The sequence below is a fragment of the Hordeum vulgare genome, chromosome 4H (assembly GCF_904849725.1).
Source record: "Hordeum vulgare subsp. vulgare chromosome 4H, MorexV3_pseudomolecules_assembly, whole genome shotgun sequence".
Taxonomy (NCBI): domain Eukaryota; kingdom Viridiplantae; phylum Streptophyta; class Magnoliopsida; order Poales; family Poaceae; genus Hordeum; species Hordeum vulgare.
Window position 1 is genome coordinate 609,213,684 of NC_058521.1, and position 71,800 is coordinate 609,285,483.

Below are 71,800 nucleotides of genomic sequence, written 5' to 3' on the forward strand. Positions count from 1 at the left end.
AATTATCATGAACATAGTCAAAAGGTCTTTGCGAATTATGTTGTAGCTTGCGCTGTAGCTCTACTGTTTTTATATGTTCCTAGAGAAAATTTAGTTGAAAGATGATAGTAGCAACTTTGCGGACTGAGTCCGTAAACTGAGGATTGTCCTTATTGCTACGCAAAAGGTTTATGTCCTTAATGCACCACTCGGTGTGCTGCACCTCGAGCGTCATCTGTGGATGTTGCGAACATCTAGCATACACATTTTTTATGACTACGTGATAGTTCAGTGCGTAATACTTACCGGCTTAGAAGCAAGGCGCCGAAGACGTTTTGAACGTCACGGAACATAAGAGATGTTCTAAGAGATGAAATTGGGATTTCATGCTCGTTCCATTGTTGAGAGGTATGAGACCTCCGACAAGATTCTTTGTCTACAAAGTAAAGGAGAAAGCTCAATCGTTGAGCATGTGATCAGATTGTCTGAGTACAACAGTCGCTTGAATCAAGTGGGAGTTAATCTTCCAGATGAGATAGTGATGGTTCTCCAAAGTCACTGCCACCAAGATGCTAGAGCTTCGTGATGAACTATAACATATCAAGGATAGATATGATGATCCTTGAGCGATTCGCAATGTTTGACACTGTGAAAGTAAAAATCAAGAAGGAACATCAATTATTGATGGTTGGTAAAACCACTAGTTTCAAGAAGGGCAAGGGCTAGAAGGGATACTTCATGAAACGGAAAACCAGTTGCTGCTCTAATGAAGAAACCCAAGGTTGAACCCAAACCCGAGACTAAGTGCTTCTGTTATGAGGGGAACGGTCACTAAGGCGTTGCTACCCTAGATACTTGGTAGATGAGAAGGCTGGCAAAGTTGACAGATGTATATTTGATATACATGACATTGATGTGTAATTTACTAGTACTCCTAGTAGCACGAGGGTATTAGATACCAGTTCGATTGCTAAGTGATTAGTAACTCGAAGTAAAAGCTATGGAATAAACGGAGATGAGCTAAAGGCGAGGTGACGATAAGTGTTGGAAGAGTTTCCAAGGTTGATGTGATCAAACATCGCATGCTCCCTCTATCATCAGGATTGGTGTTAAACCTAAATAATTGTTATTTGGTATTTGCATTGAGCATGAACATGATTGGATCGTGTTTATTGCAATACGATTATTCATTTAAAAGGAATGATAGTTATTATGTTTGCTTGAATAATTACCTTCAATGGTTTATTGAATCTCGATCGTAGTGTTACACATGTTCATAATATAGGTGCCAAAAGATATAAAGTACTAATGATAATACCACTTACTTGTGGCACTGCCGCTTGAGTCATGAAGTATAAAATGCATGAAGAAGCTCCATGATGATGGATCTTTGTACTCAGTCATTTTTGAAACGTTTGAGACATGCAAACCATACCTGTTGGTATAAATGCATGAAGAAGCTCCATAGAAATGGATCGTTTGGACTCACTTGATTTTGAATCGCTTGATACATGCAAATCATGCCACATGAAACAAGAGAGTAACTTGTTGGGAGTAATACATTTTTGATGTGTGCAGTCCAATGAGTGTTGAGGCACGCAGTGGATGTCGTTATGTTCTTACTTCACTGACGATTTGAGTAGATACAGGAGTATTTACTTGATGAATCACAAGTGTGAAATATTGAAAAGTTCAAAGCTATTTCAGAGTGAAGATCATCGTGACAAGATGATAAACTGTCTACGATATGATCATAGAGATGAATATCTCGGTAGGCAGTTAAGACAATGTGGAAATTATTTTGCAATTCATGCCACCTAGAACACCATAGTGTGATGGTGTGTCCGAACGTCATAGCTACGCCCTATTTTGATATGGTACATACTATGATGTCTCTTATCGAATTACCACTATCGTTTATGGGTTATGCATTAGAGACAACCGCATTCACTTTAAATAGGTCACCGCGTATTTCCGTTGAGATGACACAGTACAGACTATGGTTTGGAGAAACCTGAGTTGTCGTTTCTGAAAAGTTTGGGGCTGCGACGCTTATGTGAAAAAGTTTCAGTCTGATAAGCTCGAACCCAAAGCGGATAAGTGCATCTTCATAGGATATCCAAAACAGTTGGATACATCTCCTATATCAAATCCAGAAGCAAAGTATTTGTTTCTAGAAACGGGTCCTTTCTCGAGGAAAGGTTTCTCTCGAAAGAATTGATTGGGAGGGTGCTGGAACTTGATGAGGTTAGTGAACCGTCACTTCAACCAGTGTGTAGCAGGGTGCTAGAAGTTGTTCCTGTGACGCCTACACCAATTGAAGTGGAAACTGATGATGGTGATCATTAAGATTCGGATCAAGTTACTACAAACCTTGTAGGTCGACAAGGTCGCGTACTACTGCAGAGTGGTACGGTAACCCTGTCTTGGAGGTCATGTTGTTGAACAACAATGAACCTACGAGCTATGGAGAAGCGATGGTGGGCCCGGATTCCGACAAATGGCTGGAGGCCATGAAATCGGAGAGAGGATCCATGTATGAAAACAAAGTGTAGACTTTGGGAGAACTACTTGATGGTCGTAGGACTATTAAGTAAAGATGGATCTTCGAAACGAAGACAGCCGATGATGGTGAAAAGTCACCATTAAAAAAGGCTTGACTTGTCGCAAAGATGTTTTCGACAATATCAAAGAGTTGACTATGATGAGACTTTCTCACTCGTAGTGATGCTAAAAGTCTGTTGGAATTATGTTAGTAGTTGCTGCATTATTTATGAAATATTGCACATAGGATGTCAAAACATTGTTTCCTCGATAGTTTCCTTGAGGAAAGGTTGTATGTGATACAACCAGAAGGTTTTGTCGACCCTAAGGATACTAACAAGTATGCAAGCTCCAGCGATCCTTTTATGGACTGGTGCAAGCATATCGGAGTTGGAATATATGCTTTGATGAGATGATCAAAGCTTTTGGGTTTGTGCAAGGTTTATGAGAAACTTGTATTTCCAAATAAGTGAGTGGGAGCACTATAGAATTTCTGATAAGTATATGTGGTTCACATATTGTTGATCGGAAGTAATGTAGAATTTCTATAAAGCATAAAGGTTGTTTGAAAGGGGTTTTTCAAAGGAAGACTTGGATAGAGCTACTTAAACATTGAGCATCAAGATCTATGGAGAAAGATCAAAAATGCTAAACAGAACGATGATCCCATGGATACGGATAACGCTGCTACATCCCAGCAAGGTACGTTGTGACGACTCCGAGAGTTCACATTATTGTTTCACGAGTGTTGTCTTTAATCTTGCCCTTTTTCTGTAATCTCATGTTGTTCAGTCGGGCTTCCTTCGGAGGTGATTCATCTGGAGGAGGACGACCAGAAGGAGTCAGGGCAAACTTTGGCGCCTGTCCTTGAGGCTGTTCCATCTTCTGCTTCTCCCATCATGGACGCGCCGCCGACCGAGACGTTGTCGTCGACTGAGGCGGTGCCCCTCGCGGCGGAACCGACTGGAGCGGGACTTGGGATGCCCAAGGAGTCTCCTGTCGTGCCGGGTCCATCGACCGTCCAGTACGACGCCCGACACCTCCCGGAAGACCAAGTGGGAGCCGCCAAGGAGGCCATGGTGCAGGTGGAGTTGATGGTGGGTGATGCCAAGGGAGCGTACGACTCCATCGCATCTTTGTACAAGAGAAGCTTGGAGCTCCGGGACGATATCCGAGTAAGTGCGCTAGTAAGTGTTTACTTTCCTCTTGTAACCCACTGGGGGTTTAACTGATATACTCGGATACAATAGGATTATTTTGCAGTGGGTTCACTCCAGTGAACCCAGTGGGTGTAGTCCCCGAGACTTCTGTCGAGTGCTTGCACCGGCAGTTGTCTTTATATACATTTTCTGTGACTTGATCGGATCAGAGCTGATCTGCCCGAATGGTACCAGTGGGGGCACTCCGAGTGCACCCACTGGAAGTACTCCCCGAGAGTAGTTTTACTCAGGTCGGGTAATAGTAGTCTCATAGGCTTGTCTGTTTGTCATGTAGCTCAATAGGGCGGACCTGTTCGAGATTCATGCCAGTGGGGTCACTCTTAGTGAACCCACTGGGTGTAGTCCCCGAGACCGCTGTCGACTGCTTGCGTCGGCAGGGGTCTGAAGAACTTTGAGCTTTTATTGTTTTCCTTGTTGAATGTGTTTGATCTTCCCTTTGCGCTGATTTGCAGAAGACTTGCAAAATGGGATCCGCGTACAATGCTCGGAAGTCTGAAAAGATTCAGCTTGCTGCGGAATTGGAGGCGGCTGTGAATGACTTAGCTGGTGTGAAGGGGGCTCTTGCTGTCCGAGAGAAGTCTTTGGAGTAGTCCCGGGAGACCAACAAGGTATTGATGGCCGAAATTGAGAAAATGGGCAAGCAAAGAACTGAACTGATGGGTCAGATGAAGTTGATGAACAGTCGGTGCATTTCGCAGGAGAAGTACGTCAGCGACTGGGCAAGGAAGATGATTGCGCTGCTCGGTGGTAAGCTTTTTGCCGAGTGCTTCCTGACTTTGTAGTTCGTTCTGCGCGTACTTTCTGCTCGTCTTTTCTTTGCAGATTTTTGTATGGACGCTGAGGCTGAAGCAGCTGACATTGAGCGGTCGGTTATTCCGAACGCTCCACTCGGCGACGAAGCCAATCGGGACATGCTCCGAGCGCATATTCGCCTTGGCAGAGTGGGACCTTTCATCGGCCGCCTGAGAGAAGTCATCGGCCGGATTGACAAGGAGCTATGGCCCGAAGACGATTCCCGGCGGGAAATAGAAGGGTTGATGACTCGGCTGGAGGACGTCCCGAACAGAGTGCAGGCGTGGAAGAAGTCTGCCACTCGTTGTGGTGCGGACGTGGCGCTATCGCTAGTCCGAGTGCACTGCAAGGAAGCTCGCGAAGAAAAGCTGAAAGCATTGCAGGTCGCCAACACCAAGAAGCTTCGATTCGAAGATTTCATGGAGACCTTCCTTGAGACAGCCACTCGCATCACAGACGGGATCGACCTTGACACTTTTGTGGAGCCTGCCAGTCCCGGTGCCAGTCCTGGTGACGCTTGAAAAACTTTACCTCGGTATGCCGAGTGGTATCTGTATCAAACTTTGGCCACTGCTGTTGGCCGTCACATTCGTGGTTCGGTGTGGATAAGCTTGATCCACACCGAGCCGACTATCGTTGAACCAACTATGAATTCGAATCGAATATTTTGCTCTTCTTTCGCCAATTTTTTTTTGACACGATTTTGGCTCGTGGTTTTTGTTTGGCGTTTCTTGGTGAAGCCAGTGACAAACATGCGGAGCATGTAGTTGTCAGTTGTCTTCACATCCACATGAGCCTCAATGAGGGTCTGCGAAGTCTCCGAGTGCGCACTCGGAGCGAGCTTTTACTTAGGCGACTCTTCGTCGCGGCTAAGTCTTCGAGTGCGAGCTTTTAGTGCACACTCGGAGCGAGTTGTTGCTCATGTAGTTGTCAGTTGTCTTCACATCCACATGAGCCTCAATGAGGGTCTGCTAAGCCTCCGAGTGGATCTCTAGGATACACTCGAAGGAAGCTTTTTAGTTAGGCGATTCTGGATCGCAGCTAAGTCCCCGAGCGCGACTGTAAGCTCGCACTCGGAGCGAGTTGTTACTCATGTAGTTGTAAGTTGTCTTCACATCAACATGAGCCTCAATGAGGGTCTGCTAAGCCTCCGAGTGGATCTCTAGGATACACTCGAAGGAAGCTTTTTACTTAGGCGATTCTGGATCGCAGCTAAATCCCCGAGCGCGACTGTAAGCTCGCACTCGGAGCGAGTTGCTACTCATGTAGTTGTCAGTTGTCTTTACATCCACATGATCCTCAATGAGGGTGTGCTAAGCCTCCGAGTGGATCTCTAGGATACACTCGAAGGAAGCTTTTTTACTTAGGCGATTCTGGATCGCAGCTAAGTCCCCGAGTGCGGCTTTTAGGGCACACTCGGAGCGAGTTTTTTACTTAGGTGATTCTGTGTTGCAGCTAAGTCCCCAAGTGCGGTTCTTAGTGCGCACTCGGAGCGAGTTTTTACTTAGGAGACTCTGGGTTGCAGCTAAGTCCCCGAGTGCGGTTTTTAGTGCACGCTCGGAGCGAGTTTTTACTTAGGCGACTCTGGGTCGCAGCTAAGTCCCCGAGTGTGACTTTTAGTGCGCACTCGGAGAGAGTTTGTACTTAGGCGATTCTGGATCGCAGCTAAGTCCCCGAGTGCGACTTTTAGTGCACACTCGGAGAGAGTTTGTACTTAGGCGATTCCGGATCGCAGCTAAGTCCCCGAGTGCAGCTTTTAGTGCACACTTGGAGAGAGTTTGTACTTAGGCGATTCTGGATCGCAGCTAAGTCCCCGAGTGCGATTTTTAGTGCACACTCAGAGAGAGTTTGTGCTTAGGCGACTCTGGGTCGTAGCTAAGCCCCTGAGTGCGACTTTTAGTGCGCACTCGGAGCGAATTTTTTATTTTTTAGACCGGAGTCTGCCAACGCGGAAGAATTTTGAACTTGCAAGAAATCAATATGCTTTGTATTACTTCAATGATACTTGTTCTTTACATTGCCTCCATCGGCGGTCACATGTAGAAGCGCTTCAGGAGATCTCCGTTCCATGCTCGCGGCTCGTCCATTTTCCTGTCGAGGTTGTAGAGTCAATATGATCCGTTGTTCAGCACCTTGGAGATGATGAAGGGTCCTTCCCAGGCGAGAGCCAACTTGTGAGGTCTCTGCTGATCCACTCGGAGCACCAGGTCGCCTGCTTGGAATGTACGACTCCTGACGTGCCGCGCGTGAAAACGCCGCAGGTCTTGTTGATAAATTGTTGAGCGAGTCAGTGCCATCTCGCGCTCTTCTTCTAGAAGATCCACTCCATCTTGCCTGGCTTGCTCTGCTTCGGCTTCGGAGAAGAGTTCGACTCGTGGAGAGTTGTGAAGCAAGTCACTTGGAAGGACTGCCTCTGCTCCATAAACGAGGAAGAATGGGGATCGCCCTGTAGATCTATTTCGAGTTGTGTGGAGGCCCCACAGCACCGAAGGCAGCTCGGTGACCCATGCGCCGGCAGCAAGTCCAACTTCTCGCAGGAGTCGAGGCTTCAACCCTTGAAGAATAAGTCCATTCGCCCGCTCTGCTTGCCCGTTTGTTTGGGGATGCGCCACAGATGCAAAATCCACTCGGATACCTTGGCTTGTGCAAAAACTTTTGAATCTGTCCGAGTCAAAGTTTGTGCCATTGTCAGTGATTATGCTGTGCGGAACCCCGAATCTGGCGATGATGTCTCTGACAAACTTGATGGCCGTAAGGGCGTCGAGCTTCTTGATGGGCTTGGCTTCAATCCACTTGGTGAACTTGTCGACTACCACCAACAGATGAGTGAATCCCCCTTGGCCTGTTCTTAATAGACCGACTGTATCTAATCCCCACACTGCGAACGACCAAACAAGAGGGATTGTCTTCAGCGCAGATGTTGGCTTGTGGGACTTGTTCGAGTAGAACTGACAGCCTTCGCATCGGTCGACCATATCCTTCGCCATTTCATTCGCCTGCAACCAGAAGAAACCATCTCTGAATGCTTTGGTGACGATTGCTCTTGAGGAGGCATGATGGCCGCAGGTTCCCAAGTGAATTTCTTCCAGGATTAACTGTCCCTCCTCAGGGGAGATGCATCGCTGAAGGATGCCTGAAACACTTTCCTTGTACAACTGGCCATCAATTACGGTGAAGGACTTCGACCTGCGGACGATCTACCTCGCTTGGACTTCGTCTTCCGGTAACTCTTGCCTCAGGATGTACGCAATGAACGACACAGTCCAATCGGGGATGAGAGCAAGAATCTCCATGATCAAATCAACCACAGCGGGGACCTCGACTTCAGTCAGATCTGTTGAGCTCTTCGGTTGTACTGGTTCCTCTGTGAAAGGATCTTCTTTTACTGAGGGAAGGTGTAGGTGCTCGAGGCAGACATCACTCGGGACTGGTCTCCGAGTGGATACAAGTTTCGCCAATTCATCAACTGCTTGGTTTTTCAGTCGCGGAACATGGTGAAGTTCCAGACCTTCAAACTTCTTCTCGAGCTTCCTCACTGCGTTGCAGTATGTAGTCATGGTGGGGTTCCTTACATCCCACTCCTTCATCACTTGATTAACCACCAAATCTGAATCGCCATAAACCATCAGGCGACGGACGCCGAGTGTGATGGCCATGCGCAATCCATAAAGGAGAGCTTCATACTCTGCCTCATTGTTGGAGGAATCGAAATGTATCTACAACACATACTTAAGTTTATCACCTTTTGGCAATATGATCACTACGCCAGCGCTGGAGCCATTCAACATCTTGGACCCATCGAAGAACATTGTCCAATGAGCCGAGTAGATGTGAGTCGGTTGCTGTTGTTCTACCTATTCTGCAATGAAGTCAACCAGAACTTGAGACTTTATAGCCTTCTTGGCTTCGAACTTGATGTCGCAGTATAACATCTCCATTGCCCACTTCGCCACTCATCCTGATGCGTCCCGATTGTGGAGGATTTCCGACAACGGAGCATCAGAAACGACAGACACCGAGTGGTCTTGGAAATAATGAGCCACCTTCTTTGCAGTCATGTAGATCCCGTAAATAAGCTTTTGATAATGGGGATACCTCTGCTTGGAAGGAGTCAGGACTTCGGAGACATAATATACTGGCCGCTGAACCTTGTACGCTTTGCCTTCTTCTTCGCGTTTGACTGTGAGAACAGTGCTGACGACTTGATTTGTAGCCGCGATGTACAGAAGAAGGGGTTCTTTACTGAGCGGGGCAGTAAGAACCGGCTGGGTGGAGAGCAGGGCTTTGAGGTCGTCGAATGCAATTTGGGCTTCGTCTGTCCACTCGAAAGTATCTGATTTCTTCATGAGTCGGTACATAGGTAGCGCCTTCTCGCCGAGTCGACTGATAAACTTGCTCAAAGCCGCTAGGCAACCTGTGAGCCTTTGAACATCATGTATTCTGAACGGCCGCTCCATTCGGACGATGGTCCCGATCTTTTCGGGGTTGACATCGATCCCTCGTTCAGAAACAAAGAAACCGAGTAACTTTCCGCTGGGAACACTGAATGAACACTTGGCAGGGTTGAGCTTGATATCGTACCTACGAAGGTTGGCGAATGTTTCTGCCAAGTCAGTCAGCAGGTCGGAACCTTTGCGTGACTTGACTACGATATCATCCATATACGCCTCCATATTTCGACCGATCTGGTCAAGGAGGCATTTTTGGATCATGCGCATAAAAGTTGCTCCTGCATTCTTCAAATCGAATGGCATAGTGATTTAGCAGAAGCACCCGAATGGGGTGATGAAGGTTGTTTTTAATTCATCGGGACCATACAGACGGATCTGATGATAGCCCGAGTAGGCATCAAGGAATGACAAACGCTCGCAACCCGCAGTCAAATCAACAATTTGATCAATGCGGGGGAGCGGGAAATGGTTTTTCGGACAGACCTTATTGAGATGCTTGAAGTCGATGCACATTCGGAGAGACTTGTCCTTCTTGGGCACCATGACAACATTGGCGAGCCACTCGGAGTGGTGTACCTCGCGAATGAAGTTGGCTGCCAAAAGTTTAACCACCTCCTCTCTGATTGCCTTCCTCTTGTGCGCGGCGGACCGACGCAGGCGTTCTCGGACGGGCCGAGCAGCAGGATCCACATGCAGTCGGTGCTCAGCCAACTCCCTGGGTACACCTGGCATGTCAGCAGGCTTCCATGCGAAAATGTCCCAGTTCTCACGGAGGAATTGGATGAGCTTGGCTTCCTATTTTGGATCAACGGTGGTGGAGATGTTCGTCGGGGTTGCGGTGTCGTCCGTCGGGTGGATGCTGACCTTCTTCGTGTCTCCCGCCAACTGGAATGCGGACTCCGAAGCTGGCTTCTTCGAACGCATCAAGTCAGCGGGGTCGGCCGTCTTCTTGTACTCGTCCAGCTCGAGGATAGCCTTCTGCTGATCGGCGATCCTTGACCCCTGCTGCAGACACTAATCGGCCCGCTACCGATTGCCTGTGACAGTGATCACACCTTTGGGACCCGGCATCTTCAGCTTCAGATACACATGACATGGACGGGCCATGAAACGCGCATACGCCGGACGGCCCAGAATCGCATGGTATGCACTCTGGAAGTCCACCACCTCGAATGTCAGCTTTTCCTTGCGGAAGTTCTTGTCGGAGCCGAAAACGACGTCCAACGCTCTGGCCGAGTGACTTGGCCTTTCGTCCAGGGACGACTCCGTGGAACTGCATGCTGCTCTCGCTAAGTTTGGACATCGGAATGCCCATCCCCTTGAGAGTGTCGGCGTACATGATGTTCAAGCCGCTGTCGCCGTCCATGAGGACTTTGCGCAGTCGGACTCCTTCCACCATCGGGTCGACGACCAGAGCCTGCCTCCCTGGGGTGGGCACGTGTGTTGGATGATCCGACTGATCAAAGGTGATCGCAGTCTGAGACCATTTGAGGAACATGGGGTTGGTTGGGGTGGCCATGTTCACCTCCCTGTTCACCAGCTTCAGTCGACTCTTTCTTTCCACGTCAGCAAAAATCATCAATGTTGCATGGACTTGGGGGAATGGATCCTCCTTGTCCTCATCATCCTGCTCGTTGTCCTTTTCAGTCGGCTGCCCTTCGCCGAACCCTTGGATCAGGAGGCGACATTGCCGAGTGGTGTGTTTCAGGAATATGGCGTTGCCTTCTTCGTCCATCTTCGTGTGGATTGGACATGGCTGATCCACGATGGAGTTTCCGAACTGCTTCTTCTTGGGGGTGTACTGAGCTTTCCCCTTGCCCTTGAACTTGGCATTGGTAACGGGTGCTGCCTCTGCCCGCGGAGTGGACGGAGCTTTCTGCTTCTGCTTCTGATTGCTGTTCCCATCTCCATCGGCGACTGCCTTATGCTTGCCGCTACGAATGCGGTCGTCTTCTTCGCCATTTGCATAGCGTGCGGCTATCTCCATCATCTTGCTCATGGAGATGTCGCATGTCCCACCGAACTTTAGGTACAGATCTCTGTACCGCACGCCTGCCTTGAAGGCGCAGACTGCTTGGTGCTCTGTGACATTCTCCACCGTGTGCTAGAGGGTCGTCCAACGCTGGATGAAATCGCGCAGGGGCTCATTCTGCTTCTGGACACAATGGTGGAGCTCCACGAGACCAGCAGGGCGTTTGCACGTGCCCTCGAAGGTCCTGATGAAGACTCGGGCCAGATCTGCCCAGCTGTAGATGCTTGAAGGGGCCAACTGGTTCAGCCACACTCGTGTCGAGCCGTCGAGCATCAGGGGGAGGTGTTTCGTGGCGACCTGGTCATCTCCGCCACCGATCTAGACCGCCACTCGGTAGTCGTCCAGCCACGTTTCTGGCTTGGATTCTCCTGGAAACTTGTTGATCCCCGTCGCCAATCGGAAGTTGGGAGGGATGTCACCTGAACGGATGGCCCGACTGAAGCACTCAGGGCCAGAGACGATGGTCCTGCTTCCACTCGGACGGTCTCTATCGTGACCATCACGGTGGGCTCGACTCAGGTCGACCTTCCTCTGGGTGATGTACCCTCTTGCGTCGGGCCTTGGATCATACGTGTCACCGACTGAACGCCGATCATCATGATGTCGGGGCCCGTAAGGCCCACCCCGCGGAGGGGTGCGTGAACGGCGACGATCTTCGGGATTCATGGAACGGCTGCCTCCTCTGCGCGCATATGAGAATCGGGGCTGTAAACCGACCGATGCGTGTTCGCGTGAACAGAACTGTTGTGGATCCTGTTGTGCGACTGGGAGACCGCCGAATTCTGCTGCTGCGTCGTGTGCAACAGGGCACGGATCTTCTTGATCCCTCTACCAGCCTCTGAATCATTCGATTGGAGGGAATCGCCTATCTTGGCAGTGGCAGCCAGGTCGAGGACGGGTGTGCGGAACACCTCCACGTTGCTCTGACGAGTGCGTCGACTGGCAGAACGGCGGGGCTGACGGCGAGCGCTGGATGACTCGCCGACCTCGTGCTCGTTCCGACCAGTCTGGCGGGGACTTCCATGGGAATTGGCCATGAGAACTTCGGCTATAGGCCCGCGACCCAAGTACTCGGAAGGCAACTCGTCGAAACTGAGTCCAAGCACTGGGACGGCAGCGCGACCACAACCGACTCGAGGACCGCCACTTGAGAGGACGCGTTCTGGCGCGCCTGGGCGTGTCGCACCCAACGCTGGAGCCGCGGACGGCGGGACCGCTTGTTGCGGCGTGTGACGGGGGCGAAGATCGACACCGGAGCCGATTGCTGGAGAAGAAGGACGCCGCGGGCACCGACACGGAAGTGTGTGGCCCCGCGACTGGGGAGCGCCTCGACGTCGAGAGGTGCATCCCGATGCCATGCCGAATCGTCGACGATGAAGGAGAGTGCGCCGAAGAGGATCTCATGACCCATGCACAAATCTCCACCGGACGACATGATGAAAAGATGAAGTCGCAAACTCGCAGGAAGTCGCTTAGACGCCTGCCCCATGGTGGGCACCAGCTGTCGTGGGTATAAGTCTGACAGTAGATGTGTAGGGTACGAAAGGATGGGCAGAGCCTTAGCTACGGCGAGGTTGTATGAGTTCAGGCCCCTCTACGGTGGAGGTAAAAGCCCTACGTCTCAGTGCTCTTGGGAGCTTAGTGTCGAGTGGAATATAGGTTACAGTAAATGCCAACCCCTGCACCAGTGGGGAAGGGGGGCTTATATAGAGTGCGCTGCCCTTCACAACGACCCGGTGGACAGGGGTGGAGTAGTGGTGAATAAATGCCTACGTTTCAGGTAACGTATGCCTTAAATGCTAATAATGGTGTATGAAAACGTATGACCGTTGCCCTCCAGGGAGGTTACGATATACAGAGTGGAATCCAGTCGGTACGTTTAATACGCTCCGAATGCTCGTCACCGACTGGATGATGGGGGAATCGTCACCGACTGGATGATGGGAAGTCCTTAGTTCAGTCGGAACTGTCTAAGGGCCTTGTCCTTTATGAAGGGTATTCCTTGGGTAGGACCTATAGGGTAGGCCTATGATCCTACCCTGGGACTATAACCCCATCAATATCAGTCTACTTGTTTTGGATGTGATGCCTATATGTATGATCATTTCCATAGATAACGTCATGACTTTGCGCGGTTCTATCAATTGCTCGACAGTAATTCGTTCACCCACCGTCTACTTGCTTTCATGAGAGAAGCCACTAGTGAACACTACGGCCCCCGGGTCTACTCACAACTATCATCTCAGATTTTACTTTTACTTTGCTTTGTTTACTTTTTGCTTTCAGTGCTCACTTTGCAAACAATCTATAAGGGATTGACAACCCCTTCATAGCATTGGGTGCAAGCTCTTTGTGTTTGTGCAGGTACTTGTGACTTGACGCGATCCTCCTACTGGATTGATACCTTGGTTCTCAAACTGAGGGAAATACTTACCGCCGCAGTGCTACATCACCCTTTCCTCTTCAAGGGAACACCAACGCAAGGCTCCAAGGCCGCGGGGGAATCCTTTGCATATTTGCCAAGCAAATCTCTATAGGCGTAGCCAGCAGCAGAAGGATTTCTGGCGCTGTTGCCAGGGAAGGTCTTTCGTTGCCGTAGCACTTAGCTCTACTTGACCACTGGACTCAGAGTGATAGGGAGACGTAATTCTATGGTTGACATCGTACTTAGCAAGCGTTTTACGGAAAGCACCATGAATGAAATGTGAACCACCGTCGGTCATTAGATATCTAGGGACTCCAAATCTAGGGAAAATAACTTATTTAAGCATCCTGATAGAGGTGTTGTGATCAGCACTACTAGTGGGGATAGCTTCTACCCACTTAGAGACGTAATCAACAGCAACTAGGATATGAGTATACCCATTGGATTTTGGAAAAGGTCCCATGTAATCAAAGCCTCAAACATCAAATGGTTCAATGACAAGTGAATAGTTCATAGGCATTCCCTGACGTTTACCGATATTACCTATTCTTTGACATTCGTCACAAGACAAGACAAACTTACGGGCATCCTTGAAGAGAGTGGGCCAATAGAAACCTGATTGTAATACCTTGTGTGCAGTTCTATCTCCCGCATGGTGTCCTCCGTAGGCCTCGGAGTGACACTTCTGTAGGATTTGTCCCTATTCATGTTCAGGTACACAACGTCTAATAACACCATCTACTCCTTCCTTATAAAGGTGAGGATCATCCCAAAAGTAATGTCTCAAGTCAAAGAAGAATTTCTTCTTTTGCTGGTATGTGAAACTAGGTGGTATATATTTGGCAACGATATAGTTTGCATAATCAACATACCACGGTGCACTACGTGAAGCATTTATGACATTCAGTTGCTCACCGGAAAGCTATCATCAATAGGTTGTGGGTCATCAAGAACGTTCTCCAACCTAGACAAGTTATCTGCTACGGGGTTATCAGCACCCTTCGTGTCGACAACGTGCAAATCAAATTCTTGTAGCAAGAGAACCCATCTGATAAGTCTAGGTTTAGTGTCCTTCTTTTCCATGAGGTACTTAATAGCAGCATGATCAGCGTGAATAGTGACTTTGGAATCAACTATGTAAGATCTGAACTTTTCACATGCAAACACGACTGCTACAAATTCCTTTTCCGTAGTAGCATAGTTTCTTTGGGCACTGTCTAGAGTTTTACTAGCATAGTGAATAACATTCAACTTCTTATCAACTCTTTGCCCTAGGACAGCACCAACAGCATAATCACTAGCATCACACATGATTTCAAAAGGTAAGTTCCAATCAGGTGGTTGAATAATAGGTGCAGTTATCAAAGCCTTCTTAAGTATTTCGAAGGCTTCCTCACAGTCTTCGTCAAAAACAAAAGGAATATGCTTTTGCAAGAGATTGGTAAGAGGCCTAGAAATCTTAGAGAAGTCTTTAATGAACCTCATATAGAAACCAGCATGACCAAGGAAACTTCTTATACCTTTGATATCTGTGGGGTATGGCATTTTCTCGATTGTATCAACCTTAGCCTTATCGACTTCAATACCTATTTCAGAAATTTTATGTCCTAAGACGATGCCTTCATTAACCATAAAGTGGCACTTCTCCCAATTCAAGACAAGATTGGTGTCTTTACATCTCTGCAAGACTCGATAAAGGTTGTTGAGGCAATCATCAAAAGAAGACCCGTAAACGGAGAAGTCATCCATGAAAACCTCAACAATCTTTTCACAAAAGTCAGAGAATATAGCTATCATACATCTTTAAAAGGTGGAAGGTGCATTACATAAGCCAAAAGGCATACGTCTATAAGCAAAGGTACCGAAAGGGCAGGTGAAAGTGGTTTTTTCCTGATCAGATTGTGCAACTCGTATTTGGGAGAAACCAGAATAACCGTCTAGAAAGCAGAAGTGTGTGTGTTTAGAGAGTCTTTCTAGCATTTGATCGATAAAAGGCAAAGGGTAATGATCTTTCCTAGTGGCTTTATTCAATTTCCTAAAATTGATCACGATCCTATAGCCAGTATTAATCATATGTGGGATCAATTCATCCTTATCATTAGGGACAATGGTAATGCCTCCCTTCTTAGGAACGCAATGCACCAGACTCACCCAATCACTATGAGCAACGGGATAGATAATACCCGCTTCCAGGAGCTTTAGTATTTCTTTTCTTACTACCTCTTTCATCTTAGGATTCAAACTTCCATTGATGATCAGCAATTGGTTTGGAATCAGGATCAGTTTTAATCTTGTGCTGGCATAGAGTGGGACTAATGCCCTTGAGATCATCAAGAGTATATCCAATACCAGCACGGTGCTTCCTCGAAGTTTTTAGTAACTTATTTTCTTCATGCTCTGAGAGGCTAGCACTAATAATAACATGATATATCTCTTTTTCATCAAGATAAGCATACTTAAGAGTATCTGGCAACTGTTTAAGCTCGAACACATGATCACCCTTTGCTGGGGTTGGATCCCCAAGCAGTTCAACAGGCAAATTATTCTTAAGGATAGGATATTGTTCTAAGACAACTCTATCTATCTCATCCCTTTCATCCATATGCATATCATTTTCATTCTCAAGCAAGTATTGCTCTAAAGGATCAGTAGGAGGCACAGCAATAGAAGCTAAGGCAATAGTTTCATCCTTACTAGGCAACTCTTTTTCATGAGGTTGTCTGGCAAACTTGGAGAAATTGAACTCATGTGACACACCTTCAAAGCCAACAGTGACAGTTTGCTTCTCACAGTCAATATGAGCATTGACGGTATTGAGAAAAGGTCTGCCAAATATGATGGGACAAAAGATATCTTGAGTGGTAGCAAGAATGAGGAAATCAGCAGGATACTTTGTTTTACCACACAAGATTTCAACATCCCTAACAATTCCCACAGGGCAGATAGTGTCTCTATTGGCAAGCTGAATAGTGACATCAATAGGTTCTATCTCAATAGGTGCAATCTCGTCTTTGATTTCATCATATAAGGATTGAGGTATTGCACTAACACTAGCACCCACGTCACATAAACCATGATAGCAATGATCTCCTATCTTAACAGAAACAACATGCGTGCCAACAACAGGCCTATGTTTGTCTCTAGCGTGAGGTTTAGCAATTCTAGCAGCATCTTCATAGAAGTGGATATTATGTCCCTCAACATCGTCGGACAGGAGATCTTTGATAATAGCAATGCTAGGTTCAACTCTAATTTGCTCAGGGGGTGTAGGTGTTCTAATGTAGCCTCTACGTATCACAGTTGAAGCTTTAGTATGATCCTTTATCCTAACAGGGAAAGGTGGTTTCTCAATGTAAGCACTGGGAACAACAGGATCATTATAAGCAATGACTCTCTCTTCAACTGGATTGGGTTTAACTACATTGACTTGTAAAGGAGGATGATATTTAAACCACTTCTCTTTGGGGAGATCAATATGAGCAGCAAATGATTCACACAATGAAGCTACTATCTTAGAGTCAAGTCCATACTTAGCGCTAAAGTCACAGAAAGTATTTGTTTCAACAAAGGATTTAACGCAATCAAACTTGAAATTCATACCCGACTCCTTACCTTCTTCAAGCTCCCAATCTTCAGAGTTGCGTTTAATTCTCTCCAATAAATTCCATTTGAAGTCAATATCTCTCTTCATAAAAGAACCGGTACAAGAAGTGTCAAGCATGGTGCGATCATCATGAGAAAGCCGAGCATAGAAGTTTTGTATGATAATTTCTCTCGAGAGCTCATGATTAGGGCATGAATATAACATTGATTTAAGCCTCCCCCAAGCTTGAGCGATGCTTTCTCTGTCACGAGGCCAAAAATTATAAATATAATTCCGATCACGATGTACTAAATGCATAGGATAAAACTTTTGATGAAATTCCAATTTCAACCGATTGTAGTCCCATGATCGAGTATCATCACATAGCATATACCATGTCAATGCCTTATCCTTCAAACATAAAGGAAAGACCTTCTTCTTGACCTCATCCTCGGGCAAACATGTAAGCTTAAATAAACCACAAACTTCATCTACATAGATTAGATGCAAGTCTGGATGTGATGTTCCATTTCCTGTAAAAGGATTAGCCAGCAGTTTCTCAAGCATACCAGAAGGAAATTCAAAGCAAATATTTTCAGTAGGTGCAGCAGGTTGAGGAGCAACTCTTTGTGCTTCCGTTCGAGGTGAAGATACCCCGAACAAGCCCCTCAAACGATTAGTTTCCATAGTGACAAGTGACAATAAATTTCAGCACACTATATGAATGTTTCCTTACCAATTTCCACTTACCAAAGGCGCTTCACTCCCCGGCAACGGCGCAAGAAAGGATTGAATCACTGAACATCGGTCAAAGTTATCCTTAGTAACTAATAGACTAAGGAATTTTTCTCGATTATGGAGGTGGTTGAAGAGTTCGTCGTAAAGGGTTACGTCGATGCAAGCTTTGACACTAATCCGAATAACTATGAGTAGTAAAACAGATTCGTATAGTAGAGTAGATATTTGGAGTATTTCCGAATAACACGTAGTAGTAGCATCTATAAGATGACATAGACATTTGTAAAGCACAAATGGATTTGAAAGTTTCAGAACCGTTGACTAATACCTCTCTCACGAGCAAGACGTGATCAGACCCCAGAACTATATGGGTGTTGGATTCGTAAAAATCACATGGTGATGTGAACTAGATTATTGACTCTAGTGCAAGTGGGAGACTGTTGGAAATATACCCTAGAGGCAATAATAAATTAATTATTATTATATTTCCTTGTTCATAATAACCGTTTATTATCCATGCTAGAATTGTATTGATTGGAAACTCAAATACATGTGTGGATACATAGACAACACACTGTCCCTAGTGAGCCTCTACTTGACTAGTTCGTTGATCAAAGATGGTCAAGGTTTCCTGGCCATAGGCAAGTGTTGTCACTTGATAACGGAATCACATCATTAGGAGAATCATGTGATGGACAAGACCCAAACTATAAATGTAGCATATTCATCGTGTCGTTTTAGTGCTATTGTTTTCTGCGTGTCAAGTATTTGTTCCTATGACCATGAGATCATATAACTCACTGGCACCGGAGGAATACCTTGTGTGCACCAAACGTCGCAACGTAACTGGGTGACTATAAAGGTGCTCCACAAGTATCTCCTAAGGTGTCTGTTGAGTTAGTATGGATCAAGGCTGGGATTTGTCACTCCGTGTGACGAAGAGGTATCTCGGGGCCCACTCGGTAATATAACATCACACACAAGCCTTGCAAGCAATGTGACTAAGTGTAAGTCACGGGATCTTGTATTACAGAACGAGTAAAGAGACTTGTCGGTAACGAGATTGAAATAGGTATGCGGATACCGACGATCAAATCTCGGGCAAGTAACATACCCAAGGACAAAGGGAATGACATACGGGATTATATGAATCCTTGACACTAAGGTTCAACCGATAAGATCTTCGGAGAATATGTAGGATCCAATATGGGCATCCAGGTCCCGCTATTGGATATTGACCGAGGAGTGTCTCGGGTCATCTCTACATAGTTCTCGAACCCGCAGGGTCTGCAAACTTAAGGTTCGGTGACGTTTCGGTATAGTTGAGTTATAGGTGTTGGTAATCGAAAGTTGTTCGGAGTCCAAGATGAGATCCAGGACGTCACGAGGATCTCCAAAATGGTCTGGAGGTAAAGATTGATATATAGGAAGTCCTGTTTTGGTCACCGGAAAAGTTTCGGGCTCATCGGTAGTGTACCGGGAGTGCCGGGAGGGGTGCCGGGGACCATCGGGAGGGGTGTTGATGAACCACAAGTATAGGGGATCTATCTAGTCCTTTTGATAAGTAAGAGTGTCGAACCCAATGAGGAACATAAGGATCTGACAAGTGGGTTTCAGCAAGGTAATATCTGCAAGCTTTGAAATTATCGGTAACAAGTAGTTGTGTGGTGAGATGATTCGTAGCAAGAAACAAGCAACAAAAGTAACAATGGTGCAGAAAAGTGGCCCAATCCCTTTTGTAGCAAGGGACAAGCGTGGACAAAGTCTTATAGGAGGAAAAACGCTCCCAAGGACACACGGAAATTTCTGTCATGCTAGTTTTCATCATGCTCATATGATTCGCGTTCGTTACTTTGATAGTTTGATATGTGGGTGGACCGGCGCTTGGGTACTGCCCTTACTTGGACAAGAATCCCACTTATGATTAACCCCTCTTGCAAGCATCCGCAACTACGAAAGAAGAATTAAGACAAAGTCTAACCATGGCATTAAACTAGTGGATCCAAATCAGCCCCTTACGAAGCAACGCATAAACTAGGGTTTAAGCTTCTGTCACTCTAGCAACCCATCATCTACTTACTACTTTCCAGTGCCTTCCTCTAGGCCCAAATAATGGTGAAGTTTTATGTAGTCGACGTTTACATAACACCACTAGAGGAAAAACAACATACAAAACATCAAAATATCAAACGAATACCAAATTCACATGACTACTATTAGCATGACTTATCCCATGTCCTCAGGAACAAAAGTAACTACTCACAAAGCATAATCGTATTCATGACCAGAGAGGTAATGAGTAGCTTCAAGGATCTGAACATAAACTCTTCCACCAAGTAATCCAACTAGCATCAACTACAAGGAGTAATTAACACTACTAGCAACCTTACAAGTACCAATCGGAGTCGCGAGATGGAGATTGGTTACAAGTGATGAACTAGGGTTTGGAGATGAGATGGTGCTGATGAAGATGTTGATGGTGATGAGTCCCCTCTGATGAGAGGAGTGTTGGTGATGACGATGGCGATGATTTCCCCCTCCGGGAGGGAAGTTTCCCCGGCAAGATCGTCGTGCCGGAGCTCTAGATTAGTTATGCTCAAGTTCCGCCTCGTGGCGGCGGCGAATCCTCCGAAAAGCCTCCTCCTAATTTTTTTCAGGACGAAACCCATCTTGTAGCAAAAGGGGGGAGCCAGAGGGCCAGCTGGGTGCCCACAAGCCCCCTAGGCGCGGCCAGGGTGGTGGCCGCGCCAAGCAGGCTTGTGGCCACCTGCTCGCGCCCCTCTAGCACTTCTTCGGCCCAGTATTTTTTATAAATACTAAAAAAAATCCTCGTTCATTTCACGGCGTTTGGAGTTGCGCAGAATAGGCATCTCAAACTTGCTCCTTTTTCAGGTCAGAATTCGAGCTGTCGGCATTCTCCCTCTTCATGTAAACCTTGCAAAATAAGAGAGAAAAGGCATAAATATTGTACCGTGAAGTGAAATAACAGCCCAAGAAGCGATAAATATCAACATGAAAACATGATGCAAAATGGATGTATCAACTGTCACGCCCCAAGGGGTCTCATGGGCTATCGAAAGAGATAAACCAGCCCCTAGTGGGCTGGAATAAGTTCCCACTAAGGCCCATAACGTTTGAGAAGGAAAAAACACAAGGTGAAAAGAGTTTCCAAGTGGGAAGGTGGAATCCTACTCCAAGTAGGATTGGAGTAGGACTCCTCCACCTCCAATTTCGGCCAAACCTTGAGGTTTTGAGGCTGCCTCCTCCCCTCCCTCCCTCCTATATATACTAGAGGTATTGAGGGTTTTTGAGACACAACTTTGAGACGTGTTGCTCAACCCTATACCACGCAGTTTTTCCTCTAGATCGTATTTCTGCGGAGCTTAGGCGAAGCCCTGTCGGAGTAGATCATCACCACCACCGACGCGCCGTCACACTGCCGGACAACTCTTCTACCTCTCTGCCCCCTCTTGCTAGATCAAGAAGGTGGAGATCGCCATCGAGCTGTACGCGTGCTGAACGCGGAGGTGCCGTCCGTTCGGCACTAGATCGGAATGGATCATGAGACGGATCGCAAGAGGTTCGTGCGACGGATCGCGAGACGGTTCGTGGGACGGATCGCGGGACGGATCATGGGACGGATCGTGGGACGGTTCATGGGATAGTTCATGGGGCTGATCAAGGGACGTGAAGACGTTCCACTACATCAACCGCGTTTCTTAAACGCTTCCTGCTGTGCGATCTACAAGGGTACGTAGATCCAAATATCCTCTCGTAGATGGACATCACCATGATAGGTCTTCGTGTGCGTAGGAAAAATGTTGTTTCCCATGCAACGTTCCCCAACAAAACCAACGCAAGTTCAACAAATAGCAAGAAGGATTTCTGGCGCTGTTTCCGGGGAGGATACATAGCAAGATCAAGCCTACCAAGTACCCATCACAAACTCATCTCTTTCATTTACTTTATTTTCCTTTTGCCTCTCGTTTTCCTCTCCCCCACTTCACGAATTTGTCGTTTTATTTGCCTTTTTCTCGCCGGATCTCTTTTTGTTTGCTTGTGTTGCCATGTGCCTTCTATTTGCTTGCATCTTCGCTTGCTAAAAATCTGTTGATACATATCCTCATCCACTTGCTAATCTATTCAAGAGATCCAATTATGATGAACCAATTGCTAGTGAGTTGAGTGTACTTGATTATCTCTATGAAGTTTTGCTTGATATTCGTGAATCTGGAAATTGTGATGAAGTGATTCACGATGTTTCCTTGAATGAAAAGCATGATTGCAATGATATTGTTATAATTCTATTAATATCAATTGTGCTAATGATATGCAAACTCACAAGCTTGGGGATGATGTGTTTGATGAGTTTGCCACGGCCACTACTTATTGCAATGATCATGATTGGGGTGATAATGCTTCTTATGATCTTTTATTTAGTACTCTTGATGAATATGATATTGAAAGTGGGTTTGGAAGAGTGTCAACTTTAGGTATTAATGATCCCACTATTTTGCAGAGTGTTCGATCTTATGAAATTTTTGATAAAAGTGGGTTTGGAGAGGTCATGACTTTAGTTAATGATAATCCCACTATTTTGGAAGAGTATCAACTTTGCATGCATCTGGATCATGAAGAGAAAATTTTATATGATAGTTATGTTATTGAATTCTTTCATGTTGCTACTGAAATTTATTATGAGCGAGGAACATTTGCTTCCAGGAATTTCAATAATATCAAGTTTCCTCTCCATGTGTTCAAAGTTTTGAAGTTATGCTTGTTTTGCCTTCCTATGCTAGTTGATTTTTGTTCCCATAAATTGTTTGCTCACAAAATCCCTATGTATAGGAAGTGGGTTAGACTTAAATCTGTTTTTCATTAGATTCATGATGCTGTCTTGCATATTTAAATTACTACTTTTTATGTGAGCACCATTGGAATCGTTATGCCTAGCAAGCGGCGTTAAACAATAGCGCTTGTTGGGAGGCAACCCAATTTTATTTTTATGTTTTTCTTTTTTCGTCTATTTTTTAGTGTTGCGCACATTATTACCTCTGTAATAATTGTGTTTTCTTGTTTTACTTAGTGTTTGAGCCAAGTAAGACCTTTGGGATGGTCTACGGTGTTTGTGATTTGATTTTGCTGAAAAACAGAAACTTTCGCCCTCAGCCCAGGAATTTATTAAATTCACTGGAACGTGCTTGTGATCTGAATGTTTTACACAAGATTTATATACAAATTTCCCAGATCTTCCTAATTTTTCAAAATGTTTGGAGTTACAAAAGTATTCGAAGTATACACATTGCTACAGTCTGCTCTGTTTTTGGCAGATTCTGTTTTCTTTGTGTTGCTTTCTTATTTCGATATATCTATGGGTTGTATCGGGGGGTATGAACCATGGAGAAGTTGGAATACATTAAATGTTACATCAATATAAATAAATAATAAGTTCACAACAGTACCTAAAGTAGTGATTTATTTTTCTTATACTAACGGATCTCATGAGTTTTCTGTTGTGTTTTGTGTTGTGAAGTTTTCAAGTTTTGGGTAAAGATTTGATGGACTATGGAATAAGGAGTGGAAAGAGCCTAAGCTTGGGGATTCCAAGGAACCACAAGTCATATTCAAGGATACCAAAGATCCTAAGAATGGGGATGTCCCGTAAGGCATCCCCTCTTTCGTCATCAATCCATCGGTAAATTTACTTGAGACTATATTTTTATTCATCACATGATATGTGTTTTGCTTGGAACATCTTGTATGATATGAGTCTTTACTTTTTAGTTTTCCACAGTCATCCTTTCTGCACACATCTTTTGAGAGATACATGCTGAATCATGAATTTATTAGAATATTCTATGTGCTTCACTTATATCTTTCGAGCTAGGCAATGTTGCTCTAGTACTTCACTTATATGTTTTAGAGCACGGTAGTTTTTTTATTTTATAGAAATTATTAAACTCTTGTACCTCACTTATATTATTTTGAGAGTCTTAAAAAACATGGTAATTGGTGTAGGTTATGAATGTAGTCCTAATATAATAAGCATCCAAGAGGGATATAATAAAAACTTTCATATTAAGTGCACTGAATACGATGAGAAGTTTGATTCCTTGCATATAGTTTTGAGATATGAAGATGGTAATGTGGGAGACATGCTAGTAAGTAATTGTGAATTGGAAGAAATACTTGTGTTAAAGTTTGTGATTGTCGTAGCATGCACGTACGGTGAACCGTTATGTAATGAAGTCAGAGCATGATTTGTTTAATAATCGTCAACCTTTGTGTGAGAGTCGGGATCGCGCGATGGTTAACTCCTACCAACCCTTCCCCTAGGAGCATGTGTCTAATACTTTGCTTTGATAACTAATAGACTTTTGAAATAAGTATGTGAGTTCTTTATGACCAATGTTGAGTCCATGGATTATACGCACTCTCACTCTTCCACGATTGCTAGCCTCTCTAGTATCGTGCAACTTTCGCCGGTGCATTAAACCCACCTTTCTCAAAACAGCCACCATATATTTTCCTCAAAACAGCCAACATACCTACCTATTATAGAATTTCCATAGCCATTCCAAGATATATTGCCATGCAACTTCCACCGTTCCATTTTTATGACACGCACCATCATTGTCATATTTCCTTGCATGATCGTAAGATAGCTAGCATGATGTTTTCATGGCTTGTCCGTTTCTTATGTCATTGCTACGCTAGATCATTGCACATCCCGATACATCGCCGGAGGCATGCATATAGAGTCATATTTTGTTCTAGGAATTGAGTCGTAATTTTTGAGTTGTATGTAAATAAAAGTGTGATGATTTGCATTATTAGAGCATTGTCCCATGTGAGAGAAAAGGATGATGGAAAGCTATGAATCCCTCACAAGTTGGGATGAGTATCCGGACTTTACAAAAAAATAAAAGAGGCTAGCGAAGCCCATACAACAAAGAGGCCAAAGATGACCACCAAAAAAATATGAGAGAAAGAGAGAAGGGACAATGCTACTATCTTTTTCCACACTTCTGCTTCAAAGTAGCACTATGATCTTCATAAATAGAGAGTCTCCTATTTTGTCACTTTAATATACTAGTGGGAATTTTTCATTATAGAACTTGGCTTGTATATTCCAATGATGGGTTTCCTCAAGTTTCCCTAGGTCTCCGTGAGCAAGCGAGTTGGATGCACACCACTTAGTTTCTTTTTGAGCTTTCATACACTTATAGCTCTAGTGCATCCATTGCATGGCAATCCCTACTCACTCACATTGATATCTATTGATGGGCATCTCCATAGCCCGTTGATACGCCTAGTTGATGTGAGACAATCTTCTCCTTTTTTTTGTTTGCAACCTCCGTCATAATCTATTCCACATATAGTGCTATATCCATGGCTCGCGCTCATGTATTATGTGAGAGTTGAAAAGGTTTGAGAACATAAAAAGTGTGAAACAATTTCTTGACTTTCATCGGGGTTGTCCATGATTTACATACTTTGTGTGGTGAAGATGGAGCATAGCCACACAATATGATTTTGTAGGGATAACTTTCTAAGGCCATGTTATTTAGAAAGGATACAATTGCGTTGTTAGTATGCTTGAAATGTTACTGTTTTTATGTAAATATTAAAGTTTTGTTTTAAATCTTATGGATCTGAATATTCATTCAACGATAAAGAAATTACATGGATAAATATGTTAGGTGGCATTCCACATCAAAAAAATCTGTTTTTATTGTTTACCTACTCGAGGACGAGCAGGACTGAGCTTGGGGATGCTTAATACCTCTCCAACGTATCTATAATTTTTTATTGTTCCATGCTATTATATTATCTATTTTGGATGTTTTGTATACATTAATATGCTATTTTATATTATTTTTGGGACTAACCTATTAATCTAGAGACTACTGTCAGTTCTTGTTTTTTCTTTATTTTTGGGTGTTGCGGATAAGGAATATTAAACTGAGTCCAAACGGAATAAAATCCCCGGAATGATTTTTCCTGTACCAGAAGAAACCTGCCAGACTTGGAGAGGGGGGCAGGACACCTGCCGGGAAGCCACAAGCATGCAAGGCGTGCCCTAGAGGGGGCGCCCCTGGCTTGTGGGCCCCTTGCAGGTCTCCTAACCCTAATTCTTGTCCTATAAATTCCCAAATATTCCCCCATTATCAGACGGACACTAAAAAATACTTTTCCGCCGCCGGAAGCCTGTGTTTCCGTGAGATCCAATCTGGGAGCCTTTTTCAGTAATCTGTGGGAGGGGTATTCGATCATGGAGGGCATCTACATCAACTCCATTGCCCCTCCGATGATTTGTGAGTAGTTTACCACAGACCTACGGGTCCATAGCTAGTGGCTAGATGGCTTCTACTCTCTCTTTGTTCTTCAATACCATGTTCTTCATGATCTTCATGAAGATCTATCCGATGTAATACTCTTTTGTGGTATGTTTGTCGAGATCCGATGAATTGTGGGTTTATGTTCAGATTATCTATGAATATTATTTGAATCTTCTCTGAATTCTTATATGCATGATTTCATATCTTTGCAAGTGTCTTTGAGTTATTGGTTTGGTTTGGCCAACTATATTAGTAATTCTTGCAATGGGAGAAGTGCTTAGTTTTGGGTTCAATCTTGCGGTGTCCTCACCCAGTGACAAACTAGGGGTAGCGAGGCACGTATTGTATTGTTGCCATCAAGGATAAAAAGATGAGATTTTCATCATATTGCTTGAGTTTATCCCTCTACATCATGTCATCTTACTTAATGCGTTACTCTATTCTTCGTGAACTTAATACTCTAGATGGAGGCAGGAGTCGGTCGATGTGTGGAGTAACAGTAGTAGATGCAGAATCGTTTCGGTCTACTTGACACGGACGTGATGCATATATGCATAATCATTGCCTTAGATATCTTCATAATTATTCTCTTTTCTATCAATTGCTCGACAGTAATTTGTTCGCCCACCGTATTATTTTCCTTCATGAGAGAAGCCTCTCTAGTGAAACCTATAGCCCCCGGGTCTATTTTCCATATTATATTTTCATATCTATAAATCAAAAATACCAAAAAAAATCTGCCACTTATTTACTTTTATTTTACTTTTAGTTCTATCAATCTTTCATATCTATCTCTATCAGATCTCATCCTTGCAAACAACCGTGAAGGGATTGACAACCCCTTTGTTGCGTTGGGTGCAAGTGTTTGATTGTTTGTGTAGGTGCTAAGATTGGGGCCTTGCTTGTTCCTCCTACTGGATTGATTCCTTGGTTCTCAACAAACTGAGGGAAATACTTATTTACTTTGATGCATCACCCTTTCCTCTTCAAGGGGAAACCAACGCAAGCTCAAGAAGTAGCATTGCATGTGTGACAAATTCATCCGATTGAAGGGTGTTATAATAGAGGATGTTGATGCTACTTCCACCACCCGTGAGAACCTTAGTCAGCGTATATCCACCAACTTGAGGTGATACCACCAACACAGGATTTGCACGGTTGTCAACCCACGAAGGATGATTCTCACGACTCCAGGTCACAAGATACTCCGACCAGTTCAAATACCCCGGGATGGCAGGTTCGATCATGTTGATGGGTAGTTTCTGCAACTTCATGTCACGCTTGTTGGTGGTGGTGGTGGAGAAGACGTGGTACTGCCCATTGTTTAACTGCTTTGGATTGCTCTAAAACCTGGAATGATTTCCCTGATTTTGATTTCCCTTGCCGGGTCACTGGTTGCGTCCTGCATCATGACAAGATCCTTGAAAATCAGATCCCGAGCTGCGAGGCGCTTGAAACCCGGCTCCATGGTAATTTCCCTGAAAGCCGGCTCTTGAACCGCCATCTTGTGAATTTCGTGGAGGTTCGTTGCTACCATTATTGTTCCCACTCTGGAAATCCTCGTTCCGAAATTCCTCCATGATAGAGCAGTTTTCCGAAGAATGAGTTGACGGCTTACCGTGGTGCGCACACTCATTGTTATGTTGGACACAATTCTCTAAACCCACGATCACGGTCGTGCGTTTGCAAATCTCTTAGAAATTCTTGATGAATGAAAGAGAGCTAACCTTGAGTCGGGGCATCCTAAATGAAATAGCATGTGGACAAGGGTGTTCAGAGGAAGTCGAACTAGTACTTTGAGCTCGGATGAGAGAGAGGGGGGGAGGGGGGAGAGAGAGAGAGCAATGGATGACATCTCGATGAGGCCATCGCCAATAAATAACCACACATATAGTATAACATAACAAAATAGGCATGAAGTGTAACATTATTTTGTATGTTTCTTGCCGCCAATTTTCAGTCGAGTGGCTCTCGAAATGGCACTAGCTCGGTCGGCCCAACTACTAAGTTACTACTAAATGGGGTGATCTCTTTCTCGTTATTTTTTGTTTTTAACTCTATATTTCATAGCATATATTTTATTTATTTTTATGTATACTCGATGTGTCCCTCATGGGTCGTTTTTTGAAAAATGTTGTATCTCGTGCCCCCGATGGGCTGTTTTTGAAAAATGTCGTATCTAGTGTCCTCGTATGTGTTGTCATGTCCATGTCTCCATATCTGTGCTTTTGAGACTACTACTTCATTTTAAAATACCAGTAACAATCTAACAATTGAGACCAAAAAATGGTAGAGGAAATGCAAGATGATGCTATTTTGGAGATCACTACCGGGATAACGCTCTATGTCGACGGCGTTATTGCCGTCGGCATAGGCCTACGCCGACGGCGACCGTCGGCATAGCAGCGTCGGCGTCGATCTTGTCAGGCTAGCATTGTCATGCCATCGGTATAGATTCGATGTTGGCTACACCGCCATGCCGACGACATCCGCACGGCTGTCGGCTTAGATTAACCGTCTATAAAGAAAACAACGAGACGACAACTTACGTCGATCGATGTAGGCTTAGATTAACCGTCTATAAAGAAAACAACGAGATGACAACTGACGGCTCGATCGACGCGCTTCGTCCAGTAACTAGGCACCACATGGCAGCCGTCAGCAAATACAAAAATATATGTCGACGGCCCGGTCGTTGGCATATATCTACCATGTGGCAGCCAATCGTGTCTCCTAGCATTGTCATGCCATCGGTATAGATTCGATGTTAACTACACCGCCATGCCGACGACATCCGCACGGCTGTCGGCTTAGATTAACCGTCTATAAAGAAAACAACGAGACGACAACTGACGTCGATCGATGTAGGCTTAGATTAACCGTCTATAAAGAAAACAACGAGATGACAACTGACGGCTCGATCGACGCGCTTCGTCCAGTAACTAGGCGCCACATGGCAGCCGTCAGCAAATACAAAAATATATGTCGACGGCCCGGTCGTCGACATATATCTACCATGTGGCAGCCAATCGTGTCTCCTCGTAGCCGTCGGCATAGTTTGGACGCGGGGCATGCCCTGGTAAAGTTTGAACAGGCTTATGGACAGCAAGGTGGACGACATAGTTCTTGCCACTTTTTTGCATTTTCTGTCTCCAATTGAATTAATTACAACACAGAAAATATCATATAGCATATAATTAACAATATCTACACACCATCATCATCTAAAGATCAATATCATCATTGTCGGAACTTCATCAACATCATCATCTAAACATCAATATCATCATCGTCGAAACTTCATCAATATCATCAACATAGTGTAGCAACCATCAACATAGTATAGCAACAGATATCACACCAAATTCATGAACATAAGTATAAAACATGGAAAGCCTAAAGAGCACTTCCATCGTCGCCGCCACCAGCTTCAACGTCACCACCAAAACCGTCAAATCCACCAAGACCGCCAAAACTGCCAAGACCACCTTGCCAAACCGGAGTGACGGGGCTCCGTGAAGCAGGACTGGAACCACCACCAGGAAAGGGTGATCTATCGGTTCCCTACATGTATGAAAAAAGATTGCATTGTAAGGGTAATATGATAGTGTCAAATCATTGATAAGTAGCAGTTGAATAGTTTGACAATGTACTAACAGGAGTCATAGAGCCAGCCATGCTTCGAATGGTAGCAAGAGTGGCATAGGGCCAGCAGGTGGTGGCGGGGCTCCCATTTCCGGTGGAGTCGTCTGGCTTCTCATAGCCGCATACATAGCATGTATGTTAGTTGATCACGCAAACAAGAAGGTCAGAAGAAATGAAATTGCAAAAATTAGGTTGGTTCTAACTAGGCAGAACTAACCATCATCATCTTGCGGTTGAACTCCTCGTTTGCCTGAACTCTTTTGCAGTACTCTCGTAGCTCCACGCACTTAAACTTGACATACTTAGAGTATGCCTACAATATGACATGGTGAAACTCATAAATGGTAGCAGTGTCGTCAGTGGAGACGCCCCAGACCCCGGAGCCCCGCGATGGGCGTCTACGCATGCCACATCACTTCCAGAAATGCATGAGGGCCCGTGCGATGTTTTGGTGGCATGGTTACCCCCCCCCCCCACCCCCGACTAGAGTAAACCCTGGCCCCGTTGACCCGACGATCTAGACCTTTGACTTTCGCCAGACGGACTTTGACCAATGGACTCTTCCATCTGCTTGTGATAGGTCAGCCCATAGAAACAGCCCCGAACATGGTATGGGCCCAAACCACCATTAGATTTCCTTTGGCTTGACCCGGCGCGCATGCTTCCCCCCTCCAAGCGATGACGACAGTGTCGTCCGTGGAGGGGCCCACACCTCGGAGCACCACGAAGGGCGTCTACGCATGCCACATCACTTTCAGACATGCATGAGGACCCGTGTGATGTTTTGGTACCGTAGCTACCCCCCCCCCCCAAAGCCCCCTTACCGGACTAACCCTAGCCCTGTTGACCCAAAGATCTAAGCATTTAACTTTCATCGAACGGGCTTTGACCAATGGACTCTTCCACCAGGTTGTGATATGTCAGCCCATAGGAACATCCCTAAACATGGCCTGGGATCAACCCACCACTAGATTCTCTCCGTCTCGACCCGACCCACATGTTGGCAACGGCAGTGCCGTACGTGGAGGTGGGCACCCCGGAACATGACACAACACTTTAAAAAAAATTCCGATGTATGTAGATATAAATTTATCTCGTTTGGCTAAGGAATGAATATTTTTCGCTAATCTGAAGTAAACATGATTTTAGTTTGTTCAAATTTGAAAACATAGTATAGCAATATAATCCTTTCAAGATTACGATAGAAAATCATTTAAAAGTTATCAATGAGGTTACATTTGATTTTTACTAAGTACAAGGACCTATATGCAAAGCACATGAGGTTCCATTTCTAACATACTCAAAAGCAAAAAACAAATTGCATATTCATAATCTATGGAAAATTCTACCCCAAATAGATATGTAATTTGTATATGTTTAAGTTTGTATAAAACAGATTTAAATTAATCAATTTTAAGTTTAAAAAATTTAAAATAGAAACTAAAAAAACGAATAATATCTATGCCTACGGCATGCTCATCGGTATAGTATTGCCACGTGGCACCTGTTGGGTAAACAAATGTATAATATCTATGCTGACGGTGTAGTTTCGACTATACCTGGCCATGGGCAGCCCGACCCGGACGGCCCGACCCTAAGATCCTGGGCCGGGTCGGGCCTATTTGTGCCATCGGGTCGGTCTCAAGCCTGGAAGTTGAGGCCGACGGCCAGGCTGTGCCGGGCCGTGCTCGGGCCTATGGAAAAACAAATTTAAGCCGCAATCTGGTCGGGCCTCGTCGGGCTTGTTCGGGCTTGGACCCAATATTAAGGCCATATGGTCGGGCTAGGCCTGGCTCGGGCATGGAATTTTAGCACAGGGCTTTTATTGGCCCGGCCCGGCCCGAGCTATGCCCATGTATAGTTTGGACGATGTTAGCCAGCCGCCTGAGCCCGGGTCGGCAGGCCGACCTATGTGCCGATGGCGGGGTTATACCGACGGCTCCCGTCAGCATCGGTTGAGATATGTCGACGGACATTCTATGCCTACGCCAACCGTCGGAATAGATCGATATATGCCGATGACTTTTCTATGCGTATGGCATAGCTCAGCCTATGCCGACGGTCCCGACAAAACACAGTGGGCATACACAATTATTCCGGTAGTGGATAAGCTAAAAAGTGCAGTGCCACACAGATCCATCCCATAGTTCCATGACATAATAGTGTAAGAAGCAGGGATGGAATACTAGACAGCTCTTGGTGGTATAAAATCTGCAGTTGGTGACCAATAAATAATTCTTCATTGAACAGAAGTGATATAACAGAGAGCCTGCATGTTGTAGGAATCGTTCCAGAGATGCCCCGTCGAGTAGAGATTGATGATGTGCCTGTGCTTGAACCTTTGACAGCATTGAGGGCACTGTGAACAGACAGAGCATCACAAGCAGAATGAGCAACAGGTAATGAGTGGCCTAGCATATGCTAAATTGCTAAGTGAGCAGCCTCCCGTGAACACATCTGCAGCCTGCATGGGGCTAGACCCCCTAACAAATTGTTTTTTCTACTATGATAAACAAAAAAATTCATTTCATATGAACTTTGCCTCCTTCGTAAACAAACTTGCGCCCCCTATACTTGCATAATGGCTTCGTCCAGCATGGAGTAGATGCTAAATTGATGATGATCATGTGCAGTACCTTGGCGCTGGTGCTGCCGCAGCGGAGCAACCACCTCTCCAAGCAAGATCTGCCGTAGACATGTCCACATGGAATGCAGCTGCATCAAGCACAGATTTTTCTTCAGAGACAATGACGAATTTATTCAGTCAAGGGCAACTAGTTCACCGCGACCGAACTGTACCAGATGCGATGAGCGCCGTAGGAGTCCCATGGATCCATGCAGATGCAGCAGGTGGCTGCCGCCCGGGGACTCTCATCCGCCTCTGCGCCGCCGCCCACGCCGGCCGATGCAGCCTCCTCCTCCGCGCTCCCGCAGGCCCTGTCCCCGCCGGCACCCTCCTGCTGCTCCTCCTCCTCCCCCTCCTCTTCCTGGTCTTCGTAGTACCAGCCGCTCTCACCGGAGTCGTCGTCGTCGTAGGAGTAGTCGCTGTCATCGGAGCTCCTGTCGTCGTCGTAAATCTCCTCGTCCTCTCCACCGGCCAAGCCCGGCGCGGCGCGGTTCGCCGCTCCCCGGAATAAGGCCTCCGCGGCCTGGCGAGGCAGCACCTCTCCGTCGGACATCTCAGCGTCGGAGACCTCCTCCGCCGCCGGCGGCCGCGACGAGGAAGGACAAGGGGAGTGGAATGCGATTCTGTCAAGTTGCAGAAGCTTCACGCGAGTGGGGATGGTTGTTTACCAAAAAGAAAAAAAAGATATTTCTGGGCCTTTTGGGCAACCAAAGCCCAACAACCCAGTAGCAAGGCCCAAGAGCTCTGAATTCGAATTATGCTTATTTTTCATGTTAAAATCAGCATATATCTATTACAAATATTTCAGCTAGGTAGCACAATATTCAAAAGTTTCAAAGTGTTCTTAAAAATAATCCACATGTTTATACAGATGCATTTCTACATATGCCTAAAACTTTGTTAGGAGACCCTACTGAAATTTTACACATACATAGAGTAAAATCTGTGCATCCACATCATTGCACGGCACAGTTCTACACACTGATGAATTTGAAACGCAAGCGATACAAAACTGGCTGGTAAGTTGCTCCGAACTCAGTGAAGTGCTTATAAGCCGAACCAAAAAACCATTCACTATACACTCAAAGTTTTATGTACCGACTTCTATGTTTTCAATGAAAGAAGGAATCGTGGCAAGCAAAGTTTCCCCCTCGAATAGCAGATACAGGGCTCGGATGAAAAGAACAATACATTTTTTGTCCACAGAGTACATAGTAGAAACAGAGAATCAGCACCAGAAGCTTCTTGGGTCACTAAACCCGTCAGCCCTGAGGCCAAATTTTAGTCATGCCGTAGCCAATATTCTGCATCCACGGCATTTACAGATTACCGATTGCCAACACTTACATACACTTAAGCATCAGTGCATACCGACTCCTCGGCTAATTGAATCTTCACTTCATCCTCACCCTGCATTACAACAGTAAGAACCGTTTTGATATGTCAGTGGTGTTTTCTGTATGTGTTCAGAGTTGGAATTGGAACTAGAGGCCTGTTGCAAACTGAACCACATTATCCTAAACTGAGTTCAGAGAGAAGTTTGCATTTTGGAAGCAAAAAAGTGTACAACTGAAGTTCTTGTCCCCCATATATGCATTCCACAGGTTCATGCTAAAAATACATCTGTACGACTTATTTTCATAACAAAAAATTAAGGATGTATCATGACAGAACTACTGAAACTAAACAGGGGGGCATGCCAACCCGAAAAGTATCATGATAAAAATTAAGAATGCATAGTAAGTGGAGTAGTACATTGGTTCATACTATTTACAGCAGCATAAATTACCTCACCATTCAGCAGATGTTAATGTTGTTCCAAGATTTTCTGTACGACTTATGTTTTCATGGCCAATCTGCCTACAATGTTTTTTCAGTTACATGTAAGCAGAAAATTGCCAAAGGTGTTGTCTAATCTCAAGATAATACAGTCTACACAATAGGATCATTTTACTAGTGATAAAAATTGATCCTTGCCTCTCCCAGATGGCCAATTGCATGCCACATTTAGCACAGCATGGCCACAAGATCTGGATGTAGTAGTAGTGGGGTTTGCACATTTGATCGAGCACGCCATGCTCATTGTCAGTTCGGGAGCACTGATCTAAGCTGATCTAGACCAAGAGCACAGCAAAACGCAGGAGGACGAGTTGGCTAGAGATTTGGGCTCACCAGATGCGAACGCCGCAAGCTCCACTTCCATCCCGTCCTACTCGTCGTCGTCCTCGTCTTCATCGTCGTCGTCCTCCTCCTCATCCGAGTCCTCGTCTTCGTCGTCTTCGTCAGAGTCTTGGCCTTCGTCCTCCCCCTCCTCGTCGGAGTCTTCGTCGTCCTCGTCATCTTCATCCTCCGAATCCTCGTCGCCAGAGTCGTCAGAGTCTTCTTCGTCGTCGTCCTCCTCCTCCTCCTCTTCTTCGGCCTCTTCTCCGCCCGCCGCCGGCTCCCCCGACCCAGATGCGTCACGGGTCGCCTCGGCGCCCCCGCCGGCCGGCGGGGCCGGGGCCGGAGCCGGGGCAAGTGGTGGCGCCTCTCCCTCCACCGTCTCGGTGTCGGAGGCGTCCTCCACCTCGACAACCTCCGTGGCCGGCGGCGGCGGTGCCAGCTGCGACGGCGAGGGAGGCATGGAGCAGCGGCGGCGTTGACGGAGATTTGGATTCAGATTTCGGGGGGAGGGAAAGGAAAATGGTGGTAGGTGGCGCGCCGTGCCCAACGACATTTCATTTCTGGGCAAAAATACGTGGGCCCAGCAACCCAGAAGTAGGAGTATGTTTTTCTTTTAAGGTGACAACTTAAATACGGAGTACTCCCTCCGTTTCAAAATTCTTGTCTTAACTTTGTTTAGAAATGAAGGTATCTAAAAACTAAATGACTAGATACATTTATATCAAAAAAATATAAGACAAAAAATTTAAGACGGAAGAAGTATTACTTATGATAGACAGAATATTTCCCTTTTGGCTTTCCTATATACTTTTTTCCTTTGGTTATAAGTACACAACTATATAATGTGAAAACAAATCTGAAGCATCTTCAATGGTTTGTCTATATGGATGTGTATACTGGTTTTTCATGATGTGAACGCAAAACAGGCGTCAAACGATTTTTTTTATATAATCGTTCAAACATGCACATTCTTTAAATCGACTTCGGTAATATCCATGCCTGGACAATGTGAAGGTGTCGTCTAAACCCAGTTGCAGCCATGATTTCTCCCTCTATCCTGTGATTGCCACCTGTAGACGTTCTGATGTAAAATTGGACGTGTATACGAGGGAAAATTTTTAGACCATTATCTATATGAATATATAGACATAATATAGACATGCTATTGAAGATACTCTTAACAAGGGCATGTCCTTTTCATTTTAGGGAGCACATAGTGCATCGATGTACTCCCACATATTATTTTTACTCCGCGTATTATACTTGTGTCAAGTCAAACTTCACAAACTTTGATTAAATTTATATTAAAAAATATGAACATCTACAATACCAAATACACCCTCCATTCCAAAATTCTTGTCTTAGGTTTGTCTAGAAATGAATGTATCTAAATACTAAAATGTGACTAGATACATTCATATCTACACAAATCTAAGACAAGAATTTTGAGACGGAGGAAGTATATACTATATATACTATGAAAGTACATTTCATAATGAATCTAACAATATTGATTTGGTATTGTGAATGTTGGTACTTTTTCCAATAAATTTTATCAAAGTAGATATATTTTAACTTCGGACAAAACTTATATGCAAACTAAAAGGAGCCCCAAACATACCGTTCCAATTTTATTTATTCATGCAATTTATTTCCATATTTAACCTATAAACATGAGGCATTCCCCAAGATATGAAGTGCGGTTTTGGACAAGTTCAAGGAAGACATGAAAGTGATGAAGATGGTGATGTCGGTGCATGAGATATTTCACTAGACATCATTGACGCAACATGCAAGGCATGGTTTTGGATAATCATCATGGCGAATAATATTGTGGACAACATATAGATTGGCTGCGAACTTAAGGAGTTCAACAAGTTGGCACATGATATGGCAGAATGTGCGGACCATTTGCTCATCCTAGAAAATATCAGCTCTCAGTTCATGGGTCAAAGTGATAATAAGGGCACACTGACAAATTCATGACAATAACTTGAATGAACTCTGAACTAATCTATATCTGAAAATTCTAAAAAAACTGATCTCGAATATGGTTGGCGGCACTATATTTTGCCTATGTGATCCCAACTCATGTTCCAAAATAAAAAATATTATACACAAGCTTACGCTATCCTTGCATCAAAGTAGCAGTCCATGAATCACATCACCAACATCACAGAGAAATACATGGTCGGAGCAATGAGCAAGAAGGGGATGTGATAAAAAAACAGTCAATCCATGCATAGATGCTGAGAATTACGGAGGAAACCCTTGACATGTGCACTACAATGCATCAATAGGACGCCATAATACACAAAGTAAAAAGGGGCAAAGAAGTGGAACATGGTATGAAATCATAGTTAATTCAGATTAAGCAACGATTTGGTCATTGCAGTCTTGGAAATTAAAGTTTGTCATTATTGTCCAAATTCATTGACATGTGAGCATTCTGTCTAAATTCCAAAAATCCAAACATGTATGCATTTTTTGAATGCTCCTCACACAACAAGTTGATCATAATAGGGAGTACATACATATAATATGCTTGGTGTGATGGAGAAACAGTTATATAGGTAATTAACTACTCCTATTGTCGAGGGCCTCCCACGGCGCTTTGAGCACATACTTTTGTGTTGAATCATGAGTTATGCCTTGGAGTGCGTGGCCACTTTATAATCACAACATCACGTGAATGGCGTGGTTTTGGGCTGAGTGGAAGTTCATTAGGGTGTTCCCTTCTATTCTCAACACTAATTGGGAGCATGGATGAGAGGGTTGTGAATACGTGACATTGTAGTTGCAGGGAAATTCTGCTCCATGAATGCTATGATCACCATCATATCAGTGTGCTCCACTCCCTCCTTCAACCATCATTTTTTATCTTCTCCTTCACTAACATCAGGTTAACATTAGATGTTCCAAGTTCTAGTTTAAACTTTTTCTCCATCTGGGTGAACTCATTCTCCTTCTTGGCCAAAAGATATGTAAGTTCGGTTTTCTTCCCGTCAAATTCAGCTACCTTAGCCATTTGTTCATATAATACTGCATCTAAGCCCACAAGATAAGACATTGCAGAACCCACATTTTCCATTACCTCCTTAAGTTTTTTATTTACAACTACATCCCGTTCTTCAATTTTAGATTGGTAGTGTGCTTTTACTTCCTACAAAAATAAGACTCTTTGAGGTTTAGAGAAAAAAAATCTTCAAAGATACTACAAGATACCTAGTGGCAGTACTGCACATAAGATGTATAATGGTGTCAGAGGTAACTAATAATTGTCTTTACGAGTGTTCTAGAAAAGATGAAATAAACTATCGTTGTAACAACAATTATAATTTGGCAATACCATCTTGTAAACGATAACAACCATCCCATACATTTCCTGGCGCATAGAGGCTGATAATAAGCTTGTTTAATAATGTTTACCACACTGAGGATACTGAAAAGAAAGATAGGCACATATAAATATTGTTCGTGGTTTCACTATATGTGTCAACTAGAGTTAACATAAAGTATTTGAAGAATCATGCATTCATGGTGTACCTTTGCAGTGTCGTGGTCAGAGCGATACAACCACTTCTCTATGCATGATCTATCGTACACGTGTCTGCAGGGGATGCAACTGTGCGCAACACGCACATGGAAATATAAACCTATGGTACAACATTAGTTTCGAAAACATATGGTTGGTCCATAGTTCAAACTAAACACATGAATACATGAGTTTGATATGGAAAACAAAACACTGGTATCTCTTTAAGAAAGAAAATATGTAAAACTAGTTATCACCAAATGAGATAAGAAGGGGCACCACACCGATGAAATGGGAAAAATACAGTATATAGCCGAGACAAAATGAAAGCCATATGGGCATGGCCCAGATAGTAAAAAGTCGAACCCAATTGGAATCATCATTAGTCATCAAAGAGGTAAGGGCCGAAGCTAGCTAGCGAAAAAGAAGGCAACGTCCGTACAAGCCCTAGTGTCGATGTGGTGGGTTAGCTAAAGCAGCATAGGGAATCAGTACAACAGCTAGCATGCGAGAATACATCCACACATACGCACTACACATCTACGAAGACAAAATATAGGGTGCTTACTCTCTGCATATGGTAGCTCCTTGCATCTTCTTGTCTTCATATTTCTAAATAGCTTTCTGCTTGGTTGATTTGTAACGTCGCATTTTATATATTGTGAAAATGTTATGTCTAGTTTTCCCACGATTGCACGAAATCCTAGATATGCCACTAGTGATAGGCACACTTAGAGTTCCACCTCAGCGACAGAAGCATGTAGCTAGCATCCCCCCCCCCCACCCCCCCCCCCCCCCCCAATGATAGGGAAAGTCAGTCACAACCATTAATTAATCAAAGTAGAGCATTTAGGAAGATAAATGAGATCATGTAACAAATGGAACTAAAATATTAGTCAAGAATAGTTGTCTCGCTTACCAGATATGGTTCACACCATTGCAGGTCCATGGTTCCATGCAAACCGGGAGTGTTGGTGGTACACCATTGCAGGTCCATAGTTCCATGCAAACTGGGAGTGTTGGTGGTACATTGTGTTCTATCCCTCCAATTTTAGCCACAGACATCCTAGATAATTCATCATCTTTCGTGCAGGTAGGGATCAGGGAAGGCATGAAAACAATGCAAAGGGAACTTGTGAGGCTTATATAAAATAAAAGAGAGAATCCTTAATGCGTTGCCTACGTTCTTTCTCTCCCAACAATCGATGAAGGAACCTACATAATGTATTGAAATTAAGGACAGTAAAACTAAATCTAACCCCAGCCCTCTCACGACCTCAGCGATTTGGGACGTCAGATCTCGTGATTCAGTGATTTTGAGCCGTTTGATTGCTGCCTTATCTCGTAGTTGATCGCTATGTGGGCTGGCTGTCCTGGGGGTGGCTGCTCCGAAAAATCCTATATGCCGCTCACTGCGTCCAATTGTCGATGCTTCGTACAGGGTGGCGTGGACAAGGACGCGGTGGGCCAGCCTATTTATCGCGTTTCACAGATCCCGGTTTTAGGAACCTTCTAGACTTTTTAGCCGGTTTTCTCTGGTTTTGAGAAGATTCCCTAAACTCATTTTTTTCTGTTTATGTTTCAAAAATGTTCTGAATTTTCAAAAAATATTCTGGATTTTCAAAAACTGTTCTTCAAATTCGGAATTTGTTTTTGTTTTTAGAAAAAAGTTCTTCAAATTCAGAAAATGTTTCTGATTTTTTCAAAAAAATATTCTGGATTTTCAAAAAATGTTCGGGATTTTAGAAAATTCTTCTTTAAATTCTAAAAATGTTTTTTTGCTTTTTATAAAATGTGTTGGATTTTCAAAACAATTTTTTTGGATTTTTTTTAAATGTTTTTCAAAAAATGTTTATGTATTTCGAAATTTGTTCTCAAAATTCAAAAAATGTATGAATTTTCATAAAAAAATATTCTCATTTAAAATTTGTTCTCAAGATTCAAAAAATGTTCATGCTTTAAAACATTGTTCACGCTTCCAATAGATTATGTATATTTTAATGCGCCAAACAGGTGATGGTCCAAATTTGGAGCAATCAGTATCCAATACCCTCATGCTACTAGGAGTACTAGTAAAGTACACATCAACATCATGTATATCAAATATACTTTTTTCGACTTTTGCCAGCCTTCTTATCTACCAAGTATCTAGAGTTGCTCCGCCTCAGTGACTGTTCCCCTCGTTACAGAAGCACTTAGTCTCGGGTTTGGGTTTAATCTTGGGTCTCTTCATTAGTGCAGCAACTGTTTTGCCGTTTCACGAAGTATCCCTTCTAGCCCTTGCCTTTCTTGAAACTTAGTGGTTTTACAAACCATCAACTATTGATGCTCCTTCTTGATTTCTACTTTCGCAGTGTCAAACATCGCGAATCGCTCAAGGATCATTGTATCTATCCTTGATATGTTATAGTTCATCACGAAGCTCTCACAGCTTGGTGGCAGTGACTTTGGAGAACCATCACTATCTCATCTGGAAGATTAACTCCCACTTGATTCAAGTGATTGTCGTACTCAGACAATCTGAGCATACGCTCAACGATTGAGCTTTTCTCCTTTACTTTGTGGACAAAGAATCTTGTCGGAGGTCTCGTACCTCTCAACAAGGACACGAGCTTGAAATCACAATTTCATCCCTTTAGAACATCACTTATGTTCCGTGACGTTTCAAAACGTTTTCGGCGCCTTGCTTCTAAGCCATTAAGTATTTTGCACTGAACTATCGTGTAGTCATCAGAAACGTGTATGTCGGATGTTCATAGCATCCACAGACGACACTCGAGGTGCAGCACACTGAGTGGTGCATTAAGGACATAAGCCTTCTGTGCAGCAACGAGGACAATCCTCGGCAAAGTTTGCTACGATCAACTTTCAACTAAATTTTCTCTAGGAACATATAAAAACAGTAGAGCTATAGCGCAAGCTACATCGTAATTCGTAAAGACCATTAGACTATGTTCATGACAATTAGTTCAATTAATCATATTACTTAAGAACTCCCACTCAAAAAGTACATCTCTCTAGTCATTTGAGTGGTACATGATCCAAATCCGCTATCTCAAGTCCGATCATCACGTGAGTCGAGAATAGTTTCAGTGGTAAGCATCTCTATGCTAATCATATCAACTATACGATTCATGCTCGACCTTTCGGTCTCATGTGTTCCGAGGCCATGTCTGCACATGCTAGGCTCGTCAAGCTTAACCCGAGTGTTCCGCGTGTGCAACTGTTTTGCACCCGTTGTATGTGAACGTTGAGTCTATCACACCCGATCATCACTTGGTGTCTCGAAACGAAGAACTGTAGCAACGGTGCACAGTCGGGGAGAACACAATTTCGTCTTGAAATTGTAGTGAGAGATCACCTCATAATGCTACCGTCGTTCTAAGCAAGATAAGGTGCAAAAAGGATTAACATCACATGCAATTCATAAGTGACATGATATGGCCATCATCATGCGCTTCTTGATCTCCATCACCAAAGCACCGCCACGATCTTCTTGTCACCGGCGTCACACCATGATCTCCATCATCATGATCTCCATCAACGTGCCGCCATCGGGGTTGTCGTGCTACTCATGCTATTACTACTAAAGCTACATCCTAGCAAAATAGTAAACACATCTGCAAGCACAAACGTTAGTATAAAGACAACCCTATGGCTCCTGCCGGTTGCCGTACCATCGACGTGCAAGTCGATATTTCTATTACAACATGATCATCTCATACATCCAATATATCACATCACATCGTTGGCCATATCACATCACAATCATACCCTGCAAAAACAAGTTAGACGTCCTCTAATTTTGTTGTTGCATGTTTTACGTGGTGACCAAGGGTATCTAGTAGGATCGCATCTTACTTACGCAAACACCACAACGGAGATATATGAGTTGCTATTTAACCTCATCCAAGGACCTCCTCGGTCAAATCCGATTCAACTAAAGTTGGAGAAACCGACACTTGCCAGTCATCTTTGAGCAAAGGGGGTTACTCGTAACGATGAAACCAGTCTCTCGTAAGCGTACGAGTAATGTCGGTCCAAGCCGCTTCAATCCAACAATACCGCGGAATCAAGAAAAGACTAAGGAGGGCAGCAAAACGCACATCACCGCCCACAAAAACTTTTGTGTTCTACTCGAGAAGACATCTACGCATGAACCTAGCTCTGATACCACTGTTGGGGAACGTCGCATGGGAAACAAAAATTTTCCTACGCGCACGAAGACCTATCATGGTGATGTCCACCTACGAGAGGGGATGAGTGATCTACGTACCCTCGTAGACCGTACAGCAGAAGCGTTAGAGAACGCGGTTGATGTAGTGGAACGTCCTCACGTCCCTCGATCCGCCCCGCGAACAATCCCGCGATCAGTCCCACGATCTAGTGCCGAACGGACGGCACCTCCGCGTTCAGCACACGTACAGCTCGACGATGATCTCGGCCTTCTTGATCCAGCAAGAGAGACGGAGAGGTAGATGAGTTCTCCGGCAGCGTGACGGCGCTCCGGAGGTTGGTGATGATCTTGTCTCGGCAGGGCTCCGCCCGAGCTCCGCAGAAACGCGATCTAGAGGTAAAACCGTGGAGATATGTGGTCGGGCTGCCGTGGCAAAGTTGTCTCAAATCAGCCCTAAAACCCCACTATATATAGGAGGAGGAGGGGGGAGCCTTGCCTTTGGGTCCAAGGACTCCCAAGGGGTCGGCCGAACCTAAGGGGGAAGGTCTCCCCCTCCCAAACCGAATTCTACTTGGTTTGGAAGGTGGAGTCCTTCTTCCCTTTCCCACCTCCTTCCTTTTTTTTCTTTTCTCTTTGATTTTTCTTCCAATGCGCATAGAGCTCTTTTGGGCTGTCCCACCAGCCCACTAAGGGCTGGTGCGCCACCCCCAAGGCCTATGGGCTTCCCCGGGGTGGGTTGCCCCCCCCCCCCCGGTGAACATCCGGAACCCATTCGTCATTCCCGGTAACTCCGAAAACCTTCCGGTAATCAAATGAGGTCATCCTATATATCAATCTTCATTTCCGGACCATTCCGGAAACCCTCGTGACGTCCGTGATCTCATCCGGGACTCTGAACAACATTCGGTAACCAACCATATAACTCAAATACGCATAAAACATCGTCGAACCTTAAGTGTGCAGACCCTGCGGGTTCGAGAACTATGTAGACATGACCCGAGTGACTCCTCGGTCAATATCCAATAGCGGGACCTGGATGCCCATATTGGATCCTACATATTCTACGAAGATCTTATCGTTTGAACCTCAGTGCCAAGGATTCATATAATCCCGTATGTCATTCCCTTTGTCCTTCGGTATGTTACTTGCTCGAGATTCGATCGTCAGTATCCACATACCTATTTCAATCTCGTTTACCGGCAAGTCTCTTTACTCGTTCCGTAATACAAGATCCCGCAACTTATACTAAGTCACATTGCTTGCAAGGCTTGTGTGTGATGTTGTATTAGCGAGTGGGCCCCGAGATACTCTCCGTCACACGGAGTGACAAATCCGAGTCTCGATCCATACTAACTCAACGAACACCTTCGGAGATACCTGTAGAGCATCTTTATAGTCACCCAGTTACGTTGCGACGTTTGATACACACAAAGCATTCCTCCGGTGTCCGTGAGTTATATGATCTCATGGTCATAGGAACAAATACTTGACACGCAGAAAACAGTAGCAACAAAATGACACGATCAACATGCTACGTCTATTAGTTTGGGTATAGTCCATCACATGATTCTCCTAATGATGTGAGCCCGTTATCAAGTGACAACACTTGCCTATGGCCAGGAAACCTTGACCATCTTTGATCAACGAGCTAGTCAACTAGAGGCTTACCAGGGACAGTGTTTTGTCTATGTATCCACACAAGTATTGTGTTTCCAATCAATACAATTATAGCATGGATAATAAACGATTATCATAAACTAAGAAATAGAATAATAACTAATTTATTATTGCCTCTAGGGCATATTTCCAACAACATATTCTACGAAGATCTTATCGTTTGAACCTCAGTGCCAAGGATTCCTATAATCCCGTATGTCATTCCCTTTGTCCTTCAGTATGTTACTTGCTCGAGATTCGATCGTCAGTATCCGCATACCTATTTCAATCTTGTTTACCGGCAAGTCTCTTTACTCGTTCCGTAATACAAGATCCCGCAACTTACACTAAGTCACATTGCTTGCAAGGCTTGTGTGTGATGTTGTATTACCGAGTGGGCCCCGAGGTACCTCTCCGTCACACGGAGTGACAAATCCGAGTCTCGATCCATACTAACTCAACGAACACCTTCGGAGATACCTGTAGAGCATCTTTATAGTCACCCAGTTACGTTGCGACGTTTGATACACACAAAGCATTCCTCCGGTGTCCGTGAGTTATATGATCTCATGGTCATAGGAACAAATACTTGACACGCAGAAAACAGTAGCAACAAAATGACACGATCAACATGCTACGTCTATTAGTTTGGGTCTAGTCCATCACATGATTCTCCTAATGATGTGATCCCGTTATCAAGTGACAACACTTGCCTATGGCCAGGAAACCTTGACCATCTTTGATCAACGAGCTAGTCAACTAGAGGCTTACCAGGGACAGTGTTTTGTCTATGTATCCACACAAGTATTGTTTTTCCAATCAATACAATTATAGCATGGATAATAAACGATTATCATAAACTAAGAAATATAATAATAACTAATTTATTATTGCCTCTAGGGCATATTTCCAACAACATATTCTACGAAGATCTTATCGTTTGAACCTCGGTGCCAAGGATTCCTATAATCCCGTATGTCATTCCCTTTGTCCTTCAATATGTTACTTGCTCGAGATTCGATCGTCAGTATCCGCATACCTATTTCAATCTTGTTTACCGGCAAGTCTCTTTACTCGTTCCGTAATACAAGATCCCGCAACTTACACTAAGTCACATTGCTTGCAAGGCTTGTGTGTGATGTTGTATTACCGAGTGGGCCCCGAGATACCTCTCCGTCACACGGAGTGACAAATCCGAGTCTCGATCCATACTAACTCAACGAACACCTTCGGAGATACCTGTAGAGCATCTTTATAGTCACCCAGTTACGTTGCGACGTTTGATACACACAAAGCATTCCTTCGGTGTCCGTGAGTTATATGATCTCATGGTCATAGGAACAAATACTTGACACGCAGAAAACAGCAGCAACAAAATGACACGATCAACATGCTACGTCTATTAGTTTGGGTCTAGTCCATCACATGATTCTCCTAATGATGTGAGCCCGTTATCAAGTGACAACACTTGCCTATGGCCAGGAAACCTTGACCATCTTTGATCAACGAGCTAGTCAACTAGAGGCTTACCAGGGATAGTGTTTTGTCTATGTATCCACACAAGTATTGTTTTTCCAATCAATACAATTATAGCATGGATAATAAACGATTATCATAAACTAAGAAATATAATAATAACTAATTTATTATTGCCTCTAGGGCATATTTCCAACAACATATTCTACGAAGATCTTATCGTTTGAACCTCAGTGCCAAGGATTCATATAATCCCGTATGTCATTCCCTTCGTCCTTCGGTATGTTACTTGCCCGAGATTCGATCGTTAGTATCCGCATACCTATTTCAATCTCGTTTATCGGCAAGTCTCTTTACTCGTTCCGTAATACAAGATCCCGCAACTTACACTAAGTCACATTGATTGCAAGGCTTGTGTGTGATGTTGTATTACCGAGTGGGCCCCGAGATACCTCTCCGTCACACGGAGTGACAAATCCCAGTCTCGATCCATACTAACTCAACGAACACCTTCGGAGATACCTGTAGAGCATCTTTATAGTCACCCAGTTACGTTGCGACGTTTGATACACACAAAGCATTCCTTCGGTGTCCGTGAGTTATATGATCTCATGGTCATAGGAACAAATACTTGACACGCAGAAAACAGTAGCAACAAAATGACACGATCAACATGCTACGTCTATTAGTTTGGGTCTAGTCCATCACATGATTCTCCTAATGATGTGATCCCGTTATCAAGTGACAACATTTGCCTATGGCCAGGAAACCTTGACCATCTTTGATCAACGAGCTAGTCAACTAGAGGCTTACTAGGGACAGTGTTTTGTCTATGTATCCACACAAGTATTGTGTTTCCAATCAATACAATTATAGCATGGATAATAAACGATTATCATGAAAAAAGAAATATAATAATGACTAATTTATTATTGCCTCTAGGGCATATTTCCAACACTTATGTCATAGTTGAAAAGAATTAATGATCTCCGGGAGTAGATTAAAAGAGCTAGGAAGGATCCTGGGAAAAACATGTGGGTTATGGGCCCACTCAAAGAAATCATCGTTGAAAAGATTTCTTAGAAAGAGAGATATTGCACCGGTATAAGGAAAACTAGATGAGGTTAGCACCTCGAAATAATTGAAAAGATTGGAAAAACCAGAACTTCTGAGACAACTTCAGCACTCCGGATAGACTAGAGAGAAATGAATAACAAGATAGGCTAAAAAGAATTTCCAACATAGAAAAGAATTACAAGGATGAAAATGATATGACGACACGGATAACTACATTGAATTCACCGGAAAAATAACAAGACTGAATAAGGATGAACATGAAGCTCCTGAGAATCTTCACAATGAATCACCGGGTAAGAGAGAAAAGAACAGACAGCGGAAGCACCATGAAAAGAAAACTCTTAGATGAAAATCCAATCACTGAAAAAAAGGGTGTGAGGGCGGGGAAAAACAAAGACGACTTAGAACAGATGAGATGAACTCCGGCATAAAATGAGAGAATGATCTTGCAAAATTAGAGAGGATTGAGTTCAGTTGAAGAGAAGCACGCCGGTTGAATGGAATTGATACGATGACTCCGGTTGAAAAGGAATTGACATGATAATTGATAGATCAAAAGAATTAATACTCTCATAAAAATATGAGAACACCTCTTAGAAAAGATCTGAAATCACCACTTGACATCAAAGCAACACGAATTTTTTGGAAGATCGTCCTATAAGTAACTACTTGAATTCCCACCTGTGAATTCCCGAAATATCTGGTCATGCAATCTGGTACACGGATACAAGGAGTAATATCACACAACTCCTATACTAACCCGTCACCTGTATCACATCCGTCAACACACAACCAGAATCTCGGACCTTCATCTACTACAGACCCTCGTGATCACAACGATACAAAATATGGCAGTACTGCCGAACAATCTGCACCAGTACTGGGGACATCGGGGTTATCTCGCCACTACTAGTATTGAAGCAATTACGAAATCCTTCATTCTGAGATACTAAGAAATCTGAATGATAACGATGTGCTCGAGAATCCCCTGGAGCTCAACTCCCATGAAACTCAAAGCAGATAGGAGGCACATCGGCATCATATAGATTCCAAAAATATCCGCGTGATCCTAAAAAAAATTTGAGTGAGAAGAGGAGTAGAATAAATTATTACGTCAAGATTCCTCACCAGAGCATAGAAGAGGAGAAAAAAGAATCCTACACTCTGATATATAACTAGACTCAAAGCAGTTTTTCCACTAGACTCGACTCGGCCAAGTTCGATGAATCAAGAGGGCTCCTAGGTCGGTACTGCTCTGATACCAACTTGTCACGCCCAAGATGCGACTCTATCCTCAATTTGGCACGAAGGCCTCGTCAGGGATAGAAGCGCATCTTGTCGTGTCGCAAGAATGGATATCGTTACAAGTACATGTACTGAAAAGAAGAGATATAATATAATTGGCTGACACTCGCCACAAGCTACATCAGAGTCACATCAGTACATACCTATTCATCAAGAGTAAGAGCACGGTCCGACTACGGATGAAAAACAAACGAGAAAAGAAGAACGACGTCCATCCTTGCTATCCCAGGCTGCCGGCCTGGAACCCATCCTAGATCGATGAAGAAAAAGAAGAAGAAGCAACTCCAAATGAACAATCAACGCGCTCGCATCAAGTAACCTTTACCTGTACCTGCAACTGGTGTTGTAGTAATCTGTGAGCCACAGGGGACTCAGCAATATCATTTCCAAAGGTATCAAGACTAGCAAAGCTTAATGGGTGAGGTACGGTTAAGTGGTGAGGTTGCAGCAGCGGCTAAGCATATATTTGGTGGCTAACTTAATACTACAAGAAAATAAGAGGGGGAAGATCTACGCATAACGAACATGAGCTAGTGATGATCAAATGAATGATCCTGAACACCTACCTACGTCAGACATAACCCCACCGTGTCCTCGATCGGAGAAGGAACTCACGAAAGAGACAGTCACGATTACGCACACGGTTGGCATATTTTAATTAAATTACTTAAAGTTATCTAGAACTAGTGTAAAACAAAGTTTCCACGTTGCCACATAACCGCGGGCACGGCTTTCCAAAAAGATTTAACCCTGCAGGGGTGCTCCAACTAGTCCATCACAAATTACCACAAGCCGCATAGAAATCCTCGATCACGAAGATCGCGATCTCGTCGGATTCCTTAGTGGAAAACCTCAACTCTGAGGTTACCCAAAGCATCATCGGAATCTCGATGCACAAGATATCTCGTCAAAGGTAAAACTAATCCAGCAAGGCCGCCCGGCATGTCGACGATCCCGATAGGAGCCCTGTATCTCGTTCTCAGGACACGACGGATAAGCGAAGGGTACGAGTGCCATACCTCGAGTTTCCTCGAGGTGGCCCCGCACGGTGCTCTGTTTTGGACCAGCACCATCAGCACTGGCCCTCCCTGTATTATGTAGAATTACTCCTGGGTAGCGCTAACTCCCTATGCATTTCAATTTAACAGAATTATTATGTTGGGCAAATGTAGTACCAATGTTGGGCCTTGCTAGACCAGCTTTAATCTAAAACGAATTATCAAGGGGGTCCCCATAACAACCCCGATCGTGTTAGGAGTGCTCAATTATGGAACATAACACCAGTAGCCGAAACTAAGGGGGCAAAGGTGGAACAAAACACTAGGCTAGAAAGGTCGAGCCTTCCACCTTTTACCAAGTATATAGGTGGATTAAATCAATAGCATTATAGGGTGATATAACAAGGAACCCATGTTTTCACATGGAAGCATCTGCACCTGCAACTACCAACGCTATCAACAGGGTTAAGCAAGCAGTAACATAGCCAATCAGTGGTTTGCTAGGTTGAACAGGTTGAAGGTTTTCATGGCATTGTTGAGAGGTTGATATTTAACATGTGGTAGGCAACGAGACATAATCGATAGAAGCGATAAAACTAGCATGGCAATGATAGTAATGGTATCTGGGGAAATGGTCGTCTTGCCTGAGATCCCGCTTGGAAGAAGAATGACTCCGTGAAGCAGACGAACCGACGTAGTCGAACGGGTCCTCACATCCGACACGCTTGCGGAACTCTATCGAGACGGGAAAACCGGAAACAGAAATCAACACACAGAATTCACCACATGGTGCAACAACACAAATGATGCATGAGCAGCTGAATACATGTAAGTCACGGCATGGCAAATCACACAAACAAACACTACACATTAAGTGAAGTTCAATATGCAACGAGTTGCATATTGACAAAACTCCACATATGAATTATTTAGTTCACTCCCGGTTGTTTACACGGCAATATTGATGTTGTCAAACATGCAAGAGGTGAAGCGGGAATTAAACTACCTATCTAGACATTTTAAATGAGGTCGGAAATGACATATAGCATCTCCGAGACGACCTCACATGTTAATTTACAATTCTGTCCAGATCTGAATTAACACATTTAATTAGTTGTTAAACAGCAAAACAAATAGGTTCACGTGATTCTACGCGTCATTACAAGCAAACTACACATAAAGAACATCTCCAACGGAGCTACGGATCAAAAGTTACAAGCACGCAAGATATGATGGCATCAATGCAATATGTGTGCAACTGCGGTCACGAGCACCTCAAAACATACAACCAGCATGAGAAAAATGAAACTACACAAGATTCTAAGCAAGTTTCATATAGGACACGATCAAATCGGAGCTACGGTTCAACTAACAACAACTAGCATGGCATCATGGATTATTGGGGAAAGAAGACACAAAATGGCATCTCACACACTATTTCAGACTTAGTGAAAATTACACTTCATGAAAGTGCAATTTTCGATCTGAAGCCATATTGACAACAGCAAAACCTACAGCTATAGGACTCCAAATGGCACTAAATTTCACATCATGCTAGAGAAACACAAGGGCTACAACTAACTCCATTGGACCAACCTCAAAAGAGCTACAGATCAAAAGATACAAGCAAGACAAGACAACAACAAAATATAACAGATTCCAGACTTAGAAATATTTCAGCACCTCCAAATCAGCACTATTTCTAGCAACTTGAGAGCAAGCAAACCACGCCTAAACATGCATTTATATTGCAACCAAAAATACCAGGGGCTACACAAAATATCCAAGATCAACTCTCTAGTTGACAACTGCTTCGAACGGAGCACGGAATAAATCCTATGAATTAAACAAAAGGGCAACATGGCCAAATATCGTGCGAACTAATTTGCTCAAAAGCTAAAACTAATTGCCACCCGAAAGCATATAAAGTATGTGGGGTTGCAACACAAAAATATTGCCACACGAAAAAGCGAGAAAATAACCTAGACACAGAAAAATAAACTAGCGCAATTCCCTACTCGCAAAAATACCAATGACCGCTCTAAAATACATGAAAAATAGGTTCCTAAAACATGGGCATTTTATCTATGGGGTTTGAACAATCCGGACGCGCACGAAAATAACTACGGGATATATAACGTATTAGGACAGCATGTAAAACTAGGTAAACAGCGGGTTAAACCACCTCAAATATGCATGCAAGTAGTAAAATCATAGTATACGCAAAATTTCACACGAGTTACATATATAATACGTCGCGATCCGATGCATGGTTAAAATTCTACGGACGTTTGAAAAACAGCTAATATTCCTGAAATTAATTAAATCTCCGGTTAATTAGGAAATCGCCCACGGGCCGAATTTGATGCTAATGGGCTCAACACGCGCGTGCACAAAAGATATGATGCGCACAGGGCGGCGGATAGATGGGTCTCGGGGGATGCTCACCTTGGGCCGTCGGGCCGGTCGATGGAGAGGCTGAGGCAGGCCGGGGAAGCTGGGCCAGGACCTGGGCCGTGGGGAGGCGCTCGGCCTGGGCGCACCTGGCGCTCGCCCACGAGGCGGCTCGGGAGTTGGGCCGGCTGGCGTGGGACGCTGGGCCGCTGCGGGAAGGGCCTACGCGGCTGAGCGCGCTGGTCAATGCGGGGCGAACAGATCGAGCAGGCTCTCCCGATCCTGCTGGATCGAGGAGCACGCCGGCGGCGGTTCTCGGCCGGAGGGTTGCAGGCGGCCTGGCTCGAGGTGGCGGCGTGAGCCCGGGAAGACGAGGCGCGGATCTGACGGAACGCGGCCACGGCCGGCGAGCTGGGGGCGCGGGGCATCCGGCGAAGAAGGCGACGGGGTTACTGTGGGCTCTTTCTTCTCCGGCGAGCTGCAGGGGCGCGGCGGCGGCGGGAGGCGACGCAGGGCGATGGCGGCGGCGGGCGAGGTCCTCGCGGGGCTCCGGCGGCTCAGGGAAACTCCGGCCGGCTGCTGGCGACAGAGGACGGCGGCGCACGGGGACGAGCACGCTTGGGAGTAGAGGAGGCGCGGCACACTCGGGCCGAGATGGGCTCGGGCGGGCCCAACGCGGGCTCCACGGCCCGGCGGCTGGAGGTGGGAGGAGAGAGCAGGTGGGAGGCGGCTAGGGTTTCGTGGGGTTGCACGGTTTCCGAGGAGAGATGGAGAGAGGCTGTCTAAAATGCATCGGGGGGTATTTATAGACAAATGGGAGGCTAGGTTAGCCGGAATTTCATTCCGGATCCAACCGCGCGGTCGGATTCGACTAATTCCGAACGCGTGACGGACGAGTGCCTGTGAAGAGTGGTTTACCGGAGACGAGAGGGAAAACGGGCGGCGCGACAACGAGTTTTTAAAACACCGACGAACGTCCGACGGTAGACCGAATACGGTGCCGCTACGGTCGACCGTTCGGGCACCACACGAACCCTGATCGCGACGAAATTCGACAGGCGGCCTAGCTATAACTAATCACGACCGCATGCCAAGTTTCACCTCGATCAAAGAAAGTTTCCAACACACTTTTAAAACAGGGTTTTGATGATGCCGCGGGCACGTGCGTGTGCGGTCGGGCTCAGAACGGACAACGACGGGAACCGGTAACTACAACGGGTGCAAGTTTTGAAAACTGTCGGCAACGGAGATGCCGATGCAATGAAGATGATGCGCATGATGCGATGATGATGCGACAGAAGAAAATAGACACACGACGAAAACGGAAAGAAAAGGGGAAGCTTCTGGAACGTCGGCATACGGTCCCTTCTTTTCTTTTCGGCAGTCCAATCCTCAATTCTATTCTATCCAAAACTATCCAGTGCATCATCATAGTCGGCTTGCACCAACAACGCCCGCATCTTGACTTGCCATAGGGTAAACCTTGTGTCAAGGTCCAGCAACGGAAGATCGTACTTCATGGAAGCCATGAGTAGAACGGTTCATTTATTGCCATGCATGACACATACTAGCACAACATTTAATATGATACTCAATCATCTATTTCTTCATTTAATTCTATGTCACCTCATCAAATATGCTTAGGTGGCATGCATGATACTACTTATGATACTCCCATTACAACCAGCCTTAGGTAGTATTATATACTTGAGACTAGCAAACATGCTGATGTGGCAGACAATTAATGAAGAGAGAGTGAGTTAGAGTAACATATGTAGATACCATAACATGTTAAATCCTATGGTACTATGTGTCATGCATGTTAATAAATGAGACCATCTATGATACTAGTTTATGATACTATGCATTATGAAGATGGTATCATACAATAGTATCATATGCATGATACTAGTATCATATGATACTCCCCACTATGGCCAGCCTGAGGAAACGCCGGCCGAAGATGTCGCTGTACTTAGCCGAATTTCTGTCGAACTCGGCTACTTAATCGATCTAGCTTCGGATCGCCTGACGCGGCGGCCGCGTAACCGACGCAACCCTAATCTCTCGTCTCAAAACTCGTATATTCAGAACCTCAGCTCTGTATATCACGTGTTAGATAAAATAAGATCAACGAGACACGAGAGACACAGACTTTTACATGGAAACCCTTGCGGGAGAAAACCACGGACGCACGAAGGTGCAATCACTATGAGGATGGAGTATTACAAACACGAGACGACATGCCTTCTTTAGGTGCGACTACATGGAGTATATATGAGAGACAATACATGAGAGTCCTTGAAGGACAAGTAAACGAGTTATACTCGTACGCGTCGGTACCAACGCAAAGGCCCACACCGTTTGTATTACGTCTAATCTAATACGGTAGAATTTGAACCATAGTTTAACATAAAGTAAAATAAATAACCCTAAAAAGATGTGCGTTGTGGCTTCAACATCCTCCTAATTTATATCGTTGAGCTATGAACCATCAAATAAAATAAACCAAAGTTACAAACACAGTACAGATCCTTATTTTGAAAACAGAGTACACACCAGGCCTATAGTAGCACATGCATGCCACGTAGTACGTAGGATTTGTGCACTTGGAGGCCAATCAATATTACAAAACTTCAGCAAAGTAAAGTGGATGGATCTGGATATGAAGCAAGTGTGTCTTAATCAGTCGATCTTCCACCATTCATAAGGGGAAAGATCGGGCGCACCGCAATGCCACACTGTCCTAATGGATTCTTCGTCCCCCTCTTCATTAGCATATAGCCTTTGTTGCCCCATGCCGCCCCCCATGAGTTCTTCACTATCCAGTACTTGGCTCCATAGGCCTGTTGCCCATAGCCTACTATGGTGATGACATGGTTCAACTTACTGGTAGCACAAGGTCCGTTGTAGATGCCTCCCTTGTAGTGCTGGAATTGGCCACCATGTACCACAATGGAAGCTGCTATAGGTTGGTTAGCCACGATATTCACCATGGACACTTCGCTGTTGCTCTTGACTTTTCTGTAGCCAGTGATCTTTGCAGCCGGCTTTCGGTTCCCTTTGCACTGACCTTCGGCTGCCTTGTATGTGTAGGAGGATGTAGTGGTGATCCCTCCATTCTGTATGATCCACTGGAAAGCATTTCTAGGCCAACCACCATTGCAACCGCCATCAAGGAAGTCACAGTCTACCAGTTGTTGCTCTGACAGAGACACCAGTCTCCCTCTCTTGATCTTGTGTATTCCTTCAATAGTAGCGACCGTCGGGAAGGCCCAGCAAGATCCTGCAGTTGCATGTCAATGCTTCATTGACTTAATCATTGAGCTAGCAGCCACGTATATTGAAATATATTAGCTGTCGTTATTTTGTTAGTAACAAATAGTGATAGTATTATTTTCTAGCTGTTGTTACTTTGTTAGCAAGTTGTGGTTGTCACTTGTCATCGTACATGCATGCATATAAATGGTTATATATAAAAAATATATTAACATGAAATATTGTACGTACCACACTTCCCTTGGTCTTTAACGGGGGTGACCGCGCCTCTCTTCCTCCAGTCCATCCTAATCGGCGCCCCGGCCGAGAAGTTGGCGTACACGGTGACACCCTCGGCGCCATTGACAGACCCAGCATGGGTGGTGATAATCTGCTCATCATGGACACCATCTTCTCTATGGTCATCGTCCGGAATCTTCCCGGTATAAAGCGAGATGAACTCTTCATCGGTAAGGTCGGTGAAGGGACCCTCCCCAAGCTCGTAGGTGAACCCCGAGGTGGTCGCCTCGGCATTCAGGGCCTCTATGTACCTCATGTTGCTCCTGTATACCTTGAAGCGGTGAGCCTTCTCACTAGAGGTGGGGTAGGATCTGTTCTGCACAGTCATCCAGACGTGGAAACGGGCCATCATCAGGTCATGGTGCTTGTCGATGCCGATGTCCGAGTGCTCACTGCTTGTTGTCAACGACTCAGAAGAGCAGCCGGCAAGCATCAGGAAGCTGCAGGTGGCAAGGAGCACACATAGCGCTAATGACGAACACCTACAAGTGGAGAACATGATGGTGTGACCAGCCATTTGATGGTGATGCTAATGTTCTGGTGGTGATTGAATGCCGCTCATGGCAGCTAAGCTGGGTTCGTTTTATAGCCAAACTTAATCAGCTACTAATACTATATGAAAGAAGTAACATGCATGCATAAGGGCATGACCAACGTGCTTGGCTCGGACTCTACAGGTAATGGCCCTCGGCCCTACTGACAAGGTGTGTGTGTGTGTGTGTGTGTGTGTGTGTGTGTGTGTGAGAGAGAGAGAGAGAGAGAGAGAGAGAGAGAGAGAGAGAAATAGAGAGAGAGAGATGGAGAGAGAGAGATGGAGAGAGAGAGAGAGAGAGCAATTATATAGAGTGGGTGGAAGTACACAAAAATTTAAATGGTGGCCTTAGTAATTTAGGTCCACATGGAGGCATGGGCAGCACTAGTCTACTCTTTTTCTTTTTCCAAAAGAAACAACTCACGAGCTAAGCTATGGATCAGTGTCTTTCTTTTGTGGATCAGCGACCTGCACTCCTTAGCGCATATACAAGGCAGAAATTAAAGAAAGAAATCCAGTTTGTCACTCTTATATCAGTCCACTGGCCTTGGGTCGATGATGGGCGATCTAATATTCCAGCAGATGGGCCTAATCCCTTATAGTGCTGTATATGTGATCTCAAATTAATTAGTCCACCCCACACGGACTTCACCTTGCTTAATGACTAAGGAACGAGCACAAGTGAAAAAAAGATCCAAATAGTTTTGGTGGGCAATAATAAAAATATATAAAGGAAAACACTTTCAATCATACAACACATCCTTTCCAAGGTGTAAGACCAACTTTGCACCGTGATTTGTTATTCAATCACACGGACGAGAACTTCCGCTTCCACCATCCATCCAACAAACTGCCCACTATTCATGCATTAAATCCGTATGCCTTTCTCTTAATTACGCAATCGGTTACATTCCCTTTAGTACATCCCAAACAAAGGAGAGCCTCGTCTTCTATAAATCCATCATGCCGTCCCGCTGACCTCCCATGTGCGATCTACACCTCGACGGACCGCAGTTCAAGCGCCACCAAGGGGATGTACCCATCCTTCCCCGTTCAACCCAGCAACAGCGTTGTCACCTCGGTAGGTTGCGGTCGTGCCCATCATTGTTGGCATGCTGCACCGACGATGACCAGCTCCGATCCCTTGCCATCGTGCTAACCACCACTGCTTCGATATCGCTGGCGTGATGCATCTCTGTTCTCGCCGGCGTGCTCCCCCCTGACGTTGTTACACAGTGTTATTCTTGTTCCAATCTCCCTGTCTAACGCCGACGACTGAGGCGATGAGCTCGTCTCTGTCACCCTCCTTCCTATCAACGGCTCCCCCTCCTCCCTCCAGTTTTCACCTCCACTACCCGCGACCCCGTCCACAAAAGCTGCTCCATCCCCATACCTCTCGATGGAAGTGCTTTAGTTAGGAAGCATTTTCTAGTGTCTTCTGAATCAATATTGATACCACCAGGAACCAACTAATATGAATAGCACACAATAAACATATTTAGTTGATCTTTTGGTGCTGAAGCACCTAATGATCAGTTCTGAAGCTTTATCAATTTTTTCACAAAGCAACTAAGTTAATAGTATAAACCAATAAAATGTAAGCACAACTGACAGAAGCATCTATGAAAAATGAACGAAGCACACCAACATTAGTATGGAAACAAATTCAATCACCATAAAAGCAAATGTATGTAAACAAATGTTGTTGCCATTGAAGCAAATTTCAGTGTTATAGGAAGCAAAGTATGGTAACACAGGAAACAAAAAATTTTCTTCATAAAGGAGCAAATTTTATAAATATTTCTGTTGATTTGAAGCAAATTTCATTCATATGGAAGCAAGCTTTCAGTGTATTTGTTTGGTTGCATCCAAAGAAAATTTCAATCACGTAGGATTACCGCAGGAAGCAAAGTAGGGTGACGCTCGAAACAATATGTGCTTCATGGAAACTCATCCGTGCTAAACAAAATTAGTTTGCTTCCATAAAAATCTAGAGTTAGTTCCCTAAAAATTAGCAGTTTTGAGTGGTTAGCGGACTATTCGGACCCACGCACATTGTTGATTTTTGTTTTGGATGAAATGACAAAGTGGAGACGAGGGGTGGGCAGCATGCATGATACTTCATCGAAATCTCAAGCAAGACCATATCTAACGGCTGATGACTGCTCTGATGGATGCTAGGGATCAGTAGTCTGACCCCTAGTGCTTCCCATACATAAATGATAACGCCCACACGTGTGGCACAAGTCTATTAGAAGTGAATCCTCTGTCTCTATCATTAGATGATCATAGGTATATATACAAGGAGAAGAGATGCAATGAAGAGGCATATCTTAGGGAGAGGTGTCAGTTACAAGCTAAGATTACCCCATAATTAACACAGGTTAATTAAACTCTAACACTCCCCCTAATCTACACTTGTCCATCCAAAATCATCATCTTGATTAGTGGCTCCTCCAAAAACCCTGTGAGGAAAATACGAGGAGTATAATGTTTGATATGTTGTAAAAACTGTTGGAAATATGCCCTAGAGGCAATAATAAATTAGTTATTATTATATTTCTTAGTTCATGATAATCGTTTATTATCCATGCTATAATTGTATTGATTGGAAACACAATACTTGTGTGGATACATAGACAAAACACTGTCCCTAGTAAGCCTCTAGTTGACTAGCTCGTTGATCAAAGATGGTCAAGGTTTCCTGGCCATAGGCAAGTGTTGTCACTTGATAACGGGATCACATCATTAGGAGAATCATGTGATGGACTAGACCCAAACTAATAGACGTAGCATGTTGATCGTGTCATTTTGTTGCTACTGTTTTCTGCGTGTCAAGTATTTATTCCTATGACCATGAGATCATATAACTCACTGACACCGGAGGAATGCTTTGTGTGTATCAAACGTCGCAACGTAACTGGGTGACTATAAAGATGCTCTACAGGTATCTCCGAAGGTGTTAGTTGAGTTAGTATGGATCAAGACTGGGATTTGTCACTCCGTGTGACGGAGAGGTATCTCGGGGCCCACTCGGTAATACAACATCACACATAAGCCTTGCAAGCAATGTAACTTAGTGTAAGTTGCGGGATCTTGTATTACGGAACGAGTAAAGAGACTTGCCGGTAAACGAGGTTGAAATAGGTATACGGATACTGACGATCGAATCTCGGGCAAGTAACATACCGAAGGACAAAGGGAATGACATACGGGATTATACGAATCCTTGGCACTGAGGTTCAAACGATAAGATCTTCGTAGAATATGTAGGATCCAATATGGGCATCCAGGTCCCGCTATTGGATATTGACCGAGGAGTCTCTCGGGTCATGTCTACATAGTTCTCGAACCCGCAGGGTCTGCACACTTAAGGTTCGACGTTGTTTTATGCGTATTTGAGTTGTATGGTTGGTTACCGAATGTTGTTCGGAGTCCCGGATGAGATCACGGACGTCACGAGGGTTTCCGGAATGGTCCGGAAACGAAGATTGATATATAGGATGACCTCATTTGGTTACCGGAAGGTTTTCGTGCATTACCGGAAAAGTTTCGGGCTCATCGGTAGTGTACCGGGAGTGCCGGGAGGGGTGCCGGGGACCATCGGGAGGGGTGTCACGCCCCAAGGGGTCTCATGGGCTATGGGAAGAGATAAACCAGCCCCTAGTGGGCTGGAATAAGTTCCCACTAAGGCCCATAAGGTTTGAGAAGGAAAAAACACAAGGTGGAAAGAGTTTCCAAGTGGGAAGGTGGAATCCTACTCCAAGTAGGATTGGAGTAGGACTCCTCCACCTCCAATTTCGGCCAAACCTTTAGGTTTTGAGGCTGCCTCCTCCCCTCCCTCCCACCTATATATACGGAGGTTTTAGGGCTGATTTGAGACGACTTTCTCACGGCTGCCCGACCACATACCTCCATAGTTTTTCCTCTAGATCGTGTTTCTGCGGAGCTCGGGCGGAGCCCTGCTGAGACAAGATCATCACCAACCTCCGGAGCGCCGTCACGCTGCCGGAGAACTCTTCTACCTCTCCATCTCTCTTGCTGGATCAAGAAGGCCGAGATCATCGTCGAGCTGTACGTGTGCTGAACGCGGAGGTGCCGTCCGTTCGGTACTAGATCGTGGGACTGATCGCGTGATTGTTCGCGGGGCGGATCGAGGGACGTGAGGACGTTCCACTACATCAACCGCGATCTCTAATCGCTTCTGCTGTACGATCTACAAGGGTACGTAGATCGCTCATCCCCTCTCGTAGATGAACATCACCATGATAGGTCTTCGTGCGCGTAGGAAAATTTTTGTTTCCCATGCGACGTTCCCCAACAAAAACTCCTTCAAACCGAGTGGGAAAAAAAAGGAGAAAGTGTCACAACATATAATGCTTATTGTCTGTTTTAACTCAATATGAGAAAACCCATAGAGTTTAGAGGACAATAAATATGCCGTATATACTTCCTTAAAACCCCGGTGGGGAAAACAGAAAGTATGACATATGGTCTCATGTTCATATTACCTCATTAAAAACCTTTATGAGGACGTGTATAGTAAACTCATGAAGGGAAAATGAGTATAATATGATGCATTAAACATGAATAATTCAGGAAGATACCCACCCTGATTCTTGCAAATTTCGAAGCTATAACGTACCAATTCCATGGACATATTTCTGGAATCTAAAAGTTGGTAGAGACTTCTTGGAAAAATCAATCCCATGATTTGATTTGCAAGATATGCAATATAGCGATGTTGCTTATTGCATAACGTTTTTGCATCCGGGCAACACAAGAAGACATTATCGTTAAGATATTGGTTGGTGGATGTAGCCACGAGGTCTTGTTTTGAAGAATCTCATGAGATGGCTACCACATCTTCTAGAACACTAAGCTTGTCTATGATCTGACATAGTGGGGATCTGATCAATGTATCCAACGATATCGGTGTTCACATTTCTATGAAACTGAAAAACCAGGACAAGATGTTTGATGCCTTGGAGATACCGAAAGATATTATTGAGTACCAACCAATTGTGTTTGGTGGATCTAATGGCATTATGGAACATTGAGTCCCAATATCTCATTTCCGTCATCTCTCGGTCTAAATAGATCCTTCTCTACGTCTAGAGAATGAACTATCATGAGAGTTACTGATGGATAAGAATTGTCCACAATAAATTTCTCCAATATATTTTGGATATAGACAACATAGTATACCGTTATGTATGATTGAAGGTGCTCAAGTAGTTGTAACGAGCGGTATTTTGGTTTACCAAAATCCTTCATTTTAACTCCATCATTTAGATGATTACATGTGTCGCCATTGTAGACACACAAGCATGGATAATCATCATTGTAGGAGTAATCCTTGTGTATAAGGAACTCACTACGTCGGTTGTACCATATGTACCGACAACAATAAATCGTATGGTGACTTACTGATTTTTACACAATGTATGTTGCATTTTGTATTTCGATTCAGAAGTGAGATTCCCTCAGAATCAATCATATATGTCTGAATCTAGTGATCCACATGGATATGTGATCACTACATCTATCAGCTGCAGAGATAGATGATTTTCTAATGCCAAATGATATAAGTTATCAGAAAGAGATTCCATCTCTAGAAAATAGTTGGGTATCTGCGTGAACACTTACTACAATACTTGTTCTTTGTTTCACCACCTCGTTGTTCTCAATTCTGTTTCCAGAAGAAAATTGGTGCAGTTATTGCTTATGAATACCTTTCCATTATTGAGCAAGATCATTTCTACCTAGATTATATCATTTGTTTGAGTTCAGTTCGGGTGTTGTTCACACTATGCCAGGGCCATGGTCTTGGACCTGAATCATGTGAAAGGTTTTGCAATCTAGTTGAGAAATGCATGTCGGCAATTGTTGACTTCTGATTGCATGTTTCTCCAGAATCTATATATCAATATATAGTTGATGGAAATGTTGTTACCTATGGTGACTGCTCACGATTTCCCAATGTGATTGAGTCGGGTATTCCGATGTCCCGGTCATTGTGTGCACTATGACCTGGGTTGGTGGAGGTTGCCCATCCATTGGGTGTATACTACCCATTAGGTGTCTATCAATGTGAAGTTGACTTGCATTTACTAATTCAGAGGCCTTGATATCCTTGCTTGCGAGAAGCTGAATCGTGATATACCATCATCGTACTTCTCCCCCGTTGCTTTGAAAGGGGAGTTGAGTGCTTTTAGTAGGTACCTCCACTCTTTCTGACGTATTTTTTGCAAGTTTTTAGGATTGCGTGGCACCTTTATTGTCAGCCAATGATTTTGGTAGGTTATTTGCAATGTATTGCAAACCTTCTGAACACATGGTTCAGCTCTTTGAGTGCGTGGATTTGAGGCAGGAATGTGTTGAACATTTCACTAATTTCCTTGCATTCTTTATGGTACTTGAATTCTCCCCTAATGCCTAGAAATATTCCTCATTGAATCAACATACTGGCCTTGAATAACTCCCCATGCGAGGGCTTGAGATATTGACGGAAATACAATTATTCCTCACATAGATCCCAACTATATATTGAGGGGCCAATGATGTATGCCGGGTGGTGATATCGGTATGCAACTGAATTATGCAGATGGGAAATACTTGATAGATTTCCACGTATCAAAGTTAGAGGGGAATAATAGAATGCAGTTTGTCCATGAGCGCGTAAAACTGCATGACTCCAACATAAAGTTGGTAAGTTGCAATTTCAAAGTAAAGATCATGCAATGAGCTTAATTCTTTGGATAGGATTCTACCAAACCATTTTGAGTCTAGAAAAATAGCACAAATTGCTAAACTTCAAACCAAGGGCCATAGAAAAGGCACTCATGGAGAATTCTGCAATGTTATCCATTCGATTTGCTTGAAATCGATGTTAGGATAATGAGCCAATGGTTTTGTATGAGTAAAGCACACACTCAGGACCATCATGTAGATATGTCTCTTAGAACCATGAAATGCATGAATAGTCTAGTCAATGGATGGGAAGAGTCACTTACCCCAACTTGATGCATTCAAGGAGTATGAGTAGTTCAACGTAGAATTTAAGGTGTGCAAGCCTTAAAATTAACTTCCCTGTGTCACTTGTAGTCCACATAAAATTCAAATGTTGTTAGAATTTAGCATCATAATAATCATAAACTATTGAAATTGCTGATAGTTTCGGTTTCAACCCAATGCTCGATGACCAAGGCGGGTATGCCAAGTTAGTCATGTACAATACATTATGGAAAACTATCTTGGACGCAACATGTGCTACAAATTTTGTAGTATGTGTAGTACAATCCAGATGATACATAGAGAATGTGCTTGTCATATCAGTTGCGTATGGTAAAGAGAATGTATTCCTCTTTGTTGTCATCATAAGTTTCTCTACATAAACTATTTTGACAAATATCCTTATGGTTTAGTATGGTACGAGTTAAACCACGAAGCAATACGGCATCCTGACGCTACTTGAGTACCCACAGGAATAGTAAATATGGCTCAAGTTGAGCCAACAAATACCTCATCACCTATAAAATATCACCTTTTCTCCCAACAAGAGTGGAAACATTTTACTTCCCTGAGTATAGAGTTCGTGGCGCATATGTCCACAAGGCACAATTCATCTTTCATCACATTTACCCCCGTAGAAATCTAACATGATGATTCTCAAGAAAATCGCTGTCAGATATATATATAGAATACATACAAATGTATTTGTACCGAAGTACTGATACAATATATTGTGATATACAATATATGATGACAACAATACTTATGTTGTTAATACAACTCATAAATGGACATAAATAAATATTGACCACTCAAGAGATTGAGAGACTAGATGAAGTCTTCAAACATGTTAGTTGAGTCATATTCAACCATCATATTCTCCGTGCCCATAGGGCCCCGTAACCACTGATGATGTCAGGTTGAAGGTTGAAGTGAGCTTCAAACCTTTGCCGTTGAGGTTCGCCGTATCCCAGGAATTGCTGATACAGAATAACGAGATGCTGAAATCTGTATCAATATAGCGCCTTATGATGTACTCCCTCCGTCCCAAAATACATGTCTTAACTTTGTCCTAACTTTAGTATAAAGTTGTACTAAGCTTGAGACATTTATTTTGAGACGGAGGGAGTATAAGACAATATTTTTCTATTAGCGGTGTGATCCTGACCAGAGATGAATCTTACGGTCTTGGGTTTCATACATTATCCCACTAGACACAAGAGTGATCATCATGTCCTTGGCCCAGATAGGGCAGTGGTGGCCATTGAGGGCGAATGCCTCAAACTCTATAGCCATTTGTTACCTCTATAGGTAAATCAGAGATAATTAATTTACAACCAACAAATTAAAGACCATCATGGTTGATCTTGTAATGAACTTAGCAAAATCAATGGGTATTTCAAGAAGTTATCTTGAAACCATTAGTGTGAATCTCAAATTGCTAAATATGACACCTTGAAGATAATCTCCAAAATGGAGTAGATCTCTCAGCACTAGGGAGTATAATCTGATGAAATCAGTAGATACTCACTCGTAATGCCTTATGTAATGACTTAGAAAATATGTGAAAGAGCACTTTGTAAAGCAATCATAATGTCGAAGACAAAATGTAGGCTTTACCAGTAGTCATCAATAATCTGCGTAGGCAGGAGATCCATCAGATACTGACAAACGACACTACTCTGCCGAGTTACGAATTACAGTCGAGTCCAAGTTCGGATCAAACTCGGCAGACAGAAATACGTCGAATGCCCGACAGAATGCACTCGGTAAAAAATTGGAACTCTGCCGAGCACAATATAGACGCAAGCGCTCATATACACGTGCATATACTCATTTATATGAACTTCCCCTATAAGAATCTTCAAGAGATTGAGCCGGCATATCATCTGGAAATTTACGAAATCACCATAGGCATCTCGTCATCGACGGAAACGTGTCCTCCCATTGAATATGCATCACCGAAAATCCCGAAACAAATTCAATAATAAATGCAAACATCAGGATTTAAACCCTGCTAAACCGGAGATAGCACAATCCCTCTAACCATCCAGCCACAGGTTGGTTTGTGATATGTCAAACTTTTGAATACCCGAATAGAGTAACATGATCCACGTGCATGCCACGAAACAAAGGAGGAACGAAGTAGACGTGCGAATTGATGGAGACTAAAATTTTAAAACCGTCGTGTGGGTGTATGATCTAATTTTCTATGCGTGCATGGCATATCATTGCCCGATGATGAGTGGAATCCACCGTCTGTGTGGGCTTTTCTCCACAAGTGTGGCCACACGTGAGTCGCCCACCTTTTCTAATCCTTTTGCTGCTGTCGTTTGATGTTATGGAAACGTTATTGCATGTCTGTCCAGCAGACAGAAGACACTAATCAAACAACAAAAAATAACATGAGCGAGATTCATTCATTTTTGCTCTGTATGTAGATTCATTTATTTTATTTTATATGTAGTTCATGTTAAAATCTTTATAAAAAGTTATATTTAGAAAGCGAGAAAAAGAGAACAGATACTACCAGGGACAAGATTGCGCAGACGAGAATAAGTAGGGTGCTGATCGAAAACATCAATCCCCTCTCGGGCTCTTTAAATCCCATTCTCACTTACAACTGGACTCAGCAGTGAGTGAGTCCTCACCAGTGGCCAGCAGCTGGTTAGCTCTCTCTGTCCAATGGCACGCGTCGTCGGCGCGCCGCCGCTCCTCCTCCTCCTCTCCCTCCTCGCATTATCGTCTGTGGCCTTTGCCGGCATGGGGTTCGGCCGCAAGGGCAGTATAATGGAGGAGGCTGAGCCAGCGGATGCGGATGTGCAGCTGCCGGGGGTGGGCAAGTACGCTGTCATCTTCGACGCCGGCAGCACGGGCACGCGCGTGCACGTCTTCAAGTTCGACAACAGGATGGATCTCCTTCAGATCGGTGACCAGATCGAGGTGTTCGCCAAGGTATATATATATACATACACATGCAAAACTCACACAAACATTTCATATTTACTCCCTCCACTGATCATCGGGCAATGATATGCCAACTAAATATAAGTCCTTTTAAGATTTCACTATGAACTGCATATGTCGCTACACATGCGCATGCATGGAGCCGGTATATATCATCGATGCCAATGTTAATTTTATTGGTACTTGCTGCAGGTGTCCCCCGGGCTGAGCTCATACTCTGGGCGGCCACTGGAAGCTGCTAAGTCCATGATACCACTGCTCGACAAGGCAAAGAGCATCGTGCCTTGGTGGCAAATGAACAGAACTCCGCTTAAACTAGGGGTAATATATACCTAAGTTTGATTGAAAATGAAATTTAATCTTTGAAAAACGAAAATTCTTATTTATTTACTCCATATGGTAGTTTATACACTGACCATGATATTAAGCAGGCCACTGCTGGGCTGAGACTTATCGGAGATAAGCAATCGGAGCAGATCCTTGAAGCGGTAATTGTCACTTTTGCTACTCCCTCCGTCCTGTAATGTAAGACGTTCCTTAACAAGGAAAAAATAGTGCCGGCCTTACAATACACTATAAGCTTGTTATATCGTGCTATTAGCGATACTTTATACACAATTTTTTTTACGGTGCTTTATACGCAAATTCATTTAGCGAGACAATTCTCAAAAGGCTATACCAGGTAATGTTTTCTAGTGTTAATTAGTGATATACATAGTACATACATAATAAATATAGTAATCCAAATAATAATTACATGTTCGTTTTGGTCAATCATTTTTGGTACGATATTGCAGGTCAGGGATATTGTCCACACCAAGACTAAATTCCAGTACAACCCAAAGTGGATCAATGTTCTCGAGGGATCTCAAGAAGGCTCTTACATGTGGGTATGTATATGCATGTACAATGTTTTCAGCCTTCAGGCTTATCTCGAACTATTTTGTTACTTTGGATTTTTAATAATATGGCTGCATGCATCGATTGATGCAGAGACCGGGGGCTCGTTTCCTCCTTCTCAAAAAAAAAATGTACAATGGTTTTATAACAAATTAAGAATCTACGTATGTTTGTGTTTCTGTGTTCAAAGGAAAATTTTGTTATATTTTTCTGTCTCGATATATGTATGCAGGTTGCTCTGAACTATCTGTTGGATAGATTGGGAGGAGACTACTCGAAGACGGTAGGCGTGATCGATCTTGGAGGCGGCTCCGTCCAAATGGCGTACGCCGTCTCTCCAAACGCCGCCGCAAACGCCCCGGCGGCACCTCATGGCATGGATCCTTACATCACCAAGGAGTACTTGAAGGGAAAAGACTACAACGTCTACGTCCACAGGTCCATCATCTGTCTCACCTCACCGATAAATGTTTTGACAAAATACTTAATCGATCATACTCTTAATATCTCATCATATATAAAAAGTAAATTAGGTAGACACATGAAACACGAGCATTTTTTGCTAATATTTCATTTATTAATCAAAGTTATAGCGGGGCCGTGTTGATTTGAAGGAGTACCACTATTTAAAACTTTAGTGTCGCCATAGTTTCATCATATATAAAAGGTGCACGCTAAAGGCTGATTTAGCTTCACTTTAGTGTCGCCATAGTTGACTTGAAAGAGTACCACTATTTAAAACTTTATTGATAGTGTCGCCGCTCCAGATCCGGAGTTCCCCACGCAGACGCAGGGCAGCCAAGGCCCCACCGCCACGATCTTTGGCGCCCCGGGCTTGCCCGGCGGCTTCCTCACGCGGCGGCGAGGAAGGGAGGGGGAGGGAGTGGGGCGGCTAGGGTTGGGAGGGGGAGGGAGGCAGCAGGGATACGCACACCAGGGATAATCACAAGTCTTATCTCTCCTCACCGATGAATGTTTTGACAAAATGCTTAATCAATCATACTAGTCTTAACATCTCATCATATATAAAAAGTAAATTAGGTAGACACATGAAACAGGAGCAACTTTTTGCTAATCTGTTCATTTATTAATCAAAGTTATACTGGAGCCGTGTACAACTGCACCTATAGGCCGATTTAGCTTCACTTTAGTGTGGCTATATAGCTGATTTGAAGGAGTACCACTATTTTTCATATTCAACTTTTTATTGATTTTGCAGTTACCTGTACTACGGCAGCATGGCTGCTCGCGTGGAGATCCTCAAGGCCAAGTCCGGGCCGTTCAGCTCGTGCATGCTGCGCGGATCCACCGGCAACTACACCTACAACGGCGAGGCCTACGACGCGTCGGCGTCGCCGGAAGGCGCCGTGTACAGGAAGTGCAGGAAGGAGGTGGCCAGGGCACTGAAGATAGACGCGCCGTGCGAGGCCAAGAACTGCACCTTCGGCGGCGTGTGGGGCGGCGGCGGCGGCGCCGGGCAGGCCACGCTGTACGCGGCCTCCTCCTTCTACGCCATGGCCTCCCAGGTCGGCTGGGTGAAGAAGGGCACCCCGAGCGCCAGGTCCAGCCCGGCGGCGTTCAGGGCGGCGGCCAAGAAGATGTGCCCGCTGAGCCTGGAGGAGGCCAAGGCGGCGTATCCCGGGGTGCGCGACACGCCGTACGTGTGCATGGACCTGGTGTACCAGTACACGCTGCTCGCCTACGGGTTCGGGCTGGCGCGGTCGAGGGAGATCACGCTGGTGGAGAAGGTGAAGCACGGGGAGTACTTCATGGAAGCCAAGTGGCCGCTCGGCGAGGCTATCGAGGCCGTAGCGCCCAAGAAGCGCCTCCACCAAGATCCGGCGCTCAATGTTGCATGATCAACTGCATGTGATGATCGATTCATTAGTGCCGCGGATCAAAGCAGCATGGTTTAGCTTCTATATAGGCCTTGTGTCTTTGCAGAATAACGAGTGATAAGAAACCGCAGGAGATTAATTGGGGTCGATTTGAGATTCGTGTTTTCTTTTTCGTTGCAATTTATTTTGTTGCATAATGTTTGGTTTGTTGTGGTCTTGCATCTACATTAACGGATGGTGCACCATTAGCATAGCTCGTTCCTGCCTCCGGAACTCTACACTATTGAAGCAACCTTGTTGAAACTCATGAGCTCAATGAAGAAGCGGACGGAAAGTTGTTGATGTTGACCAGAAGACACCATCCACTGCAATCTGCAAAGGTTGCTATCCTGGAGAAGGTGACACCATAAGTTCACCGAATGACTTTTATCTGATTAAGCTTCATCGTGCATTATGGGTAGTCATGGCATGTTTCTGTCAGATGCACATCATGATCATGTAGGATGAGCATTTGCTAAGCACACCCTGTGAACTATGACTATGTTAGAGAGCTTATCGAGCTCCCGCAATGAGAACCAATTGAATTTAGAAAAAATAAATCAAAATGTATCAGGAAATTTGTGACAGAGAAGCACATCAACAATTTCTAAATGATCTGGCGGAACATGTGGGGATGAACCATGCAAACCGGTAGAAGCCTGAAGTTAACCGATTTGCATGAAGATCACTAGGTTTGTTTGAACCCCGTTTGAAATGTATGCGGATACAGAAGGTTGGATGGCCGGCTTCCGTATCACTGTCCACGGACACATACAGACGCGCCCGGGATGGATATTGTCTTTATTTTGGGGGTCAGCGCTCGAGATGCCCAAAAATAAGTACCTGAAAAATAGGGGGGGAAATGGAACAGCGCGATAGTACACAAACAAACATTGTTCCATGCGCACCCACATGAGTAGATTCAAAACAACAATAAAAAATTCCAAAAGATCTTAGTTTTGGGGAGTTCAAATTTGGTTGACCATTCTACTCACATTTGAATTTTCACAAAGAAATGACACCCGTGGTACTCTTAGTGAAGAAAGTACAATCAGAACAAAACAAATACAATTGGGACCATACTATTCATGAAACAATGTTTTTTAATACTGTTTTATTTTGTCATTATTGCCCTGGATAGCGCGAAATTCTCTTCTTGGTGAAACTTCATACACGAGTACACCAGTCGCATATGTTACCAAAAAAATCATATTTTTCGTGCATTTGTTTTTAATTTACTATTTATAAGGGTGTGTGTGGAACCATGTTAACCAAAGTCCTGTCTAACAAGAGTGTTCCTACAAAAATAAGTAAGAAGTGCCACATATTTCTAATAGTTTGAAACACCATTAGTGTTTGCTCCAGCTAACTAGCTAGCTACCATTTACTAGACAAAAGATGAGGTCAAACCAGAGTCCTCGGAGATTAATATGTTGTAGAGTATGGTAAGCAGTTCACCGAGTGGCACAGGACAAATCATTCACCAGATTTCATCAGAAGGGGCATGGGGGTAGGCTGGGTAGCGTAGGAAAGAGTTGATGGCAATACAGTTCCATGAATCCAACCAAATCCTCCGTTGTCGCCTTGTCTTCTTCAGCCATCTTCTTCATCTGCTCCTTCATCGACATCAACCTAACGTTAGCCAATGCCACATGTGCAGTCATCAATCTTTCCATCTCAGTAAAATGACAGTCAAGTAGTGCACGCAGTTCTGCATCCCGAAGATCCGTGTCTACACTTAGCTCTTCTAAGTGAGAAGTCATTTTTGCATACACCGTACAGTCTTCTATCGATGCCCCAATCTCAGCAAACTTAGATTCATAATACGCATGTACTTCCTGCACATGCAAGTTAATTTAGGCAAAAGAAGAACTTGTGAGATATTATCAACATATCCAGCAAAAAGAACCTATCTGACACATTTCAACTGAGCATAGCAATTGAATTCTTTATGTTCCATCAGCAATGGATCGAAGATGAGGCAGTTTACAGGACATAGGTAGGTTGAGTGGTTTCAGAATGGGGATGCAACATAACAGAAGAAGTCCCCACAATGATAGTTTCCATCACTACGAATTGAAACATAATGGGCTTAATATCTAGAAAAATAAATGAAAATTTTATGTCAATGCGGCTAGTCGCTCCTGCAATTCTGCTTATGGCACTGCTTTTGTCTAATTATCAAAATACCATTACTCCTTTGAAACTACATGCATCTTTGCCACTAACATCTCAATCTCATCTTGGCCATTATCTTGCATTTCATTTACCTGACGCGGCGGCACGGCCGCAGGAACTCCTTCGGATCGGCACCAGAGGCTCGGCTCCAGAGTCAAGCGCTCATCTTGGCGATACGCACCAATCTGGAGACACGCACCGCGCCGCCACCGGACCCCCTCTCCCCCCCTCCCACTTCGCCGCTGCCGGAGGGGACGCCGGCGAAGCCGCGCGCGCCGCGGGGATGGCGGCGGCGGCGGGGCCCCTCGCGTCGGCCCTCGGGCTCTGACAGCGGCGCCCCGCATCGGCGGTTGTGGGATCCGATGTGATCTCGCCAGTCGGCGGCGGTAGAGGGCGGATCCGGGGCTCCATGGCCGGATCTGGCGGGGCACTCGGCCCTGGTGGTAGGGAGAGGCAGCCGGGTGCGGCTGCGCTGGTCGGCTGGGCACGAGCAGTGTCCAGGGCGCGCGGTGCGGTGGCCTTGGCTGGGGGTCGTGATGGTGTGTGGCGGCCATGCTCAGCGGTCGGTGGCGGTGGATATCCAGCGTAGCTTCGGGAGAAATCCTTGCTCCGGTCTTCATCAGAGTCGCGACGGCGACGCCCGCGGTTGCCGCTATCTTTCTTGGAAGTGTCGTTGTGGAGGTGTGTTGTTCCCCTGCGTCGGCCGCTGCCCGCACCGCCAGATGCGCCCCCAGAACCTGATTTGTGGGCCTCTCTCCTGCGGATTCTTGGCGGTGCCGGCGTGGTTGCCGGGGCCCTTCCTGCGGGTGAAGCCGGTGGAGGAGATTCGGATTGGGGGAAACCCCTTGGTTGGCCTAGGCCGGCCGCGCCGACGACGACGCTCAAGGGCGCCGTTATTCTTTTTGGAGACGTCGGTATACATCTGCTCCTCTGCTCCCCTTCCTTGCCTCTCGGGTGAAAGCCCTAACTCCGGTGGGCGGCGGCAGCGTCCTTGACGTCGTGACCTTCCTGAAGGCGTCGCCTTGAGGGCTGAGTGGTGGTGGGCACTGTGTGGGTCCTGAACGGTTGCTGGTGGTGGGCACTGCTTTGGGGGAAACCCTAGGATCTGGTCTTCCAAATCGGACGATGGCGGTACTGCGGTGCCGTTTCTCTCTTGGGAGCATCGTTTGTGGAGCAGCGCTGGCATACTAAGGCAGGAGGTGGAGCGGCTTCGTCTTGCACAGAATTTTGGTGGAGCTGTCAAGTCATGCCTGGCCGACAGGTGCTACACTGAGTCATGTCTGGTTGGCAGGTGCTACGCACGACAGTTCTCCCGGAGTCTTCGCATCTGGACGGATGAGCGCAGGGCGGTGGCGCCGTTGGGCGCCGTGGTGGCGTCGATGGATGATTGGACTGACAAGGATGATGCGGATCTCTTTCCTGAAGATGGGTCAGTGGTTCGAGGATGATGGCGGCTGGTAAAACGTGTGCGTGAGGTGTGCGTTTTAGGTGTGCTGCACCGGCTGTTGTTCCCGATAAGTTATGTGGATGGATTGGAAACAACACCGGTCTTAGATATGTGGAGTGAGAGCACTCCACATTATCGAGTTTGTAGGTGTGAGTGGTGGCTTTGGGTG

General features: G+C 44.7%; 5 protein-coding genes and 1 long non-coding RNA gene across 6 annotated transcripts in view; 1 reads left to right on the plus strand and 5 right to left on the minus strand.

Annotated features, from left to right (window-relative positions):
* Positions 1 to 29,369: 29,369 nt before the first annotated feature.
* On the minus strand, positions 29,370 to 29,882 carry LOC123450066. The gene is made up of 2 exons (XR_006632069.1): positions 29,764 to 29,882; positions 29,370 to 29,670 (listed from the first exon to the last, which is right to left on the minus strand). It is a non-coding gene; the product is annotated as an uncharacterized LOC123450066 (long non-coding RNA).
* Positions 29,883 to 31,835: 1,953 nt separating this feature from the next.
* LOC123450064 (E3 ubiquitin-protein ligase RFWD3-like) lies at positions 31,836 to 33,027 on the minus strand. Its single transcript, XM_045127467.1, has 3 exons — positions 32,551 to 33,027; positions 32,388 to 32,466; positions 31,836 to 32,110 (listed from the first exon to the last, which is right to left on the minus strand). The coding sequence occupies exons 1-3, from the start codon at positions 32,928 to 32,930 to the stop codon at positions 31,991 to 31,993; spliced, it is 579 nt and encodes a 192-aa protein (XP_044983402.1). The 5' UTR covers positions 32,931 to 33,027; the 3' UTR covers positions 31,836 to 31,990.
* Positions 33,028 to 33,551: 524 nt separating this feature from the next.
* On the minus strand, positions 33,552 to 35,079 carry LOC123450065 (nucleolin-like). The gene is made up of 2 exons (XM_045127468.1): positions 34,550 to 35,079; positions 33,552 to 33,787 (listed from the first exon to the last, which is right to left on the minus strand). The coding sequence occupies exon 1, from the start codon at positions 34,998 to 35,000 to the stop codon at positions 34,587 to 34,589; it is 414 nt and encodes a 137-aa protein (XP_044983403.1). The 5' UTR covers positions 35,001 to 35,079; the 3' UTR covers positions 33,552 to 33,787; positions 34,550 to 34,586.
* Positions 35,080 to 53,628: 18,549 nt separating this feature from the next.
* LOC123447612 (ervatamin-B-like) lies at positions 53,629 to 55,449 on the minus strand. The gene is made up of 2 exons (XM_045124220.1): positions 54,669 to 55,449; positions 53,629 to 54,444 (listed from the first exon to the last, which is right to left on the minus strand). The coding sequence occupies exons 1-2, from the start codon at positions 55,231 to 55,233 to the stop codon at positions 53,840 to 53,842; spliced, it is 1,170 nt and encodes a 389-aa protein (XP_044980155.1). The 5' UTR covers positions 55,234 to 55,449; the 3' UTR covers positions 53,629 to 53,839.
* Positions 55,450 to 64,898: 9,449 nt separating this feature from the next.
* Positions 64,899 to 68,132, plus strand: LOC123447613 (probable apyrase 3). Its single transcript, XM_045124221.1, has 6 exons — positions 64,899 to 65,217; positions 65,422 to 65,550; positions 65,661 to 65,717; positions 66,027 to 66,119; positions 66,362 to 66,567; positions 67,349 to 68,132. Exons 1-6 carry the CDS (start codon positions 64,948 to 64,950, stop codon positions 67,986 to 67,988), a joined length of 1,395 nt encoding a protein of 464 aa, XP_044980156.1. The 5' UTR covers positions 64,899 to 64,947; the 3' UTR covers positions 67,989 to 68,132.
* A 1,185-nt stretch (positions 68,133 to 69,317) lies between these two features.
* Positions 69,318 to 71,800, minus strand: part of LOC123447614 — a 15,426-nt gene continuing 12,943 nt past the window's right edge. Inside the window, exon 7 of the mRNA XM_045124222.1 lies at positions 69,318 to 69,844. Coding sequence (XP_044980157.1) covers positions 69,500 to 69,844 — 345 coding nt within the window. The 3' untranslated portion in view covers positions 69,318 to 69,499. The remainder of the gene's footprint in view (positions 69,845 to 71,800) is intronic.

What these genes read in the sequence shown, in the direction of transcription:
- LOC123447612 (XM_045124220.1), bottom strand. Translation starts at nt 55,233, where the DNA reads ATGGCTGGTCACACCATCATGTTCTCCACTTGTAGGTGTTCGTCATTA. An exon ending in TAAAGACCAAGGGAAGTGTG is followed by an intron (nt 54,445 to 54,668) that starts GTACGTACAATA and finishes ATGCAACTGCAG; the next exon opens with GATCTTGCTGGGCCTTCCCG.
- LOC123447613 (XM_045124221.1), top strand. Translation starts at nt 64,948, where the DNA reads ATGGCACGCGTCGTCGGCGCGCCGCCGCTCCTCCTCCTCCTCTCCCTC. An exon ending in CGGAGCAGATCCTTGAAGCG is followed by an intron (nt 65,718 to 66,026) that starts GTAATTGTCACT and finishes ACGATATTGCAG; the next exon opens with GTCAGGGATATTGTCCACAC. An exon ending in AAGAAGGCTCTTACATGTGG is followed by an intron (nt 66,120 to 66,361) that starts GTATGTATATGC and finishes ATATGTATGCAG; the next exon opens with GTTGCTCTGAACTATCTGTT.
- LOC123450065 (XM_045127468.1), bottom strand. Translation starts at nt 35,000, where the DNA reads ATGCCTCCCTCGCCGTCGCAGCTGGCACCGCCGCCGCCGGCCACGGAG.
- LOC123450064 (XM_045127467.1), bottom strand. Translation starts at nt 32,930, where the DNA reads ATGTCCGACGGAGAGGTGCTGCCTCGCCAGGCCGCGGAGGCCTTATTC. An exon ending in TACGGCGCTCATCGCATCTG is followed by an intron (nt 32,467 to 32,550) that starts GTACAGTTCGGT and finishes TGCTTGATGCAG; the next exon opens with CTGCATTCCATGTGGACATG. An exon ending in GCGGCAGCACCAGCGCCAAG is followed by an intron (nt 32,111 to 32,387) that starts GTACTGCACATG and finishes GTCTGTTCACAG; the next exon opens with TGCCCTCAATGCTGTCAAAG.